This window comes from Rutidosis leptorrhynchoides, chromosome 6 (genome assembly GCF_046630445.1).
Source record: "Rutidosis leptorrhynchoides isolate AG116_Rl617_1_P2 chromosome 6, CSIRO_AGI_Rlap_v1, whole genome shotgun sequence".
In the NCBI taxonomy this organism is placed as follows: Eukaryota; Viridiplantae; Streptophyta; class Magnoliopsida; order Asterales; family Asteraceae; genus Rutidosis; species Rutidosis leptorrhynchoides.
This window is the reverse complement of record NC_092338.1, coordinates 158,930,386-159,002,474: the sequence shown is the minus strand read 5'-3', so window position 1 is coordinate 159,002,474 and position 72,089 is coordinate 158,930,386. Positions and strand designations below refer to the sequence as shown.

Genomic DNA, 72,089 nt, shown 5'->3' with positions numbered 1-72,089 from the left:
ATACTAACATACTTATACTCAACGAAGATAGCTATACTCATAATCTCATTCAATTCCATCAAGAATTCTATTCGTATTCATTCGGTATTTATACCCGTATCATACCCAGCTTCCATACTTAAATACTATAAGTATATACCAATATGAAATACCAATTATAGCCTCCTTAGTAGCCCTATGAGTCACAAGACAAGGATAAACATGATGGAGACTTGTGGGAACCAACATTTAACTTCTAGTTTGCATTATTATGCTATATTCCAAATTTTGATAAAGTCTCTTAACCATATGCATGAACCACGACTTTTAACACTCTTTTTACTCATTCATATCAGCTATTTAACTTACCTCCACTCTCATAATACTCACACACAAGAACTCTAAGTATTCTCTCCATTTCTTACTCTTTAAACACTCTTTAAACACACATACTTCAAGTACTAGAAAATCTTCATTCACTTTGATCATAAACTAGCTTCAAGAACACTTTGTTAACTTATCTACTCCTATTTATCAAGGTAAGAATCATATATAAGCTTTGGTTCAATTTATATACTTATAACTATCTTAATTCAAGATAGAAATCTTATTCGAACTTTTGTTCATTCTATGATTCTACTCCAAGGATTACAAGCCATCAAGGATATCTTTGATCACAAGATTATCATCTTATTTTCTCAGAAACTTTGTTCATTTAATTTGAGGTAGTCACCTTATTCATAATCTTTTTCGATTCATATCCATATAGCTATCTTATTATGAGTTTATAACTTACAACAACAAGAACATAGTTTAGATTAATTCTAAACTTGTTCACAAATAAATTTAATCCTTCTAACTTGACTTTTAAAATACTTCAACACATATATTATGATAGTATGTCAAGCTAACATAAGGATATAAAACTTGTAAACACGAAGAACACCTTAAAACTGAACATACGCCGTCATAGATCATCGGGGGCTGTTTTGGGTTTAATTTTAAAAACTTATCTTAAACTTTGAATTGAAAGATTTTCTTTGGTAAAAAATCTTATTTTATATGGATATGAAATATATCCAAAATCCATGGTTAAACTCTAAGTGGAAGTATGTTTTTCAAAAGGGTCATCAAGATGTCGTTCTTACGATGGATATGACTATCTTCTCTTATTTGACACCTAAGCTGTATTTTCGACTATAAACTTATACTTTTTCTGTTAAGATTAATAATGTTGAGTTCGATACGAAACTATGGCAACTCAAATCACTCAAAACGGATTTGTAACGAAGAAATTATGGGTAAAACAAAATTGGATATTTTTGCTTGTTTTTAGCTACGGTTTTGATTAATAAAAATGGAAGCTAACCTTATCCTAGCTAACTTACCTTGTATCCTACATGTATTTATACATGTCATGTTCCCGAACTTATGAAAATACAATTTATAATAGTCGTGATTAAGTTCTACGACAATATATTATAGTCTTAATAAAGATCGTAAGACACCATATATATATATGACTTGATCACCGTGGATCCGTATACAGCTTTTTGACATATCATTTTGATTTCTTCTATATATATTATTAGAACGAACTATAAGACACCATTGGCAGTAATTTCGAGTTAGCTGTGGGTCGAAGTGGATTCCAAAATATTATATACTTTGAGTTGTGATCGAGCCTGAGACATGTATACAATGGGTCGCGGATTGCTTCAGACAATATACATATTATGTGTCTTATTATATTAAGACAATATATTATAGTGTTAGTGAATTCTAACACAATATACGCATTTATATTTATATATATATTTATACTGTTGGACTATTGGACTATTGAACTACGAACGTTGGACTACTAACAATGGACAATTAAAATTATCACAAGTATCATAAGTATGGAATATTAATTATATATATATATATATCTTGACGCAAGAATATTATTATTAGGTTCTTGAATTTTTCAAAAGGCCAAGTCTTATCACCATCTATTCGGAAATCATCACAAGTGAGTTATAGTCCCATTTTTACTATCTAAATTATTTTGGGATGAGAATACATGCAAATTTATAAATGTTTTACAAAATAAGTACAAGTTCATGAAACTACATTCTACGACTGTTTTGTTTTACCGGATATCTGTACTTATTATTATTATGCTTGGTAACCTAAGAATTAGTGAAAAACACTAATTGACGCGAATTCTAAAGGTAGATATACGGGCACCAACCACCCCCATTTTCGAATAGTGGAAATGCTTTAGTACTTTGAAGGGTTATTGTCATACATTTGAATAGTGGAATGTATGATGTCAGATATCTTAAGCGCTCTATGTTAAGGTCGGTTACCAGGCGACTCATCGTATGAATGATTTTTGCAGTTGTAATGATCATGCGCATTTAATTAAATGAAATTTTGTGGCTTATTAAATGTTATGATTATTATATAGAAATTAAACCTATGACTCACCAACATTTTTGTTGACGTTTTAAGCATGTTTATTCTCAGATGAATATTAAAAATGCTTCCGCTGTCGTATGTCAACCCAAGGTCAAGATTTGGAATCGGCATAATTGTTTATATTGTTTAAACTTGCATTCAGAGTATTTGTTGTAATATATTTGATCATATTGTAATGGGTTGTGTAAAAACTTATTTATTTGAGGAGATTGTCTTTGATAGACAATCTAAATTATGTCATTAAGACCTTTATTCAATAATAAAGGTTATGGTTATTTTTAAAAACGAATGCAAGATTTGAAAAACGTCTCATATAGAGGTCAAAACCTCGCAAAGAAACCAATTAATATGAAACGTTTATAATTAATATGAACGGGGCATTTCATAAACACATATATGAATGAAGGTCTTTGTGATTCTCTGATGTATTAGAGTTGAAGCATGTAAGAGGGTCAAGTTCCAAAGTTCCCCAAGTCTTGCTATTTATATTGAGAGACAAAAAAACTAGTCGTTGCCACGGCTCAGCTCACGATCGACCGTCGGTCGACTGCCCGTTGCCAGGTCATTTTCATGTATCCGTTGTATAGCCATTTGAAACCATTTGAACCTGATTCTTTTGTCCTCTTTACTCCATTTAATACCTGCAAAAGATAATCAACATCTTATACAAGTACTATATGCATTAAGTGCTAGATTCCTCTTGGATGTATTACCTTGATAGTGAGTTGTCATACTCAAAGAGGTAAGTCCATATTTTTGGATACATTTTATTGATAAACATTTGAGGTAATCTCAGATTTGTCATAACCGTTTGTTTGTATTTATCACACATGTTGAAGTGCTATTGGTTAGTCAACATGTCATTAATGGTATTCTCCTAATTAATCACTAAGCATTTTATAATTTATCTTTTAGACTTGCACATAGATTAATTAGGTGTGTTTATGATATCTTACTAAGTAAAACATGTAAGTTCAATTAAGCTCATTATAAGCAAGGTATCATACTAATCTAGACTAAACTATACTTGGACATGTTGCTAGACTTAAGCATGTTTCTTGTGATATTACAATGTGTGTGTTAATAATCCTTTAAGCACACAAGACCATTTGATTATGAACCTTCAATTGTTATTAACCAAGTTGCACTTATGCATTGAAGTATGCTAAACATATATTAGTGGTTTCCCAACTAATAGCATAAAGCAAGACAAGGATAATATTATCATTCATATATATTTACATGAGTATAAGCAAATAGGAAACTAGCACATAGTCAAGTAATACTCAAGTAATGATAGCAAGAATTCACTAGTAATTAATCTAAGATCAAACACCTAGTGATTACATAGCAATACATTAAGGCTATGTAAGTTACTTGCAATATTTCACATTGCAAGATTAATGTATAAGTATACATTAATGTCCAACACATGTACAAGGGAAGAGCAACTCTTGGTTGGAACTTGATGACCTATCCTTAGTATGTCTAGATATATTTTAGGAACCCAAGATATTTTGTAATACTTATGTGTTATCCCTAATCAAGGCTAAAATGTCGTTAAGATGTCATTAGGTGTGATTAACCAAGATTAGTTTTCTAGTGATCAAAATTCTTTTGAATATGAAAAGGGCAACTATTCTAAGTATGTTGAAAAAGGTTTCGTGAATTATAGGGGGCCCAAAGTGGTCAAACATTATTTGGTCAAGAATCTTGAACAGAGATTCTACGGTCGAACCACAATCAGTTGTGGTGTCGACTGTGTACCATGTTTCTCAGAAACAATGGTACAGGACATCCACGGTTTGACCTGCGGTCGAACGTGTGAAAGGACCCGTCCTAATCCATCTGGACGAATACATTACATTTGGTTACATCGCGAGGTACTTGACCTCTATATGATACATTTTACAAACATTGCATTCGTTTTTAAAAGACAAACTTTCATTACATCGAAAGTTGACGACATGCATACCATTTCATAATATATCCAACTATAATTGACTTAATGATAATCTTGATGAACTCAATGACTCGAATGCAACGTCTTTTGAAATATGTCATGAATGACTTCAAGTAATATCTCTAAAATGAGCAAATGCACAGCGGAAGATTTCTTTCAAACCTGAGAATAAATATGCTTTCAAGTGTCAACCAAAAGGTTGGTGAGTTCATTAGTTTATCATAAACATTCATTTCCATCATTTTAAAAGACCACAAGATTTCATATATTTAATTGTACACGTAACCCGAGTACAAAATAACACGCATAACCCGCGAATTAAAAATCATTCATATGGTGAACGCTTGATAACCGACTTAACTTTAATGCATAGAATATGTGATGACCCGGAAATTTCTGACCAAATTCAAACTTAATCTTAGTAGAATTAACATTTCCGACACGATAAGCAAAGTCTGTAAAACTGAATCTCAAAATTTTTGAACTACTTTTATATATTTAAATACCCTTCGGTTGTTTTCGACGATTCGCGAACAATTATATGTAAATAGATACATATATACTATAACTTGAAAAGGTAACAATGTATTAATTATTTGATACCGTACATTAAACTTATTGGTTTAAATATCTATTTGAATATATATGATAAGTTGAAATATTTATTATTAAAATTTATTTATAAATAACTTCCAATGTGTATTTAAAAACTGATTTATATATATTAAAAAGATATATACATATATATAATTTCAAGTTATTTAGTAAACGATAGTAACATTTTCAAATTGCTACAGTACCCAAAATGCTACAGTGTTTTTGAAAATCACTATTTGCTACAGTGAAATTGACTGTGCTACAGTGAATTGCTACATTGGTATAGTTTATGAATGATTTAAGACTATATTTTGACAAAGGTACGATTCACAAAACGTAAAGTACAAGTTTTCTCAGTATACGATAGGACGTTCGAAAAACCAGAACCGGGACATAAGTCGAGTGACGACGTACGACTTATCGGAACGAAAATTACAAGCCAACTATGCATGTGAATTTAATATAATATATAATTAATTATATAAATTAAATATATTATATTAATAATTAAAAAATATGTCGACAAACTAGAAGTTAAAAGATCATGAGCTGGAAATCCATTCCATGCGATCGCATGGGAAATGGTCTTGGAGGCCATGCGATCGCATGGCAGTCCTGGACAGGCCACACCTATAAAGCTCGAGATATCTGCCTCTGTTTTAATTTAAAAATTACTCCGTATTATATTTATTAATTATATTATTATTATTATTATTATTATTATTATTATTATTATTATTATTATTATTATTAAGATTAATATTATTATTAATCTTATTATTATTAGTAGTATTTGTATTATTATTAGTATTATACATAAAATACTACGACGAGGTCATGAGCGTGTCACTTTCAAAATAGTTTTATGAGCGGGATAAAGCTAAGGAAATTATGGGTTATTGCCAAGGAGGTTATGGGTAATATTCATGGGTATTATTTGCAAGTCAAACCTAGTGTTATCATCTCCGTTACGTCTACGTACTTTTCTACAATATTGAATCTCAATATTGATATGTAAGTACTTATATTTAATCTTTTATATAATAATTGTGTATCCATGTCTAGTGCTCGTGTATATATATTTATACATGCTTGTATGCTAAATTTCCTTGTTAAACAGTTTATGATGTACCACGAATTAAATACATATATTACTGGTAAAAGGTATATGATATACATGTTTTTGGAAAGCTGGCGAAAAATCAATAACTTTTCATTTAGATATCGAATAATTTCGATGAACGGATTAAAAGATATGAGCAACTGAATTATGATTGAAGTTAATTGAAATTGCTTTTGAATCTACAATTAAGATTTAAACAACTTGTTTACGAGATTGATAAATTAGATTTTTGAATATTACCAACCGAGTAAATGAATCCTTATATAAGGTACGTCTCGTTTTGTTAAACTATTGTCAAAATTGACTTTTTGAAACAACATTTGATAACTTTTGTATGTCAATATCGAGCATTAGGATTGTGATACACTATGACCTGACCTAGCTTGATATACATTTATTGACCAACATATGTTCTCTAGGTTGAGATCTACGGTTATTTGGTAATCCGTGTTTCGATCACATTTTGGTGAACGACTTTATATGCTGCTAAGGTGAGTTTCATTTGCTCCCTTTTTAATTGCTTTTGCAATATATATTTTTGGGCTGAGAATACATGCACTTTATTTTAAACGCAAAGGACACAAGTACATACTAAATTCTACACCGAGTTTGAACCGAAAATCTCTTAGCTTTGGTAACTAGTAACTGTCGGTTATAAGAACTGGTGGGCGCGAGTAGTTATATATGGATCCATAGGGCTTGATATCCCCGTCCAAGCTAGAGCACTAGCCTTTTAACGGACGTATGCTATTTGAGAAGCGTACACGTTGGTTTGCGTGTATTATTAAGATGATTATACAAAGGGTATAAATTATATATACGTTAAGTTTAGTTACCAGGGTGCTCAATTTCGTAGAATATTTTGATAAACGTTTCTGGATGAAACAACTGAAATCTTGTGATCCACCTTTATGTACAGATTATGCAAAACATTAAAACTGTGAACTCACCAACCTTTGTGTTGACACTTGTTAGCATGTTTATTCTCAGGTTCCCTAGAAGTCTTCCGCTGTTTGCTTATATGTTAGACAAGCTATGTGCATGGAGTCATACATGGCATATTTTTCAAGGAAACGTTGCATTCACCAAATCATCACCGTGTATCTTATTTTGACTGCATTGTCAATGGAAGTATTATTGTAAATTATTATATTACGGTGATTGTCTATATGTAGAAATCATCAGATGTCGAAAAGCTTTGATTTAAATATTCATTTTTGGTGTGCCTTTTCAAAAGAATGCAATGTTTACAAAACGTATCATATAGAGGTCAAATACTTCGCAATGAAATCGATGAATGACGTGTTCGTCCATATGGATTTGGAGCGATCGTCACAGAATATTCCCAAATAGAACCTCTAGTCTGTATAATAATAATAATCTCGAAGTACTAAAGCATCCATACCCCGGATGGGACTTGTCGAGGTCCATAGATCTATCTTTAGGATTCGCGTCAATTAGGGGCCATACCCATTTCCTAATTATTAGGTTACCAAGCTAAAAAGGGGTGATATTCAATATTCATAATTCAGCCATAGAATGTAGTTTTTGATCACTTGTGTCTATTTCGTAAAACATTAATAAAATCAACGCATGTATTCTCAGTCCCAAAAATATATATAAAAAGGGAGTAATGAAACTCACAATCCAATATTTTGTAGTAAAAATATTCATACGACGAAACTGAACAATGCAGGGATGGCCTTGGATTCACGAACCTATATCAATTGTATTTCTATTAAAACATATAATAGAAATATCATGATTTCATTTATTTATATATATTATTTATATATATTTGGTAGTTATATAAGATTTATACTAGATTCAATTTAAAAACATATACTTTATTTTATATCTTAAATTATATGTTATATATAATTATTTTATATATGTATTTAAAGTGATTAATATAGTTATATTAATATATATATATATATATATATATATATATATATATATAGTATTATATTAAAAATACCTAATTTGTTGTATATAAGTTTTTATATGAGAAATGTTAATATGTTTTACATATAGTTATATGGAATATTAATATAATTGTAGTATATGTAATAACTATGTTTTATGTACAAAATATTTATTTGTTTAAAAATAAAAGTTTTGATATTAATGATTTACTAATAATAATAATAATAATAATAATAATAATAAAAATAATAATAATAATAATAATAATAATAATAATAACAATAATATTAACATTATTAAAAATGATAATATTATTAATAATAAGGATATTGTTAAAAATAATACTTTTATTTAATAATAATAATAATAATAATAATAATAATAATAATAATAATAATAATAATAATAATAATAATAATAATAATAATAATAATAATAATAATAATAATAATAATAATAATAATAATAATAATAATAATAATAATAATAATATTTACAAAAGTGATACTAATACTAATATCCCTCTCCCTCTTCTTATTAAAAGAAAAGCAAAAGTAAGTAATATTTATTTCAATAAAAGGATCTTGATCATTGATTTTTTCAAATCAATTAATTACAACCATTGGATCATAATATCAAATGATTATTACATAATACAAAATTCATTTAAAAAGCAGATTACTTCGATACCCCTGTTTATTTTAAATTCATTTGTTAATAGTTAGTTCGTAAAACACGTAATTAATTGAAAATTAGCAAGAAATTAGGAAACAATCAATATCCATGATCCGTAAATTACGTTAATTAAGTCAAAAGATAATTAATTATAATTATTATTTCAAATAATAAAATCAGTCAAACGGATTGTATATATTTAATTTTTTCACTATTTCTAATCAACCCTGATTTTTCCAAATCTTCTCAAATCCCAGTCAAATATGAAACACACAATCATCTAAATAAATGAAATCATCATCATCGATGAGTGATTTAACTGTTGATTTTCAAAGTTATCATGGAAGGCTCCGACTTCGTTCAACCGATTAATAAGGCTGTTGATCTTTTCTAACAATGTTCTGTAATCAGATTGTAAGTTTACAAACTCAATTATTTATAGTCATTATATTTTCTTCATTTGATTTATTGATTTACACAAGTGCCTTAGATGTTAATAGCGATTTTTAACTCTTTTGTAGACACCGACTATTGATGACAGTTACGTCGTTGCCGTGTTGCTAAAATCTTTCGTATTTACATTTACATCGTTGGTTTCGTTTTAAGTTTTGGGTTGGTCTCAAATTTCATTACTTTCATTATATAATTAGAATTCCACTGATATGATGATTATTTTTAGGTGTATCTGCGTAGTTGATTTTCTTTAATCATAAATTTATAAATTTGACATTATGATTTGATTTCATAAATTATGCTTTATTGATTAATTCGGTTATGTATTAAGTTGTTTGATGATTGATCTATATACATATTTGTTTAATTTTTTTAGGTTTCTTTTGGATTATCGCTACATTAACGGCACCAACTTATTTGGACAATCAGGGTAAAATGCGGTGATTCAGCTAAGGTGCCTTCGAGCAGGTGTGTTCGTGTATGTGGCAATAAAATGACTAACAAAAAAATATTGCATAAACACTTAAATTTTCAATTCCTTTTTTTTTAATCTTTTTTTAATATAATGTTCCTATCTATGGCAGTGTGATTTTAGTATGTGTAATTGTTCATGATTCTCTGTTAATGTGTTTTATTGTAAATAATTATAATTATCATTACATGACTTTTTATGACATTTTAATAGGAGGTGGTTGAGATGGAAGATATCTTTGAGAAATCGTTAATCGATATTGATGTTACTAATAATAAAAATCAACTTGGTGTAGTTGAGTGTGTTGAAAATCTATATGCTCACTACAGAAGTATGGAGGTATGTGGCTCCTCTAATTTTGATTACTTGAAAAAAATGGAATGCTTTATTGTCATTAATCTGATTTGCATTCAATGTTGGAGTATGATTCTTCATGGATTCTTATTTTGGTGTAGCTTGCATTTTTAACCCAAAAATTTGCGGATTTTCATGGAATTGTATATGCTTTCTGAATGGTTTATATGCTTTCTAAATTGAGGGGCAAACAGTCAAATGGTATAGTTTCTGAATTACAAATACAAGTTTACATAGCTTGAGGTATTTACTTTCTCTATTAGTCTTTAGTTTTTGTTACTTTTATGTACTTTATGATGCAACTATATGATATATGATAATTTGAAAATGATAGTATTAACTACACTTGACGATTTAACAATTTCTTTTTCTATTCTAAACGGTCAATATATTGATTTAATAATATTCATATACTTTATATTAGGGTAGGACGTAATCTACACTCAATATTTAGTAGCCATGTAACCTCCATTGCAATGCTGCTTTTGGTCTGGAAATTTTAACGCCTGCTTTTCCACATCTTATTGTCCCGATCGGTGCTGCTGCTGGTGCAGGGCGATCTGCAGCTTCTCTCATTCAGGTATTCTATTTTATTAAACTAACTTTTGTTATCACAGTGATAGTTTTAACTTTTGTTAGCTAAGAAGTTTGGAGGTTTTATGCACTTAAATTTTAGATGTGCTAAAGTCCATTTGACCCACTCGGTCCAATCGACACATATTAGGTCTTAATCACTTGACACGTTAGAAATATAAGATGAGCTCATGAGTCGTATGGATAGATTATCATATTAATGGGTCAAATTTGACACCTTTAGTTATTTTATCAAAAGATTATGGGTTTATATTCTCATTGTGTTCCTTCTTCACAGATTTAGAAGTATATAATTTATCTACCACAATATTATGCATATTTGGGATTACTTGTAGTTAAACTCTTTTTAACATCACAGGCTGCAACCAGGAGCTGTTTTTTTGCATGTTTCGCTGCACAGAGGAACTTTGTAGAGGTAATTTATTATTGCTTATACACGTTTCTGGTACCATTCACATAAAAGATATATTTTTTTTTGAAAAAAAAAATATATTAATAAATTTTCAAAATGACAAGTAATAGCAAAGGGTGAAGCTCAGGGAATGGTGAGCAAATCGATTAGAATAATGCTTGGCATAGCATTAGCTAATTGCATACAAGCTTCTACACCTTTGGCTCTTGCTACTTTTGGCGTAGTGACTTCGATCCACATGTTTTGCAATCTCAAATCTTATCAGTCCATACAATTAAGGACTTTTAATCCTTATCGTGCAAGTACATCCTTCCCACATTCATTTTTTACTTAATCAATTTTTTTCATACAACAACAACAACATATCCCAATACCACAATTAGTGGTGTATGGGGAGGTGAGATGTAGACAATCCTTCCCCTATCCAATAATAAAGAAAAGTCCATTCTCTACCCAGAATGAAACACTCTCAAAAATAGAGAAAGTCATCCCTCTCTCTATTCGCCAGATAGAGAGATTACTTCCGAGTGGACCTCCGGCCAGTACGTAGGGAAAAAAAAACGTTAACACAAATTAAAAATAAATTTTAAATATTGAAAAGTAAAAAATAAAATAAAAAAATAATAATAAAATAAATTGTGGTATTGGGATATGTAAAAAATTTTAAATAATCAATTTTTAATTATTGAAAAGTAAAAAATTTTAAATAAAAAAATTAATCAATTTTTTCATATTTATGATTAAACGCTTTTATAGTGAAAATCAAGGTTGTAAACGTCACGAGTTGGGGGAGAGTTTGTCAGGACCTTGGAGGGACTAGCCGAGGACGAGTCAGACGTTGACCAACGTTGACGTTTAGTAGTAAATAACTTAAACACACACACACACATAGTAATAATGACTTTTAGTAATATACATATATTCTTAAACATACACACATAGTAATAAATGACTTTTAGTAATAATATACATATATTCTTAAACACACACACACATAATAATAATAAATGACTTTTAGTAATATACATATATTACATATAAGTGTTGTATTTACATTTACAGTTTCTTCTTATAATTTAGTTGGGTTGTTTCTTAGTTTTGTGGTATACGATATTTTACTTGGCTGTTTTAGTACCATTTAATTATGCTTGAAATGATATAATTAAAACATGTAATCTAGGATCTGTATTGTATGGTGTTGTTCTTTAGGTCAAGCTAAAGTTAACCGAGCTACTAAAGATTCTTTTTTTCGCGGACTATTCTTTGGCTTCTTGGTGCTATTATCTGCGGGTTTTTCTTTGATTTTCATCGTTTGGTTTCATTAATAGTTATTAAAATCCTAACAATTGTTTATTTTTTGCTAAGATATCCATGTTGTCATTGGTTTGTAGGTTTTTTTTTTTTAAGTTTTGTTAGTCATTCATTTTTTTTTCTGTGTTATTTGATGTATTCGAATGACAATTAATGTTTATAGTTTGTACAGTATAAACGCTAAATAAAGAGTGTTTATATATAAAGGTGGCCTGGAGGTATATATGTTAATCTTTCACTTCAAATGTAAATGTTATCATCTAAAATTACTCTTTATTTAATCTTCACTGTTGTTTTCTGCGTTCTGCAAGCATGGTACATTTTATAACGCGAGTTTTCAACCAAAAGACTTGGCTCTTTGTCGCAAGCTAACCCTAAGGTTCACAGCGATATGTGGACTAAAGAACTCCGCGTTTGGTATTTGAACCATTTTGTCCAGAATCATTTATTTGTGTAATATGTAGTGTTACTTCTACTTTTTTAACAAACACAAGCAAAAGCCCATTGCAAATAGGTTTTTTAGGCATATGGTTTGTATAAGTTTTCTACGTCATGAAATTTTGCTCATGCTCCCATTATGTGTTGGATATCAACTATGAGACAAGTGGGTCAGACGAGTAGAGAAGCAATATTTCATTTTATTTTTTATGTTAGAAAAGGGAGATTTAGTGATGGCATTGATGTGCATTGGTATGAAGTTTAATTTGAGTTCGCTTTGGAGGTTTGGTTGGCTTTTGAAAATGAAGTGGATGGTATACGTCTTTTCCATTGGTATGAAGTTTGAATATGGTTTGATATTAGTTGCTTCATTTGCATTGGTATAAAGTTTGAATATGGTTTGATATTAGTTGAGTCATTTGGTTTTTAATGTTTTTTATTTTGTGGTTGATGGATTAATTATGCTATTTTTATTTACATTTTGTCTCCACTACCTAATAACCTTTATAAAAATGTATGTTCTACATAGTCTTATGTTTAGTTATGATCATCCCAAATGATTGGTATTTACTACTTCATTAAAAAAGTGTTTAAAAACACTCATGTTTTAAAGTGTCAACATCCTTTCACCTTATTTACAATCAACATTTGAATCTACAAACAGTTGTGTGAATTACTGTTACATATTAATAATTTTTTAAATAAAACCCGCGAATTCGCGGGTCTTTGACTAGTTAATGATAATAAAACTAATTTGTGTTATTTTTATAGTAATGATAATAATTATAATCCTAATCATAATAATACCTATATCAATATTAATATTACTAATAATAACGCTAATAATACTTAATGATGTTGCTTAATAACAAAAGTGATAATAATATAAATCATATTATTAATGTTAACCTAATAATATCAATAACTAATAAATATAACAATAACAATAACAATAGCAATAACAATAATAATAGTAAAACAATAATAATAATAATGATGATAATAATAATAATAATAATAATAATAATAATAATAATAATAATAATAATAATAATAATAATAATAATAATAATAATAATAATAAAAGAAAATGAGACTACCTTAGAAGAAGCTTAAAAAAATAATAATGTCGCGAACCGGACTCGAACCCTCGACCTCTCAAATACCCGTTAACACCTTGAACCATTGGGCTGTGGCCCGTTTTTCTGTTCTAATACCCTCACTATTATTTATAACCCGTATTCGTATGTTCATCATCTTCCCTATACTGAACTCGACCAGAACCAAAAATCAATACAGAAAGACATTTGAATTTGTTTAGAACTTGTAAATGAAACATAACAATCGAGTATGGATGTTATTGATCAACATAAACAGAAAAGAAAGAGGATTCAAGCAGCGGCAGACTTTTCACACACAATATAAAATCGAAATTTGGTTTTTGATTATTAGACTGTTTTAGATAAAAAAATACTACATGAAATGCGTATTAAATCCTTCCCAAAAACTTTAGAAATCAACACTTTCAACAGAAGTAGAAAAAAATAAAAAAAAAATATGCTGCAGCAGTCCACGAAGAACAATTCAAAACTCCAACATTGATTTTGATTTTAGGACAGTTTTAGACTATGAATACAACATAAAATGTGTTGTAAATCATTCATATTGTTATAATGTTATAATTCACCCATGATTCTTATTGATCAAACACGCCAAATATATAATACATGATCTGAGCTCATATCCCTTGATTTTAGGGATTATGTCTCTTGCTACATTTAATACTAGATATGTCTATATTTAATATGAGATACGCTAGATATTACATATGATATATTCTATGTTTAATATCTGTTAACATCCGGGAGAGGAATGAACGGTCAAACTGGATTAAAACGCTAAAAACTAAATAACATTCTTCTTTCCGAGCAGACTGATATTCGTTGATGTGGTTGCATATTACTTGACTGCGTTTTCTTTTCCGTAACGTATTTTTTTTACGTTGTGGCTTGCTTTGCCTAAGGATTGTGCAGGACTTGGGCATTGAACTTTGTCGACGATAACCAGTCTTTATTGGAAGAGATTATTATTCTTATTATTAATTTTTTCCGAGGTTTGGAACCTAGTCTAGCTAGGCGGCTCATCCTCATGCCGATTAATAAATGATAAGCTTTACTTGGCTCTCTTTTTTTTTGGTTTTTAATTGTGTCGGCAAACACAAAAAGCTAAAAAAGAAAAAAATATATGTGGGCTACTAAGAAAGTGTAGGTCCTCATGAACTTTGTTGATGACTTCTTTTTATATTATATTTGGAGCATGAGTGTTGTGTAGTAGTTAGAAAAAGAAAACAAATAAATAAGGGTGTTTGATTGAATCATTTTCACATCCCTCTAGCAGACAAAAAAATATTTCAAAGTTTGAAAAGAATTATACTGAGATGAAACTTGAAGAAATCCAGAATTATGATAGAAGAAAAGCTTTTGAAGAAGAAACAAAAAAAGAGTCATAGAAATTGAAGAACAAAAGAGTCATAGAAAGAAGACGGGAGCTGAAACGGTTATATTTCAACCGTGATATTGCTGCTCCGGTGGTGAGATGACGGTGTATATTTCAACCGTGATTTGAATGCTTTTTGCAGAAATTGTAGAAAAAAATAATATAGAAGACGGGAGCTGAAACTGTGTATATTTCAACCGTGATATTGCTGCTCCGGTGGTGGTATGGCGGTGTATATTTCAACCGTAATTGGATGCTTTTGCAAGAAAGTGAAAAACAAAAGAAAGATAAATAGAAGACCGAAGTAGAGCTTCGGTAAATAGATTGAGGAAAAAAGATAGAAGACCGAAGTAGAGGTTCGGTATTGATGTAGTTAAGAAGAAGATTTGATGGGTGGTAGAGCAGAAGCGGCACACATTCAGCCGACTAGGTTTTGGATCAAACCCTCTGATACCATGTTAGAATGTTATAATTCACCCATGATTCTTATTGATCAAACACGCCAAATATATAATACATGATCTGAGCTCATATCCCTTGATTTTAGGGATTATGTCTCTTGCTACATTTAATACTAGATATGCCTATATTTAATATGAGATACGCTAGATATTACATATGATATATTCTATGTTTAATATTCATTAACACATATAAGCTTTAGGAATCGTCAATTGATCCAGAAACACTAAAACGAAATCAAATTTCATGAAGAGCACATCCTTTGACTTTTTGAATTTAAACTTTGACTCCATAATTCGAAATCGTTACGAGGAATTGGAATTTGAGATTTTACAGGAAGTTTTAGTGAATGATTGCTAACAAGACTACAATTAGGGATTTTGAAATTTTGTTCGAATTCGAGGTTTGGCTAAAAGTTATCGAACACAGAGGTGAATGAGCTGTAACATTATTTTTTTCTGTTAAATCTTATGACTTGCAGCCAAAATTATATAATGTGATAGAAGTAGATTAATAATTGATTACAGTTTGTTTGTAATGATAATTGAATTCGACATTCCTGTTTGAGCAGACAAGAAGGACACAAAAATTTCAATCACGAAGAAGAAAGAAAAAGTGGACAATGACTTGCAACTGATTTTTGGATTTCAGTATTGAGATTGGAATCGATTTGTTATAATTAGCAGACAAAACAAATAGTTTAGATAACGATTTGAACTGGATTTGTAGCAATCCGTGTTTAATTTTTATATTTAATAAATATTAATAATAAATATGTTAATATTAATAATAATACTAATAATAATTATATTAATAATAATTATAATACTAATAAATAATAATAATGACATTAACTATAAAAATAATAATATTAAATGATAAAAATTAATAAGTTGTAGTATCATGATAATTATCATAATTATAATAATCTTAATAATTTTAGTAATAATGATATTACTAATAATATTACTAATAATATTAGTAATTATATTAATGATAATATTTAATAACAATAATAATGATATTAATAATTCTAATAAAAATAATAATGGTAGTAATATCAATATTATTAATAATAAAGATAAATGGTATTATTTTCTAATAACTATAGTAATTATAATGATAATATTTTATAATAATAATTCTTAATATTAATATCTAATAATAATAATACTAATATTAATATTAATAGTAATAATAAAAGTACTAAAAATATTATTATAATAACTATATTTTAACTTACAATTACATTTAATAAATTAATATTACATATTATTAATTATTTAATATTTAATAATTATAATATATATAATAACATATATTTAATATTTAATATTCCTATATTTTCGTATATTACAATATACGTATAATCATCGATTATGTATTGCAATCATATATATATATATATATATATATATATATATATATATATATATATATATATATATATATATTTAACTATTATATATATAATATTGTTTTAAATATTAAGTGTTATAACAACCCTCACATTTCCATACTTGAATTGATTAATTTGCCCCTAGGGTTGTTATCCATACGTAATATATGATTAAATTCGACGTTGATTAAATATTTATTTTTAGTCGACACGTTTTGTTAACTAAAGTTTACACTAATTATATAAAATAGCTTTAGTTAATATTAATATTAATTAATGTGTATTATATATAAAACTATAAGTAACATAATAATTAATTAAATGATAAGTTATTTTTATCATTTTTTATATATTTAACTTATAAAAAAAGATTTTTTTTATAAATTAAATAATGAGCCCATGAATTTTGACTAAATATTTTCAAAGACAAAAACTTATTAAAAACATTTTTAACATGTTTTTTTTTTCAAAATTGGCACCTTTATTTTATTATATTTTTTTTCTTTTCACCAACCATTTTTACCTATAAATACCAACCTAAAACTCATATATTTTTTCACACAACTCCTAAATATTTCTCTCCAAATTTTGAAGAAATTTGAGGTACTTTCTTTTCCTTCTTTTTATTTCATTTTTTTTCTTTCGGTTTACATAAAATAATATATAAATCGGATTAAATAGTTATAAATCATTAAAATTAGTAAAAATAATTTTTACAGATTCTATTAATCACATATAAGTTATTAAATTCGAAATATTAATTTATATGTTGTTCTATATATTTATTTTTATTTTTGTTTCGGTTAGTATATATATATTATAAATCAATAAAAATTAGTATATGTACTTAAAAACTGGAAAAAAAATATTTTCATAACTTTAAATTAACATAAAAAGAATATTAGAATTGAAATCAAAATTTATTTAATATTATATATATATATATATATATTTTATATTTTAATCAAAACCACTATATATATATATATATATATAAAATAGATATAAATGATATAAAATATTAAGATCAGTAAGAATTGTATAAAAATTAGTTGGAACTATTAAGGAACATGTTAAAATGATTTTTAGAATTTTTGGAATATTATTTATATTTAATTATGAATTACTTATTAATTAAACACGAAAACTATAAAAAATTCATAATAAAATATTAAATAGTAATAAAAATAATTATAATTTTTTTTGAGATTACTATATTTTTATAAACAAGTGAAAATTATAAAAATTAAATAAATGGGTCAATTATTATTTAAATAGAATTTACTTTTGCATTATTCTAAACCGAGAGAAATAATAAAGAAAATACAAAATAAGTATAAACATGTATTAAATATATTTTTATAAAATTTTTATATGATTAGTAGCATCACTAGATACTGTAAAAAAAATATAAAAATTAATTTTAAATTGTTTTTCCTATTTATTTAATTATAGGCCGATTAGAATGGTTAAATAATTAGAAAACATTAAATAAATAATATTTTGATATATAATTTGATTTAATAATTTTTATAACATTTTTACAGAATATAGAACCTGTAAAAAAATATAAAATTATTTATTTAGGTCGATTTGATATTTATTTCCTAATTAACTTTGATTTAATCTAAACCGAGAACATATGCAAAGAAAAATGGAAATAAATATAAAAACTTGGAAATTTTTTTTTGTAAATGTTTCTACTGATTCATATACCTAACTAGAGTTATAAAAATTATGAACATAATTTTTAGGTGACTAATGGAATTAATCAACAAATTAAATCGTATATGTATATAATTCGGCTAAACAAATTAAATACATTAATATTATATTGTTACTATTATTATAAAACATCAAAATAATACTTATAGTAACTAATTAATTCATTTCCCTATTATACATACATATACTTTATTAATTCATAAAATACAATAATATATATAATAATAAACCTAAACTTATATACACTTAAATAAATAATAAAGATAATCGAATTATTAATACGATAACAATAAACTTATTAATATCATAGTATTAATACATAAACATGTCGTATTTCTATACTCACATAATGGGTTAAGGTTATGATCAAAAGATAACGTATGACTTATACGAACTCACCGCTATTTACGGTAAAGTGGATGATGTCTAGGTTGCCATAATGGGAATAAGGTTTTGGATTAAACGAAAGGTTGTAGACTTATAGTCCAACTGAAAGTTCCTGACCCCCGGTTACATCTGGTCATCCCGACTTACTTAATAGCAACGAAGTTTGGACGAAGTTGTACAACGTCTTAATGTGGAGGATTATAATCCAAACGTTCTAAAACTATAAACCTGCTTTAAATGGAAACTTTTCAAAAGTAGAAACTCTTACTATAAATTGTCACTATTAATATAATCCTTATATTAATAAACATACTTTTTGTCTGTTAGAACATAACTGACTAAATGTTATATCTCTAGGTTGAGATCTTCGTTACTTACTTCCGTCATTTCTTTTCTTTGTGGATTATTTTCAACTGCTATTTAAGGTGAACTTCATAGCCCCACTTTTTACTGTTTCATAACTGTTTTACAACTTTTGGGGTGAGACACATGCTTGCTTTATAACTATTTTACGCTTAGACACAAGTAGTAAATTGTTAACTATGCTGTCATGCTTTGATTCATGCTAAATCCCTACCGTAATATCGTTAATTGCTACGTTTAAATGCAAACTTAATTATTGTGAGTAGGCCTATTGAGAGTAACGTCTCTAACCATTGGACCGTTGGTCTTTGGTTACATAATAATGATTCCACGACACTGACAGTACAATGTGTCATAGGGTAAATTGTTTAGTAGCGATATTACAAACTACAACAACACTTTTAGATTGATATATCTATATTAATCAACTTTAAACTAAATCTTGTGGTCTAAAACTTTGGATATTATTTATAAACCTATGAATTTCACTCAACCTTTTTGGTTGACACTTTAAGCATTTTTTTGTCTCAGGTGATGATTGAGCTAGCTGCTACTTGCTTCTAGATGATTGATGTATGCTTTGCTGCTTGCATGGAGTCCATCATTCAAATTTATCATGTTATTTAGACATTTCCCATTTACTGTACTCTTATGATGTAAAACTTTGAATAATGCTTCCGCTGTTTATTTAATAAATAAAACGTCTCATTTAGAGTCGTTCTCGCTTATACACTTGTGTTATGATATTAGTTAGTCACAGTTACCCCATGTTCCATTTAGGGGGGGGGGGGGTGACAAGTGTTGTTACTTACATAAATATATTAATTATTTATTTTGAAACAAATAATTCAAGGTATACATTTTATCGTTGACAAATCATATTCGAAATCATTTATAGTCAATTTACTTTACATATTCAAATAACCAGTTTTGGTTATATTAAGTTATCTTATAATAGTTCAGTAACATATTTAATTTATTATATATAATTATTTACATATATAATCATTTATATATACATTAAAGGTTCGTGAATCATCGAGAACAGTCAAAGGGTAATTGCATAAATGAAAACACTTTAAAATTTTGAGATTCAACATTACAGACTTTGCTTATCGTGTCGGAATCACATAGAGATTAAGTTTAAATATGATTGGAAATTTCCGGGTCGTCACAACGTGGACCCAAACCGTGTACTAACATTAGTTTTGTATTCTTTTGGTTTACCTAATATTTTCACTCTAAGCTTCGTTTGGTTTGGTCATTTGCTATAGTAAGTATGGATTAGTGAACTTGCATATTTATGTCAAGATGTTTGTCATCACTTTTGGTTATGTATGTGTCATCATCAAAACACACAATTACTGTTGGTTAATTATTAATATTGCCGTTAAGCATGAACCAACATTTTCCCCCTTTTTGATGATGACAAACACATAAGTGATGATGGAAATTAATCTATAAGTAAGCAAGTGTTAACATCACTTATACCCATAACTTTCTCCCTCTTTTGTCGAATCAAAAAGGTTAGCTCTCTCTGGAACTAAGCGCACCCTTAGAGCAAAGCTCCCCTTAAATTTTACATGGTGAAAATTCAACCTAAAACATAAAACACACAAATCATAAAAAAAATTCATTACGAAAATAAAGAGCTACAAGATAGAATCATGCATTGATGAAATCTCACTAGAGATTTGCATGATGGTTTATATGTCCTAATGAAAGCAAGATGATCAAAGGGGATCATGGTGATTCGAGCATCTCACAATGTGCTTTATCTGCATGATCTCAAGCAGTCAGAAATGTCATCTTTTGTGGATCACGAGCAATGGGAATAGTAGAGACAACAAGAGGAAGAACAGTTGATCAATAGATTGAGGTATTCGAAGATGTGTGTTAGATGAAGGGCATAGCGAAGTAGCTGTGTAGGATCTTGATTCAGGTCTTCATCTGTGATGCCATTAGAAAGGCAATAATGACTGGTATTGACTGGTTCAGACACCACATTAGTTCTAATTCAGTCACAGACAATCGATCATCATCATCTTTGTGGAAGAAGATGTTATAGCGGATGATCGTCTTCCATGTCTCATATTCCACCTGAACGTCACTGTCAAGAAGGCCCTCTTGATAAAGTGTACTTAGTTTGAGATTTGGGTTGAGAAGGTGAGAAGTGAGAGTCCTTCGTGGAATGAACCGATGTAGGAGTTGTATACAATTTTGAGTATTGTAGAATTCAACTTCTTTTGATGGCTGATGTTAAAGCAAAGGGGTACAAAATACTATTAATTTTTACAACGAAATACTATTAAATACGATACAATTTACACAAGTTATTTATTTATTTATTTATAGAGTGAATATACCTAAACCTTGCTACAATACTTATAGACAGTGTACCTAATCGTACAGTAGTGTAGTTTTTAGTAAGTTCGGTTCGTTCCACATGGATCTAGCCAAGTTTAACACTATATTTAAAACTAAATTTGTATATAAATATAAATATAAATATAAGTAGCATTATTATTATAAAAGGGGGATTTTACCGTTTAATGACCGGTTTGTCGATTTTAAAACTTTAGACGCAGTTAAAACCTAATGTAAAATATTAAAAATAAATATAACTTAATTTAAAGCGTAAAGTAAATGACGATAATAAAATTGCGATAATTAAAAGTGCGATAAATAAATTGACAGTAAATAAAAGTTGCGATAATTAAAAAATACGATAAATAAAATGACAGTAAATAAAAGTTGCGATAATTAAAAATTGCGATAATTAAAAAATGCGATAAATAAAATGATAGTAAATAAAAGTGCGATGAAATATGAAATAAAGGAATTATGCTTATATAAATTTCCATAATCATGATGTTTGACGTGTTGATTTTAGTTTATTACCATGGGTTAATTGTCCTTTGTCCTGGATTATTCAATATGTCCATCTGGTTTTTGTCCATAACAGTCCATCAGTCATAAATATAAAGTGCGAGTGTCCTCGTCAAATTATCCTTATATCCGAAGTTAAATATTCCAGCTAATTGGGGACTTAAACTATAATTACACCAATTTTCCTTGTTATGTAATTCACCCCTGTTTTAATAAATCCATTAACTATTAATCCACTCCCGTGTCCGGTTAAATGAACGATTATTAGTACTTATAAATATCCCGCCCATCGTGTCCGATCGAGTGTATGTGGTTATTTATAGGTACGTCCAATTGTAATTTTTATATTAAATTAACGAACTATCTTTCAATTAAACAAATATAAAGATCATTAATAGCCCATAGTCTAATTTCCACAAGTGTCGTTCTTTTGTCCAACCCCCAATTATGGTACAAAGCCCAATTACCCAATCTTAATATTTAGCCCAACATCATGATTATTTCGGCTTAAATAATCATAATAATAACTTAGCTACGAGACATTAATTTAAAAAGATTGAACATAACTTACAATGATTAATAATAGAGTAGCGTTACACGGACATAATTTCGACTTACACACTTACAACATTCGCTAACATACCATTATTATTATTAATCTTAAATTAAAATTAAAATTATAAATTATAAATTATATATATATATATATATATATATATATATATATATATATATATATATATATATATATATATATATATATATATATATATATATATATATCGTAAGAGTGAGAGATAGATTAGAAAAAGGTGTAAAACATTAAACCAAAAACTGCGAAATTTATAGATGTGGCCAGCCTTTCACTGCCATGCGATCGCATGGAAATTGTGCCTTCTGGCCATGCGATCGCATGGCCTGCTTTTCCAGCTCACAAAGATTCCAAAACGTGGGCTGTTGCATTTTTTTTAATATATATATATATATAATATATATAATTATATATATATATTATATTATATTCTTGTACATAGTTGACTCGTAATTTTAGGTCCGTTACGTCGCGCGTTGAGATTTGACTCTGGTCCCGGTTCCGGATTTTCGAACGTCCTTTCGTACTATTTAATATCTAGTACTTTGCGTTTTGCGGCTCGTTCTCTTGTAACTTTTAGACGTTTCTCATCAATAATTTGAACCTCTTGGATTGTACTTTGTATTTTTGAGCTTTTTGGTCATTTGCATCTTCAAATCGTCGAATCTGTCTTTTGTCTTCACCTTTTATTATTTAAACGAATATTACTTGTAAATAGAACAATTGCAACTAAAAGCTTGTCTTTCTTGAGGGATAATGCTATGAAATATATGTTCATTTTTAGCATTATCAATGACACTTCGAGAATTTTGCCAAATTATTGAACTGTCATGAGATATTTTTGATCAAACATCTTGAATTTTAGCTTGCGATTGGTGATGAATTCAAAGTTTGAGTAAAAATTCTTTGACAAGCGAAGGAAAGACATGAGTTTTAAGCAAGAGAAATGACCCCCATCCTATTTTATCAAACTCATCTTGAAGAGTAGGATAGTCATAGAAGAACACTTCACGTTCTTCTTGGATGTGTCTAGAGTCATTGTGAGAGGTTTTCTTCATGTCATTTGATGTTTTGTTGGGAAATCTTGATACTTTCAGATTGAAGTGATGCTTAGAGTTAGAGAATAAGAATGGTTTAGAAGAACTCATTGCTTTGGGTGCAAAATGTTCTTGGATTACCTTTCCTTTTAAAAGGATTTATAAGATAGAGCATTGAATGTCTTTATGTCCTTTTTGGGTAATTGTTGGTTTCAAATTTTTTTAAGAGTAGTTAATTATGATTGTATTTAGATATTTCTTGCAGAGAAATGACACTGAATTGTAGTTGTTCCATATTTAATGAAAACAAGAGATTTTTGGCAGACTGTCTGCGGTTGAATCCACGATCGACCGTGACTCGACCATGTATAGTCTGTTGTCTTTTGTTTTGATTTCATCAATTTTTTTATATTGATTTGTCAAGTAAGCATTACATATCTTACATGCTGTGACGATCGCTCCAAATCCATATGGACAATATGTCATTCATCGATTTCATTGCGAGGTATTTGACCTCTATATGATACGTTTTGTAAACATTGCATTCTTTTGAAAAGGCATACCATAAATGTATATTTAAATCAAAGGTTTTCGATATCTGATGATTTCTACATATAGACAATCACCGTAATAATAGTTTACAATAGTACTTCCGTTGACAATGCAGTCAAAAATAAGATACATGGTGATGATTTGGTGAATGCAACGTTTCCTTGAAAAAATATGCCATGTAAGACTCCATGCACATAGCTTGTCTAACATTTAAGCAAACAGCGGAAGACTTCTAGGGAACCTGAGAATAAACATGCTAACAAGTGTCAACACAAAGGTTGGTGAGTTCATAGTTTTAATGTTTTGCATAATCTATACATAAAGGTGGATCACAAGATTTCAGTTGTTTCATCTAGAAACGTTTATCAAAATATTCTACAAGATTGAGCACCCTGGTAACTAAACTTAACTTAACAAGATTGAGCACCCTGGTAACTAATCATCTTAATAATACACGCAAACCAACGTGTACGCTTCTCAAATAGCATACGTCCGTTAAAAGGCTAGTGCTCTAGCTCGGACGGGGATATCAAGCCCTATGGATCCATATACTACTACTCGCGCCCACCAGTTCTTATAACTGGCAGTTACTAGTTACCAAAGCTAAGGGATTTTTGGTTTAAACTCAGTGTAGAATTAAGTATGTACTTGTATCCATTGCGTTTTTAAAATAAAGTGCATGTATTCTCAACCCAAAAATATAGATTGCAAAAGCAATTAAAAAGGGAGCAAATGAAACTCACCTTAGCAGCATATAAAGTCGTTCACCAAAATGTGACCGAAACTCGGATTACCAAATAACCGTAGATCTCAACCTAGAGAACATATGTTGGTCAATAAATGTCTATCAAGCTAGGTCAGGTCATAGTGTATTACAATCTTAATGCTCGAGATCGACATACAAAAGTTATCCAATGTCGTTTTAAAAAGTCAATTTTGACAGTTGTTTAACAAAACGAGACGTACCTTATATAAGGATTCATTTACTCGGTTGGTAATATTCAAAAATCCAAATTATCAATCTCGTAAATGAGTTGTTTAAATCTTAATTGTAGATTCAAAAGCAATTTCAATTAACGTCAATTATAATTCAGTTGATCATATCTTTTAATCCGTTCATCGAAATTATTCGATATCTAAATGAAAAGTTATTGATTTTTCGCCATCTTTCCAAAAACATGTATATCATATACTTTTTACCAGTAATATATGTATTTAATTCATGATTCATTATAACTGTTTAACGACGAAATTTAGCATACAAGCATATATAAATATATATATACTCGAGCACTAGACATGAATACACAATTAATATATAAAAGATAAAATATGAGTGCTTACGTATCTATATTGAGATTCAATATTGTAGGAAAGTACGTAGACGCAACAGAGATGATAAACACTAGATTTGATTCACAAATATACCCCCGAACATTACCCATAACCTCCTTGGCAATAACCCATAATTTCCTTAGCTCTATCCCGCTCGAAAACATATTTTGAAAGTGACACGCTCATGACCTCGTCGTAGTATTTTAGGTATATATACTACTAATAATAATATTATAATAAGATTAATAATAATAATATTAATCTTAATAATAATAATAATAATAATAATAATAATAATAATAATAATAATAATAATAATAATAATAATATAAAAAAATAATAATATGGAGGAATGAATCGAGCTTTTATAGTATGTGGCCTGCTACAGTACCTCATGCGATCGCATGAGTTTTCAGTGTTTTTGCCATGCGATCGCATGGCCGCCTTATCCGTTTCTGTTTGCTAGTTCGTCGGCATCAAATAGTGTTTCACTGTAGCAAATAGTGTACTGTAGCAAATAGTGTTTACTGTAACAAATAGTATTTAATGTAGCAAATAGTGTTTACTGTAGCAAATCACTGTAGCAAAGTCATTTTCACTGTAGTACTATAGCAAAATACGGTTTCACTGTAGCAAATAGTGTTTTACTGTAGCAAAGTCATTTTACTGTAGCAAATAGTGTTTTACTGTAGGAAAGTCGTTTTTACTTGTACATATATATATATATACATACATATAATTGTTCATGAATCGTCGAGAGCAGTCAAATGTAATGAAACAGTTCTAAAATTTTGAGATTCAACTTCATAGACTTTGCTTATCGTGTCGGAAACGTTAAATCATTTAAAGATAAAGTTTAAATTTGGTCAAAAATTTCCGGGTTGTCACACATGCGTTGCAACATATGTCTTGATAAAACAACAGAAACCAAATTGTAATATGATAGTGATCTCATAGCATGCAATTTAAAATTCAAGTCATAATAAACCAAATTACAAGCAAATTAAAACATGTTTTGACACACACCAACATTTTATCCTCACTCACTCTCCTCGACATCAACATTTCTACTTGACTTGCATGATAGTGATCTCAGTACTCCTTTCAACAACTTCTTCATTTTGGACTGAGTTTTTCTTGTTCTTGATCTGATTCTTATAAATTTGATCAAGCTTTCCATTGATGTCCTAGGTATGAATGGAGTCTGTAGTCTCTTCCTAATCACTATCTAGGATCTCAATAGTCCTTTTACTTGGTTCACTTGGACCTTCCTCTTCAGTTGTTTTTCCTCCTTTTGGAGGATGTAGCTTGCGTTTTTCCTTTTGCTTGTCCCTTAATGGGGTTGAGAGTGGGTTGGTGAGAATCATGATGAGTAATCTCAAGATACCCGAACAACTTATTAAGATGCATTCCATATGGTAGTGCTCAAGTTGTTTCGGTGATGAGATTACTCGTTCATGAAGCCATGAGATAGGCAATGTTAACAGGCTCCTTGTTTTCCAAACACCAGAATAATATAAGTTGAGTGGCATGGATGTTTGAATGATTTCCAGCTTTACAGTAGACGTTGAAGCTGATCACTCGACTCTATAGGTCATATTTAGGAAGTAGGTGCCTTCCTAGCACTCTTCTTTCAAGGATTTCTTCATGGGAGGCTTGCACATCACATAACATGTCAACCACATCAGTTACATCAGAGGAAAGAAAGCTTGGAAGATTGATTATGTCGTGATGTCTGCTGCAGAATTCACGACCTTCATACGGAACTTCCAGTATTTCACCAAATTCCTTGAGGGTGAAGGAGTATTATTTGTCAAGAAGGGTAAAGGAGACTCGGTTATTTTCGAAGGTGAAGTTTGCGTAGTATTCTCGAATGAGAGTTGAATAGATTGGACCATCAAATGGTTAGGAATGCCATCCATTTGAGTGTCGCGAAGGCATGCATAAGATCGAGTAATTAGGTATATGAAACCCGTCTTCCTTCAGCTATCTTCCTATCACTGAGGAATTGCTTATTGTAGTTGATCATAAGACTTTGAGTTTTCGGAGGATTGTGCGTTTTCTTTCCCCTTGACTCAACATCCTTAGTCCTTGCCATTTCCTACAATAACACTTTAGCTCAGTTCAAAGTGTATATGCAAATGGTTCAATTGTTGATTCCATGTTCACATGTTTTGCAAACTTAGTTATTATCAATACACGAGTGTTTTGATGCTTTACTTCTTCGTATTCTCACCTTCTTTTAGTGAGAATGTGTTTGCAATTGTGAGCAATGATTTTCATAATGTTCATATGTGTTAATGCTTTGCAAACTTGGTTAGCATCAATACCTGAGTGTTTTGATGTTAATTTTCTTCACATTCTCACTCTCATTTAGTGACAATGTGTTTGCAATTGTATGAACACTGATTTTCAGAATGTCCATATGTGTTAATGATTTGCAAAATTTGTTATCATCAATACATGAGTATTTTGATGTTAACATTCTTCACATTATCACTCTCTTTTAGTGATAATGTATTTGCATCATATGAACAATGATTTTATGAAAACCTAATTTATTTGTACAATGAACCCTAGAATCCATAACTTGAAATGATGCAATATGATTACTTGTAACACAACTTCAAGGATTTGAATGTTTTAAGAACTAATTTATTTGATTGCATCAATTTAAAGTTTAGAGTTTTCAAGTTAAGGTTTCTTCAAATGTTTTGAAGATTACATCATACAAACACAATTGAATGAAAGGAACTCATAGATTAATCTTACCAATAGTGAAGATTAAGATTGTATGATCGTGAGTTCTTCGGTGTGCAGTTTGGAGCCTTGAGCCGTGAGAGAGAATGGATGTATTTGATTTAGAGGGAAATGAAAAGGGAGGGTTCAATTTAGGATTTAAAGCCCATCAGGTGTCGTGCGATAGATCTGCGGTCGACCGTAGATCCAGCCATGGAGGAGTAACACTATGCGATTGAGTGTGCGGTCGGCCGTGGTTCGACCTTGTAGCTTCATAAGGAGAGATTTGATCGTGTCTTCAAGCCAAGCGCGTTTTGGTGATCTTCTCGCTCGTTCTATAGAATACTTGAGGACAATAATATACTTTGATCTAAATTTAGCATGCAGTAGGATTCTTCATTCTTTCAAGTTAAGCATTCGTCCCTTAAGCTAAGTTCATACATATCAAGTGTCTTTTATGATCATTTTGATAATGTGCTATTGTTAAGGTTGATTATCAAGAAGGATACATTTACTAATGTACTCAAGCATGCTATCCTATTTCTTTCTTGTTTGATCAAACTGTTATGTTGTAAGAGAATCTTTCATTAGTTTAGAAAAGTTTTGATAAGATTATCTTTACGTGCATTATGATCATTGATCCTCATTCGTCCCTAAATTACCTAACCCTTGATTTACCCCTTTCAAGATGTATTCGGATTTGAGGTCAAAAATGAGTCCAAAGTTGAGATTTGGTGGTTTTTGGGCGAAACCCGTAAGTTTTGCAAATACTCATCAAAAATATCGGGAGCAACGCCGTATGCTAATTGTCGTAAGTTTTGAAAGCACATCATATCGTTGTTTAGAAAATTATTGCAAAAGTGTTATACATTTATTTTCGAGCGAATCTTTAAGAAAACCGAATGCCCATGATGTTCAACGTTTAATTACACAACATGAGCAAATACATGGTTTTTCGGGCATGCTCGGTAGTCTAGATTGTATGCATTGGGCTTGGAAAAATTGCCCAGTCTCTTGGAAAGGTCAATATATACGAGGCGATCATGGTCACCCAACAATAATGTTGGAAGCGGTCGCCTCGTATGATTTGTGAATTTGGCAAGCTTACTTTGGACCAGCTGGTTCAAATAATGATATAAATGTGGTAAACCAATCCGATTTATTTAAAGAGTTACTTGAAGATAGAGCTCCACCGTGTAACTTTACGGTGAATGGGAAACATTTTACAAAAGGCTATTATTTAGCGGATGGAATTTATCCTGAGTGGGCGACACTTGTGAAATTGTTCAAAAGTATGGTTGAACCAAAAACATCAAAATTTAAAAGGTACCAAGAGGGGGCATGAAAGGATATCGAACGAGCTTTCGGTGTACTACAAGGTCGTTTTGCAATCATTAAATGTCTCGCAAGGCAATTCTATATCGAGATAATCCAAAGTATTATTTACACATGCGTGATTTTACACAACATGATAACCGAAGATAACGGTCGAGCTTTTTGTGAGTTAGAGGAGGATTATCGTCCAGTTCGTCGTGCATTAACAATACGAGAAATGGTAGATACGCATATGCGAATGGACAAAGAAATACGCGATTCTACCTTTCATCGTTTTCTCCGAGACATGCTTATCGAACACATTTGGAGTCTACCACCTAATGCACGTATTAGATATAACCCAAAAGCAGGACCTTCGGCAATTCCCGAGCATGTCAATGATGATAATGAATCAGGAACTTCGGCAATTCACGAAGATGAAGACAAGGACGAAGACGGGGACGAGTTCGAGGAGTAGTTTAATTCTTTTTTATGTAATTATGCAATCTAATTTTAGAGTTTGAATTTTTATTTGTATTTTTTTATTAATGTAATTTTTAAATAATAAAAAATCTAGGTTTTAAAAAAATAATTATTTAATGAAGGTACGTTATGATGGTTAGCAGTTAGTGATTGGTTAGTGATGGGAAAAGGTGCTGATGTGACGCTGATATGGCAATCAGTGACCCATGATGTTACGTCATGGTTAAGAGTTCTTTTAGAGATCGCTCATTCAGAAAATGCCACGTGTTCGACGCCATTGTAACTTCCGGGTTTAATTGGATATTTGCTAGATTTCATAAGAAAAGATGTAATTGGTCTCAATGGTTGTTGTCTCCTTTAAATTTCTTGTAATTTTTCCTTGTTTTTTTTTGGATTTATTCCTAGCGTCTCGCTAGTTTTTTATTCTTAATAAAATTTCTGCTGTTAAAAAAAAAAAAGAGTTCTTTTAGAGGGAAAAAAAAAAACTAGCCATAAAAATGGTGTCGAAAGTGAACTATGCAAAATTCAAGGTGTTTCAATGAAACATTACCAAACAGGCCCTTAAAAAAAGAAAAAGTGATATAAGTGCAACTTTGACTCAAATAGCCGGTAAATCGAATATTGAGCAACTAAAAAAATGCGGACTAAACAGACAGCAAGGGGTTCAGGGAATAAGCTGGACGTTCAGTTGATGGACGCCCGGAATAAGCTGATTAATGTTTCTTCTTCTTCAACGCCTGACATTCTTAACGTTCTTTTGGTTAGGGTTTCTTTTTCTTTACTTAATTGAAGCTAATATTAATAATAATAAATAATAAATAATATTGTTAGGGTTTCTACTTTCTAGTACGAAATTCAGTTGGTGTTTGGGACTGCATATTTATTCATTCTCATATTAAGGAGAATCCACTCTGTTTATTTTTGTATCTGAAGTTCGAAAAAAGGAGAGAGTTTTACCTTGATTAATTTAACTCGGTGCATAAAAGAGGATGAACTAAGTTTCTTAAATAAATAAAAAAAAAAAAAAAAAAAGTAAACAGGGATCTGCTTACTAAATATGATCTTAACCTGTTTTACTGTTGTAATCGATTTGATTGAGAATAGCTTTTCAGCATTACCAAATCCAAAGGCTATTTCATAAATTATGCTGCCTGCTTTTATGTGCTTATTTTTTAGGGCCTTACGAGAAAAAAATATAACATCAGATATTCTGTTAGATCTATGTCAAAATATGCATTTTTTAATCAATAAGTTTGCTTACCTTGTTGCCCCAAAATCAGCACTCTGATTACATAAGTACTACATTTTAAGATATATGGTGACTAGGGAAGGGTCGGAAACAACCAGGGAGTAATCCAGCCCCTCCCGGGTAGCCCGAACAAGGAAAAACTTTTTACCTTTTATCCTTTTTACCTAATTTTTTTTTTTTTTTATTTTTTTTTTAACATTTTAAGATAGTTCTAGACTAAGTTAGCTTTGTATAATTGTGATAGGAAATGGAGAATGTTTTGTGTAAGGTGCGTCAACCATCCAAAATGATGATTAAAGAACTGAATCCAACCATTCAGGCATTGATTGATAAGGGACTGTTGAAACATCCTGACATGAACGTCAATATTTCAGTTGTATGTTGCATCTGCGACATTATAAGACTTATGCCCCCTGATGCCCCCCCGTACGACCACCAACATATGAAGGTTAGTATGCGACATCTTAGTCAGATTTTTCTTTAACTAGTCCAGAAATTTTATATTTATACATTATTATTTGAAATACAGGAGTTTTTTGAAGCGTTAGTGACGTCCCTTGAGAAACAATCTGGAGGGTACTGTGACAAGATGACTCGAGTTCTCCAAATATTTAGCAAATCGAGATTGCCGGTAATAATGTTGGACGTACAAGTGGATGAACTAGTAGGCCGCCTTTTTAAACATTTTTTAACTATTGCTGAGTAAGGACTCTGTTTCTTTGCGTTAAAAAGTTGTTATGAAAGTTTATATGCTATAATAATTAAAATACATGAATAAAATGATATCAGACTTCAACTTCATATCATTTAGAGAAGAAACTGTTATTCTTAACTGAATTTGTTCTTCTTTTAGCCTTTTAAGCTTTAATAATGAACACAAAATGGAGAAAATAATGACAACGATTATAGAGGGAAGTGATGAAGCGCTCGCTCTTGAAGCTCTTATAACTACCACTCTCGAAAAGGTTAATAAGGTGATTAATCGTGTTTCGGATCTTCATTAACGAACGTTTTTTATTCATCATAATTTAAATTCTATACTATTGCAGATTGCTTCACCTATTTGTTGGCGATTAGGGCAGAGAGTTCTCAAGAACTGTGCTGCTAAACTTAGACCAATATGCCCGGATATGGCACAAGATGTAAGCATTACTAAATTTAATTATTTAAAGATAGGATCTTATATGTTTTTAAAATCAATGTTTATTTTAGTAAATAGTTATGAGTTATATTTTGATTATTTTTTTGTAAAAAGTACAAATAAAATTTTATATGACACCTTTGAGTTTTGACTTTTTCCAACCCTTCCCTGGTTATGAGAAGATTCGAACCTGACACCTCTTGCAAGGATATCAGGCTCCCACCACAAGTTAAACTTCATGCCACCCAAATATAAAAAAAAAACAAAATATAACTTATGTTGGTCATCATTGTCATATGTTTAATAATTGAATTTTTTATTTTTTCAACAGGAGGCTAAAGGTACTACTAATCCTTGTACAAGTGATACAAGCATGTTGAGGAACGATACAACTCATAACATTAAATCGGATGATGAAAAGAATGTCGTTTCTATTAATGATCCATCAACAACCTCAAATTGTGCAATAGAAGTTAATGGAAAACGCAAGAGAAATGACGAACAGGTAAACGACATGTGCATCTTGTAACTAATTTAGTGTGGCTATGTTTTTGCGGTTCTGGTTTATGGTTTTTGCCCATATTCGCACACTCTTAGATGGAGTAGGCTAATGGGTCAAAAGGGGCGTTTTCAGGACGGGTTTATCTGACCTTCAAACACTCAAATCTTGTTTATTTCTAGAGTAATAGAGTTATATGAATTTTTATATTTTTAAAAATGATGTTAACTTTTGACCCGTTATGGTAATTTCTTTTGAAATCAAACGTAAAATCAACTACTGTAGTTATTTTATTTTATTTTATTTTTTATTTATTTTTTATTTTTTTTTATTTTTTTATGTTAAGGTTGATATACAGAGGAATAAACAGACAGCAAGGGGAAGGGGTTCAGGGAATAAGCTGGACGTTCAGTTGATGGACGTCCGGAATAAGCTGATTAATGTTTCTTCTTCTTCAACGCCTGACATTCTCAACGTTCTTTTGGTTAGGGTTTCTTTTTCTTTACTACTCGATTGAAGCTAATTTTAATAATAAATACTGCTAGGGTTTCTGGTACGAAATTCAGATGGCGTTTGCGACTGCATATTTATTCATTCTCGTATTAAGGAGAAACCACTCTGTTTATTTTTCTATCTGAAGTTCGCAAAAAGGACTTGATTAATTTAAGTCGGTGCATAAAAGAGGGTAAACTAAGTTTCTTAAATAAAAAAAAAAAAAAAGTAAACAGGGATCTGCTTACTAAATATGATCTTAGACCACTCCCTACAGTTAGTTACCCACTCATTACCCGTCATTACCCTTAACTAACCATAGGCACAAGCTAGTTACCCACCTTAGTTATCCGCTTTCCCCATGGATTTAACGGAGGTATGAGGCTTAGTTATAGAATTTGTGGGTCCCAATGGCTTTTTATTGTTTGGACTTGATGCTTTGTTGCTTGTACGTTGTATATTAAGAGGGGAATTGTTTTAGCCATGATAGGGAGTGTTTAGTTATGGGTTAGTTATAGTATATTGGCGCTGATGTGGAAGGTTAAGAGAATGAATAGTTTAGTTACAATAGGGAGTGGCCTTAACATTGTAATCGTTTTGATTGAGAATAGCTTGTAAGCATTACCAGATCCAAAGGCTATTTCATAAATTATGCTGGTTTTATGTGCTTATTTTTTGGGGCCTTAGGAGAAAAAATTATAACACCAGATATTCTGTTATATCTATGTCAAAATATGCATTTTTTAATCATTAAGTTTGCTTACCTTGTTGCCCCAAAATAAGCACTCTGATTACATGAGTACTACATTTTAAGATATGTGGTGACCAGGGACGGGTTGGAAACGGTTTTTACTCGATTAGTAATGTATAATCATGTTACATTCATGTGTATGGTTATCAGTATTCTTATACAAGGTTCTCATTCTATTTGAATCAACAATTGGTCAAATGTCATGACAGTTTTAGACTAAGTTAGCTTTGTATAATTGTGATAGGAAATGGAGAATGTTTTGCGTATGGTGCAACAACCATCCAAAATGATGATTAAAGAACTGAATCCAACCATTCAGGCATTGATTGATAAGGGACTGGTGAGACATCCTGACATGAACGTCAATATTTCAGTTGTATGTTGCATCTGTGACATTATAAGACTTATGCCCCGTGATGCTCCCCCGTACGATCACCAACATATGAAGGTTAGTACGAGACATCTTAATCAGCTTTTTCTTTAACTAGTCCAGAAATTTTATATTTATTTATACATTATTATATGAAATACAGGAGTTTTTTGAAGCGTTAGTGACGTCCTTTGAGAAACAATCTGAAGGAGGGTACTGTGACAAGATGACTCGAGTTCTCAATTTATTTAGTTTTAGCAAATCGAGATTGCCGGTAATAATGTTGGACGTACAAGTGGAGGAGGAACTAGTAGGCCGCCTTTTTAAACATTTTCTAACTTTTGCCGAGTAAGGACCAGTTTTTTTTAATTGGTTGTTATGAAAGTTTATATGCTATAATAATAGAAATACATGAATAAAATGATATCAGACTTCAACTTCATATCATTTAGAGAAGAAACTGTTATTCTTAACTGAGTTTGTTCTTCTTTTAACCTTTTATTTAAGCTCTAATAATGAACACAAAATGGAGAAAATAATGACCATGATTATGGAGGGAAGTGGTGAAGCGCTCGCTCTTGAAGCTCTTATAACTGCCACTATCGAAAAGGTTAATAAGGTGATTAATCGTGTTTTGGATCTTCATTAACGAACTTTTTTTATTCATAATCAATCAATTAAATTCTATACTATTGCAGATTGCTTCACCTATTTGTTGGCGATTAGGGCAGAGAGTTCTCAAGAACTGTGCTGCTGCTAAACTTAGACAAATTCGCCCGGATATGGCACAAGATGTAAGCATTACTACTAAATTTTTATACACTAAATTTAAAGATAGGATCTTATATGTTTTTAAAATCAATGGTTTTTTTTTTAGTAAATAGTTATAAGTTATATTTTGATTAATTTTTTTTTTTTTTCTATAAAGTACCAATAAAATTTTGTATGACACCTTTGAGTTTTGACTGTTTCCAACCCTTCCCTGGCTATGACAAGATTCGAACCTGACACCTCTTGCAAGGATATCAGGCTCTTACCACAAGTTAACCTTCATGCCACCCAATAATAAAAAAACAAAATATAAATTCTGTTTTGTTTGATGTTCAGATCTGGCGAAAACTTTCTAAAACATTGTAAAATATAGAGTGCTCTTATGCTTTTGCAATGTCTAGAGATGTAAAATGAGAAAAATAAGCCTATATATAGATGGAGTGCTAAATATATATACAAGTAGATTCGGGGTATTTTTGTCATTTTACAACTGTAAATATGGCAAAAGCTTAGAAGTTATGTGCTCTTTGTTCATTTTATATGTTGCTGTCTGATTTTTGGTTCAACCAAAACTAACTTATGTCGGTCATCATTGTCGTATGTTTATTAACCAAATTTTTTCAACAGGAGGCTAAAGGTACTAATCCTTGTACAAGTGATACAAGCAAGTTGAGGAACGATACAACTCATAACATTAAATCGGATGATGAAAAGAATGTCGTTTCAATTAATGATCCATCAACAACCTCAAATTGTGTGACAGAAGTTAATGGAAAACGCAAGAGAGATGGCGAACAGGTAAACCACATTTGCATCTTGTAACTAATCTAGTATGGCTATGTTTTTGCGGTTCTGGTTTATGGTTTTTGCCCATACTTGCACACTCTTAGATGGAGTAGGCTAACGGGTCAAAAGGGCCGTTTTCAGGACTGGCCGTTTATCTGACCTGCAAACACTCATATATTGTTTATTTCTAGAGTAATAGAGTTTTACGAATTTAAATTTTAAAAAACGATTAAAAATCTATATCGGTATATTGAAAATCTACCTTTTGAAATAAATGATTTAGGACTTAATAATACATTTTGAAAGACTTTTGACTTGTTTGACTCGTTCAACCAGTTTCCAACACGTCATGGCAAATTCTAACCAAAATTAAGTACTTTAGTCATTAGCCATAAATATGAACAAGTCTCCACTAAATTATGGCAACTTTCTTTTGAAATCAAACGTAAAAATAACTACTGTAGTTATGGTTTTGTGTGTGTGTGTGTGTGTGTGTGTGTGTTTATGTTAAGGTTGATATACAGAGGAATAAACAATTAATTTTTACAAAATTACATACAGTAATATTTTGGTTAACACGAAAAAAAGAAAAGAATCTAACTTTTCAACCAACCTATTTGACCTATTACTTGCCCCGCCCCGCCCGTCTTGCCATTTCTAAGTTATTTTCATATGGTACAGCAAAGAGAGCCCAAAAAGTTTTTATGTAGCATGATATTCTGTGGCTACAAAATCACGAAAAGTAATGCACCAATTCTCGAAGCTATTTTCAAGAAACACGGCGACATCACATCTGATTGTTTAGTCAAAGCAGCTTCTGTTAGAGAATCGATCCTCGAGGGTATTTGTGAAGTCGTCAAACGAATTCAAACAGATGATTTTAAAACCATAATTTCTGATATGGACAAAATAGAGATGCAAGTGTTAGATGCAGAAGCAACCAACATGAACGTTGCCTGGCTTCGAACTCACCTGGAAGCTTTACATAAAAAGATCGCTGTCCATAAACAGTCAGCTTTGCTTGTAAATATGAAGGCCAACACAAGTTTGGTTAAAAAAGCTGCTAAATTGGATCTTGAAGAGAGACGTATAGAGCTTGTGACTGCACAAGAACAATATAGAAAGGCTGAAAGGTGCGTTCAAGTACTTGATCTTGTTGAAACGAAGCTGAATGATAAATTCTTGGAATCCGAAGCTGAAAAAGACTCGTGGCTTAAAGATTCAGTTTTATAGCATGATTGATTAACTCGTAAATGTTTTGTTACTGTTACCTTAGACCCACTTAAACGGCATGCGACGCCTTTTCTGAAAGACGGATTACTCTTGATGAATATAACCGTTCGTCGTGTTGTTATACCTTCTGATTATTGTTTACAGAAATTTTAAGCTTCATGATTTTGTGTGTGTGTGTGTGTGTGTGTGTGACGTTTATCGTTCTATGTTGCCCAACTTTTGGATTTTTTGGTATAAGAACTTGTTCATCTAGTGGGGATTATTGGATTTGTTACACGAATAAATCTAATATGTGATGTTTATTCGTTTTTGTGTTTATGGTCCTGTGATGATCAAATTAATCAGCATAGTTTGTGCCCAAACAGGATGAGAATATCTCAAGACATATTTTTATGGTTATCTGAATGTTAACGATGGATCCACTTATAATCGCACTAAAGTATTATTATGCTTGATCATATATTATGTTTTTTATCTGGTATTTATTGTTACATATAAAAAAAAAAAAAAACCTAGTGGACTCATAGACCATGAGCCATTTAAGGTTAACAGAAACCTGTTTAACGTTTGAACCATGCATTGATGCCCACTTGAACAAGTCTCAAGTCGGACATGGTCTTGAAAACGAATGACCCAAATATCAATTGATGAAAATGACTTATTTTTAAATCGCATCACCCTTTTTTTTTTTTTTTTTTTTTTTTTTTTTTTTTTTTTTTTTTTTTCAACTTGTAAAAGAACTCAAGAATGTAGAGTCGGCGATAGTAAAAATTCCGAATACGTGTATTGTTTGACCCATAAAACTTTATAGAGAAAATACTGTCAAAATTTAAGTATTTAAGACCTCTAGTCATAATGTATTCCAAGTCCAACAAAGAGTTTGATTTTTTGTTTACCGAGTGGTTCAACGCTGAATGCTGAATCATTCAGCATTCGGTGCGTTTGTTTCCAACCTCTAAATGACGTGATACTGGATGGTTAAGAATTTAGTGCCGAATCAAAGTTGAAACACTCTCAACCATTAAGCACTTGAATTCTTAACCATTAAGCACTTGAATTTTCTGTATCGTACTCAAAATCATATCCAGAGCACTTAAAAAAAATAGCATATTGAATTTTTTTTATCCCTGTAACACGTTAATAAGGTAATTTTACCCCATTCATATCGTTCATTCATACGATTATCAAACAACTTATTATTTTTATTCAGAACCAAGGTTGGTTATTCAGAGCTTTAATTCATTCAGATTATGAACCATTCAGCACGAAATCATTCACTTTTATCAAACGTGATCTTTGTTTCATATCTAATTTCTAAAGCACAAGTCACAACGAAACTAGAATACGTAAAGAATACTTAACAAAATCTCTCAGAATAAACATTTCAAAACCAAAATACTACGCAAGCGACAAGAAAAGCTATCATCAAAATAATATATATGTCCCATGCAGCCTCATCATTTGCAGGTACCTGTTCGATACCGTTAGCAGCCATTCTATTTGCCTGCAGTTTGTTTACTTCGTTGTTTTCTGCGGTTTCCATTTCATTCTTCCTTGACAGAAAACCTTCATTTAAAGAAGTATACGAATGACGTTTTTCATGTTCACGCAAACCTTCACTTAAATTGGTAAACAAATAAGGCTTTCTCTGTTCACCCAAATCTTCATTCGACATTGCTACTTTTTCTTCTGTAACACAATCCTTATTTTCATCAAGGTTTTCATGATCTAAATCAGTTGATGGTATTTCAATCTCCTCTTTTTGAAGATCTTTTATAACATTCACATCTTGAACTTTATTAGATATCTCACCCCTGCAAGCGCACAAAAAAAAAGAAAAAAAAAAAAAAGAAAAAAAAACATGTAACGTTTTATAAACCAAAACACGCCTAAAGTCAAGGTTTTTATTTGGATACTACAACTTACTTTAACTTATCGATTGTGGTGTCACGATCGTTAAGGAGCATCTGCAACTGAAACAAAACAAATTCTTGTTATGACAATATCAATACAATCAGTGGCGGACCTAGTGTTACCCAAAGGAGGTATCCGTCTCACGTTGATTAACGGGAAAATAAAATTTACACCAAAAAAACATTTTGTTACTAAAAAACAAGGTCTTTTTTTTAGTGTTTACCCCTTCACTTCTCCGTAGTAGGGTTCAAGTTCCGCCACGGAATACAATGCTATGGCATTTGTTAAGTATAATTTAACATTATCACACCTTTGAATTCTCAAATGTTTCTTGTTTCAATTTATCAAATTCTTCAACCATCTTGTTTAAGTCGATTGTTTGGTCCACGAGTGCCGATTCATTTTCTTGTATTTTTTCAATAGCCAACTCCTTTTCCTTCAAAGCCGAATTCAATCTCAAATTGAGTCCTTCGCGCATCTAATTAACATAAAAAAAACTAGATAGTGATTATTGGATCAATGCAAGTTTTATCAACACGTAAGCGTAATTACTACCTCTTTAAGAACATAGAGCGATTTATCTCCAACATCCAACATTCTTGCAACACGTCGACAAAGCAACTCTGTTTTTAAAGCTAAAACATTCTTCTCAGCATCAACTTTTTTAACAAGCTGCAAATACACAAGAGTAGTAAATCACCTAATTTGAAACAAATTAACCATGGCATTTTTTTAATTAATTATCTGAAACGCGATTTACAACCGTAGAATTTATTTTTTGTTGTTCTAGCATCGCCTTTTTACGTTCATCCATTATCACAAGAGCATCTATGCTAAACTGAGCAGCTTCTTCTTTCACTTGTTTTGCAGCTTTCTCTTCAAATTCAACTTCTTTCATTAGATTGGTAACTAATTTTGTTGTGCAATCCAGATCTTTCTGCAACAACGAAAAAAAGAAAGAAAGTAAAATTGATTAAATCCATATTTTATAACTTTTCTTTTTATGCTCAACCCTGCCCGAATGTAGCTATGGTTATTGGCAGGGGCGGTTTTATGTAGGGGCAAGGGGCCCCGCCCCTAGTGGATTTGCAATTTTAGCAAATTTTCAGTGTAAAAATTTTGTATTTTTTCGACTTTGCCCCCTAGTGGATTTTTTTTTGCCCCAAAACCTACATATTTTACCCCAAAACCTTCAAATGTTGTTCAAAAACATCCTGAATTTTGTCCAAAAACCTTCAAATTTTGCCCATAAAAAGTGCTATGTTTAAAAAAAAAATAAAAAATTCCCCCCGGTGAAAAAATTAGCTGGTTACAATATATACATGTTTCGGGTTTCAATCTATATGCATGTGTTTTATATACTAATACAACAAAAATTCTTGAACTAATTAAACGAGCAAAAAACTGATCAAATCATCAAAGTGGCGACATTAACTAAATTTGCAAAAAACTGATTAAATTTACCTTCTTCATTATAGCACTATCAATGATTGCATCAAGCTGTTTAGTAGGACTTAGAGACGTCATACTATTTTTCAACGTCGAATCGAACTCATTAGAATGATGATTAACCATCGTTTCAACGTCCACATGATCATATTCATCAATAATGTTCATACAATTGATTTCCATCTGAATATATATACATCCACAAATAAGATATATTAAAGTTAGCGCAGAATATATATAGAAGCAGATGCATGAAAGCATACCTGTTAATATTTTTATGAAAACTGCAAGGAAGTACGTAAACACGCTTTCTAGGTAATATTAAGCGGATGTTCAGTTATTTATGATGAGGGATTTTGATATCTTTATCAAAATATATGTTTTGATATGTTTATCTTAATTGATACGGAGTAGTAATTAACTAACTTTGCGAAATTTATACTACATATTAAAAAAATAAAACCATTAACCATATACCAATAATAAAATAATTTACTCCGTACTTAAAATAACTGTTACTTAAAATAACCATTTAAAAGTAGAAATCTATATTTTTGGGACTTTTTACTCAGTTGGTCCCTCTATTATACTCCAAATCGCTACTTTGGTCCCTCGGTTTTTAATTTGGCAATCAGCGTCTCTTAATTATTTGAATTTTGCAATTCGAGTCCCTCCGTCAAATTTCTGTTAAAAAGGTCCGTTAACCCTTGTCATGTGCAATGCATATGAGGGTATAATCGTCTTTTTACTATTTTCTTCATTAAAACCAAGGGACCCCCGGTGCAAAATATATTATAATTATATATTTTTAATTTATAAATTCATAAATTCATATATATATATATATATATATGGGTAGCATTCCCATGATAATGTTGTCACAAATATATAAAATGAGAACAGGGACATATAAGTAATTTTATCATCCTATCTTTTAGGCTTTAGATTTTAAGTATGTATTTTATTTTATTTAATCTAAAATAAATCATCTGCTTTTACATTTGTTGGAGATGGAGATGCATCAATACATGTAATCCTTTATCAAAACCCTAAATCGGAACAAATGCTGGTTATATTGATGACAATAAATCACTGGATATAAAAACAATAAATAAATACATGATTACATGAAGATATTTAGATGCATAATGCATAATTTATGGAATGGATGCACCGAGAATAATCTATTGTTGCATGTTATATCGTGTGACAACAAATTTATGGATGCTTAGTACATCGAGGTTCATCAAGAGATGCATCATCCAAATATATAAATATGGATGCAAACTTCAGTTTAATTTCAAAGTCATCATCGATCGGATGTAAAATGGATTGCTCTCATATTATACAATGTGACTAAGACTATCCTACAAAATTATGCATCTAACAAATAAAATATTGGATGGTAACTGCACATTTGCTCACAAAAAAGCCATTAAAAATCCTATAGCTTTATCACCGCATCCATGGTCTTTTTTTCCATTATCAAATTAAAATTTAAAATTATAAAATAAAATTAATCATCAAATAGAAGGTACTGAAGATCCATGGGTGTGTCAGTTGTGATTTTGGCAAAGTTAATTTCAACAGCCTTACCTTTTCATGTTAATTACAAATAGTTATTCATTCGTCATAAAAAAAACTATATCTAACAATTATTGTTAGATTTGAAATTAATTTGATAAATGCCCTATTCATCATAATATTCAAGAGAAAATTGACTAATTTCTTTAGTAAAATAAAGAATGAAGAGTAATTAACGAGAATAAATTGGAGAATTTAATCTCGTAATATTTTTTATTTTTATTTTTGCAAGTAGACGATAATTAGATACTACGTAACATATTAAATAGTAAGGTGATTTTTTAGGTTTTATGATTAGTATTAAAAGGGTCATAAAACATATTAATACATACACAAGTGTCGAATTGATTTTGACCTTTTAAGGATATTGATATTTTCACCATTAAATTTGATAAACCCACTATTATTATGCATTATGAGTAAATTTATAAAATTTAATGGTGAAAATATCCCTCCTTTATCTTTTGCTCTATTTTTCTCTACTGATAACGAAGTTTATGGGCCCACAGTGTTTTTCTTCTACTAAAACTTTAAAAAGCTACAAAATGGAAATGATCAATATATGAATAACAACCAATTATTCATGCAAGAGAACAATTACACTAAACAAAATCCTACACATACTGTTGAAGTAAATGAACATCAAAACAATGTGCCACTGCATTCATACCAAAATCCAACACTGTCCAAGTAAATCTATGTCAAATCAATGTGCAACTGCAATCATATCAAAATACATCTCTTCCCAATCCAGTTCAGCATCCATAACCTCTTCAGAATAGCATCCATATCCATTAATATCAAACTCTCCTTGTTCATACTCTGTAATCGCATCTTTGATCTCGCCTTTAATCCATTCGTTCATAGCTTTATTCCTTGATTCCTTTCCGTAATACCTGCTCGTGCGATCTCTTAACCACCCTCTAATCATACCATCAGTCCTCTGATATTCTTCTGCCGGTCGAATTTCTTGTATAATTGGCCCAAAAGAACAATATTCCTCGCTAACCAACGCTTCTTGAAAATCTCCTTTTATACCTAGATAACCTTTAATCTCCCCTTTTAGCAGTTTAACGTCGAAACATTTACACGATAACTCCTCCCTGCAAAAATCAAGCAATTGTTCAATTTCTGAAACAAAGTTTGTAACTTTTCCATTTATAAAACTATTGTGAATACTGCAACTTACTTTAGCATATTGACTGCACGCTTACGATCATTGAGAAACTGCTGCAACTGTATAACAAGAAAAAAAGTCAGAACACACTATATTAAAGGGTACCAAAAACTGCAGACAATTTCGAAAATTATCTGTTTTGATTGAATTATTACTACCTTTAGATTCTCGATTGCTTCTTGTTTTAGTCTCTTTGAATCTTCTTTCAACTTCTCCATTTGTTGATTTTGGTAAGAAAATGATTTTACACTTTCAGACTTTTCCTTATCAGCTGCTTTCTTTTTCATAGCTGCAGAAGTTAATCTGTGCTCCAGTGATCTACGCATCTAATCAAGCAAAAATTTCAAAACATTACAATCACGATACAAGTACTAATTGACCCAAATTTATTAAAAAAAAAAAAAAAGTAATACCTCAGCAAGATCGGTAATTTGTTCATCTCCTTTTTTTATCACTCCCGACACACAAAGTTGAAGCTCCCTCATTTCAGTAGCTAAAGCAGCCTTTTGGGTGTATACTTCACTAGATTTCTGCAGAGACCGAAAATTAAGTTCCAACCAAACAAAAGTAAAATCTAACAAGTTCTATCAGTTCCAACCACAAATTATATCCAATTTTCATCATATCATAATATGAGTAATAAACATGCAAAAATGCTGATAGAAATTCATACTTTGCAAGAACATACAATCTGCTGTGCCTTTTTGAGTTATAAACAGGGACTAATATTGCATATAAATAGAACACAACGAAAAATAGTACCAGATCATTTGCTTCCTTTGCAATCTGCTGTGCCTTTTTGAGTTCACCCACCTTAGCAAGAACATACAATCTGTACTTATCAGCAGCCTCTTTTGCTTTTTCTGCAGCTCTCTCTTTAGATTCCACTTCTCTCATTAAGCTCTTGATCAAATCCATGTTCGAATCAATATTTTCCTGCAAAGAAAACTCACTAATTATATTTATCACGTAAATCGATCAAGTATTGGTAATGTATTCTACAAAATCCATATAAATAGAATGTTAAACAGCCCTTTAATCACCAAAAACATTTCAAGATGGCAATGTGTATTACTTCACATGATAATGTTTATATTCAATATTCAAATTTCAATAGATGAAATCTGTGTGTTATTTTCAATTTCATGAATGAATTCTTGAACCAAATTTGATGTAAATAAACAACAGTAGTGATTCAAACAAGGGCAACATTAATCAAATTGATCATTTAATGACAAAATTAATATAATAAGCTTAAATTAATTGATATACCTTCTTATTTCTAGCATCTTGAATAGAAATATCAATAAGTTCAGTGCTGAAAATTTTGCCTGAACTGTCATCATCAGTATTTTTCGATACGAAACCGGTTTCAGGATCATAATATTCAACTTCCATCTGCTGGTTTCTGCCTTTCTTCTGAAAACATCAAGAAACACAATCATTAATCTATAAATAAAAAATTTATTAAAAGCCTAAAATAATATTTCACAATGAATATTGTATCAATCGATCAATACATTATACAAACAAATGTATATATGCATATATACACCGATAAAAGCTAAAAACACAGTAATACACAAAAACTAGAAATAAACTATTTAGAATTTAGACTTTGTTTGAAAGAGTAAACACTCCAGAGGATTTTAGGAAATAGATTCAAAATAGGTCTTATCTATAGATTCAAAATAGGTCTTCTCTACAACCCGACTTTGTGAACCGAACCCGGTGTTGACAACCCGGTATATATCATGCATAATGATTTCGCATATTTTCGCATATATATTGCAAATACATGTGAATTTTGTCAATTTTGTAAAGAAGAAACAACATTGTTTTGAAATCTGTTGAACATCTATCGATCATTAACAAACAGAGTAAATAATTAACGAAGATAAATACTGAATAATCACTATTTCGAATAGAAACGTACCTTCATTGATCGCTTTAACACTTTGTAAATGAAAATACAGTAAGAAAACTTTGAATCGAATTTTTAGGGTTTTCGTTCCGAATGTGAGGCAATGTGTTTATAAGAAGGATTCAAAATATATATTTGGATTATTATTCGTATTGTTAGAGTAGAGGTTGAGTCGGTTTAAAATCAAAACAGAAAATCGTTGGAAGAATCTGATTCAATTATAAAGTTTATCATTATGGCAAAAAAGGCCCCTTGATTTTAAAATATTTGACCTTGCGCACTAAGTTTACTAATCGTAATCATTTACTTATTCGTTTATTTTCGCAAACCTTTTGATCTTTTCTTTTCCTATGAAACACTTAAAATCAAATTTATTTTGTATTGTTATATAAGAAAAGAAGAAAAGAAAAGCAAAATGTTGTAACATAAAATAAACTTAATCCATTACTCATTCGATCTCATATTTATTGTTCAGTATTTCATTTGAGATAACTTAAATTATTGTAATTGTTTTTTTTTAAAATAAATAATAATAAATAGGTAAATTAATTTATACATTTATAATGTATGATAAAAATCCAGATAAATATAAGTGGTAAAATTGTAAACTGTTGTAAATTAAAGGTAAAATTATATACAATCTAATCGAGTTATCTCATTTTCAATTATTTTTACGTACCAACCACGTAAAACTTGAACATCAAACTTTCTCATTCTATGAGGAGTGGACTACCAACTTCCAATTTTGTAAACAAATACAGAAGAAATTTTTTGTGACTTGTGTACTTAAAGTAACTTCTATATTAATAAGTAATATAGATAGAAATAAATATAGATATAGAATATATAATTATAGATTTAACATTTACATGGTAATACAATTTGATAACTTTGTCTAATATATGTGTTTTCTGATGAGTTTATTTCGATTGTAAAAAATGAGATGAAAAGGAAAGAATGAGAGTTAGAAAAGGTGAAAAGAAATATAATATAAATTAACTTACACGTATATTCGTGTGTGATATACACGATGTAATGAAAAAGTTATTGAATTTTTAACTAGTGATACAAATGAATAGTGTAAATTTTTAATTAGTAATACTACTGAAATAAACTATCTTCTCGAATTTTTTTCCCCTGATTTTTAACTAATGACACTGACTACCATTTTTAAATTTCCGATAACTAAATGTTAAATGGAACAACTTTTAATATCAGAAAATTAGTTGACATTATATTGACATGAAAGGTGGAGTATATATAGTAGTAACGAGTAAGGGAATTACTGCGTGATGTTGAAAGATATCACTTGCATCAATGAATTCTATTTTATTAGGTATTAAGTGTCACTTAGAGCCTTAATTGAATTTTATGCAGGTTTAAAATTCATGAAAATTTGATTCTACTATTTTCATGGCATCTTACACTTTTTAATTTACTTATTGGCCGGAGTTTAATTTGGAAACAATCTCTTTATCCATAGAACATTGAGCGGGAGGACTTTCGCTACTCTTAAGGTGTTTACTCTGAGCGTAGAAATGACTTTTCTTTATTCTAAGTTAAGGGAATGATTGTCTACCTCGTACCTCCTCCCCTTACCCCACTTATGTGGGTCTAGCACCCCGATTGAACGACACACTCATTCGGTGCACGGGGTACTCAGAATTCTTTGTTCTTTTCTTTACGCTCTCAACAGCTTCCACACGCATACTCGATCTTTAGTTTTGTATCCACGTCATATATATTGAAACATATATATGACTACGACCATGTTATTGAATGTTTCACAAGTCATGCCCAGAATCGTACGTAAGATGCATAAAATATCACTTCGATGGTGATTTTGATTTATACGTAATCCACACATGGTATAGCACATGATATTGTCCAATTCATACCAAAACTATCAAGAATGAATCATGTAATGCTTCATCTCACAGCCACAAAAACATATACACCTAAAAACTACATGAATGATATAGATGGACAACAAGTGATCTCAAATATGATAAACTTTTGTGTAGATAAATCACATTGTTGTAACAAAAAACAAAATCAATTTATACTCTTTTTAGAGACAAAGGCTAAGAAAGTTGATGATGTGTCACTTTCATGACAAGTTTGGTCATAGGCCAAAAGAGACCCACAAAAGATATGGTTTGAAAGATTAGAACTATGCAAATCATTATACCTCATTTTAAGCCAAACTCATGTTTCCAAAGTCGAAATGACTAATATTAAACGAACACGCTAATATAGCAGATTAATTTCGTAAATAAAGTTGTGTATACCTCTGGATTTGTCAATATTAGCTCTATAGAAGTTGCTTTTTACGTATATCTATAAATAATGCCCTGTTTAATTGCTTCTAACAACAATAAGTTGTATGATCAGCCTCTCATGGCGGCTTCAAGTTCAACGATATTCAAGAAAAACCGTTCGGTGATGAAATGTTCAAAGCAAATAAGGGACCAAAAGGCGCGACTTTATATCATATGGAGGTGTACCTTATTTCTTATTTGTTCGCGTGGTTAACTTTTACTTGTAATAACTTGTTGCTTCCAAATGTTTGATTTTAGATGCTGACGATAACAGAGTTGTTCATATGTAGAAATAAATTAATGTATGTAATGTGCTTTTGATGTAAAATGAGAAACGTATTATTGATAAAAAAAAATGTATTGATTTTTCTATTCAGGTAATCAACCTCTAGTTTTATCTGGCATTTTTGTCAATACCATATACCATTGAAATTTTAAATATGTTGTCTTGATAAAATGGAACTTACAACGCTTTCTGTAAGAGAGAGATGTTAGAACCGTGGTTTTTATGTTATAACTAGTAAGTAAAGTTCATGCGATATAGGAATTTTGTTACGTTCTAGTTCACATTTATTTTAATGGCTATTTCGACATCGAATACTCTAATTTGTCACTCACACACACGTAACTAGAAGGAAACTCTTCACACACCATCGCCTCATTGGGTACCCGGTGAGTTTTGGATGAAACCGAGTGGCTTAGGGCATACAACTTTATTCACCACAACAGAATTCTTGAGAAAACCTCCCCTGGATTCGAACATGCGCCAACTAGGACTCAGATCCAACCCAGAGCTTATAACACTCAGGCAATGTCTCGGTGATATCATTTAGCACTAACTCCGTGTTTACGGAATATAAAGTTACTAAGGATGGTTATTTTTGTTTTGACATCTTTCGTTAATTTTCAAAATGTTCATGTTAATTTCTTAAGACTTCACTTTGATCGTCCGGTAATAACTTAAGGAGCTTCCACAGGTATTACCAATTGCGTGTTTAAGATTATCATCTTATTTCAATTTTTGTGCTCTTCTTCTCATCGTTGCCACTCATCCGAAGGTTTGGCTTTTCGTTGATCAACTTCTTTTCTCTCAATTGGTTTACTTAACAGTATACCTGGCAAACGGGTCGAGATGGGTCGGGTTGGATCAAAGATCAAATGGGTTCGGGTCGAAATGGGTCATGGGTCGAAACGGGTCAGAATTAAAATGGGTCGAACGGGTTGGGTCGAGACTCGGGTCGGGTTGGGTCAAGACCCGGGTCGGTTGGGTCGGGCTAGTAAAAAATTTCTTGTTTATATTTTTTAATGTATCTCTTCCGAAAATGGGCGCCGAAAACGCGCACCGAAAACGCGCGCCGAAATCGCGCGGCGAAATCGCGGGCCGAAAACCGCGTGCCGAAAACGCGCGCCGAAAACGCGCGTCGAAACCGCGCGCCGAAACCGCGCGCCGAAACCGCGCCGAAAACGCGCCCCGAAAACGGGCTCCGAAAACGCGCGATGAAAACGTGCACCGAAATACGCGCACCCAAAAACGCGCGTCGAAATCGCGCCCCGAAAACGGCCGCCCAAAACGGTCCCCGAAAACGCGCCCCGAAAACTTGCGCCAAAACCGCGCGCCGAAATTGCGTGCCGAAACCGCGCGACGAAAACGGGCGACGAAAACGGGTGACGAAAACGTGCGCCGAAAACGCGCGCCGAAAACGCGCGCCGAAAACGTGCGCCGAAAACGGGCTCCGAAAACGCGCATCGAAAACGCGCATCGAAAACGCGCATCGAAAACGCGCGACGAAAATGCGCGCCGAAAACGCCCCAAGAAAACGCACCCCGAAATCGCGCGGTGAATACGGCCGCCGAAAACAGGCGCCGAAATCGCGCGCCGAAACCCGCGCTGAAAACCGCGCGCCTTAAACGGCTGCCGAAATACGCGCTCCGAAATCACGCTCCGAAAAACGCGCGCCGAAAAACAAATCTTTTGAAGTGAACCCATTTGGACCCATTTGAGTCTTCAAGTAATTTTTGTATTGTGATTGGACCCATATGAGTCTTTTAGATATTTGTTATATTATGTGCTTGGATCCATTTGGGTCTTCAAGTAAACCCAATGGACCCATTTTTAAGACTTTGGGTTCATTTTGCCAGGTCTACTTAACAGGTAATTTACTATTCTGACTATGTTAGCGTTGTTTTCTGTTGTTTTGATTTTTTTCTGTTGTGTTTTTCTTATTAGAATTTTTTTTTTGGGTTTGAGTTTTTATGAAAGTCTTATTTTTGGTTATTGGTTCTAAACTGTTTTTTGACATTTTTGTTGCCCTATAGGAGTTGTTAGTGCTCTTTGAGTCTTTATTTTTTAGTATTATAATAAATAATGCTGCCTAAGAAGAGGCCTTGAAAGTGTTTAGTAATCCTGTGCCATCTTTGGTTGATGGTTACAGCAGCCTTGCTTATTAGATAGATATACACGCCTATTGTATTTAGAATAGGATATACCTAGAATAGAATTGTATTAGGACTCAAACTCTTTATATAACTTTACTTGTCCATCAAGCTATGGACTGCTCATGTATCTTGTATTATAAATAGCGATTAATAGAATGAGAGAGGGCATCGAATCCCAAACGTTTTCATGGTATCAGGCCACATATGATCTCTTCTTTAATCGTTGCCATCTCTATCACTTATCTTCTCTGTCTCTTTTCTGTTTCTTCTCTGTCATTCACGATTCACTACCATGGCTGACAAATCAACGTTTCATCCTGCTCAAACCATCACCAACATCAAAAACTTCATCCCCATTGTTTTAGACACCGAAAAGAGCAAGTACTCCTCTTGGGCAGAACTTTTCAAGATTCACTGCCGTGCTTATGAAGTTATTGAACACATAATCCCACCTTCTGATGAGGAATCGTCATCTTCTGATTTAATCACACCATTTGAATCGACTACAAAAAATAACAAAACTGCAGCTTGGTCTCGCCTTGATTCAATTGTTCTACAATGAATTTATGGTACAATTTCTCATGACCTTCTTGAAACCATTCTTGCCCCAGATACTACTGCTCAACATGCTTGGGAACGTCTTCGCAACATCTTTCAAGATAACGAACACTCCCGAGCCCTTTATCTCAAGGCCCAATTCTCTAACATATGTAGTGAACCGAACTTTTCTATGTTTATATATATTAAATGAAATTGTTATTTACATGATTAAGTGTTTCCAGCATGTTAAGCAATCAAACTTGTTAAGACTTGATTAATTGAAATAGGTTTCATATAGACAATTGACCACCCAAGTTGACCGGTGATTCACGAACGTTAAAACTTGTAAAAACTATATGATGACATATATATGATTATATATATAGTTAACATGATATTATGATAAGTAAGTATCTCATTAGGTATTTTAACAATAAGTTATATACATAAAATTAAGTTTATTGAATTAAGAAACTCGAAACGATATATATAACGATTATCGTTAAAACAACGTCTTACTAAATACGTATGAATCATATTAAGATATTGATACACTATGTTTAATCATGATAAATGATAAGTAAACATGTCATTAAGTGTATTAACAATGAACTACATATGTAAAAACAAGACTACTAACTTAATGATTTCGAAACGAGACATATATGTAACGATTATCGTTGTAACAACATTTAACTGTATATATATCATACTAAGATATATTAATATATCATAATATCATGATAATGTAATAATTTAACATCTCATTAGATATAATAAACATTGGGTTAACTTAAAGGTTTCAAATCAACATTTACATGTAACGACTAACGATGACTTAACGACTCAGTTAAAAAGTATATACATGTAGTATTTTAATATGTACTCATACACTTTTGAAAGACTTCAAGACACTTATCAAAATACTTCTACTTAACAAAAATGCTTACAATTACATCCTCGTTCAGATTCATCAACAATTCTACTCGTATGCACCCGTATTCGTACTCGTACAATACACAGCTTTTAGATGTATGTACTATTGGTATATACACTCCAATGATCAGCTCTTAGCAGCCCATGTGAGTCACCTAACACATGTGGGAACCATCATTTGGCAACTAGCATGAAATATCTCATAAAATTACAAAAATATTAGTAATCATTCATGACTTATTTACATGTAAACAAAATTACACATCCTTTATATCTAATCCATATACCAACGACCAAAAACACCTACAAACACTTTCATTCTTCAATTTTCTTCATGTAATTGATCTCTCTCAAGTTCTATCTTCAAGTTCTAAGTGTTCTTCATAAATTCTATAAGTTATAGTTTCATAAAATCAAGAATACTTCCAAGTTTGCTAGCTTACTTTCAATCTTGTAAAGTGATCATCCAACCTCAAGAAATCTTTCTTATTTATAGTAAGATATCTTTCTAATACAAGGTAATACTTATATTCAAACTTTGATTCAATTTCTATAACTATAACAATCTTATTTCGAGTGGAAATCTTACTTGAACTTGTTTTCGTGTCATGATTCTGCTTCAAGAACTTTCAAGCCATCCAAGGATCCTTTGAAGCTAGATCTATTTTTCTCATTTCCAGTAGGTTTATCCACAAAACCTAAGGAAGTAATGATGTTCATAACATCATTCGATTCATATATATATAAAACTACCTTATTCGAAGGTTTAAACTTGAAATCACTAGAACATAGTTTAGTTAATTCTAAACTTGTTCGCAAACAAAAGTTAATCCTTCTAACTTGACTTTTAAAATCAACTAAACACATGTTATATATCTATATGATATGTTAACTTAATGATTTAAAACCTGGAAACACGAAAAACACCGTAAAACCGGACATACGCCGTCGTAGTAACACTGCGGGCTGTTTTGGGTTTGATAATTAAATATTATGATAAACTTTGATTTAAAAGTTGTTTTTCTGGGAACATGATTTTTCTTATGAAAATAAAACTATATCCAAAAATCATGGTTAAACTCAAAGTGGAAGTATGTTTTTCAAAATGGTCATCAAGACGTCGTTCTTTCGACTGAAATGACTACCTCTTACAAAAACGACTTGTAACTTATATTTCCGACTATAAACCTATACTTTTTCTGTTTAGATTCATAAAATAGAGTTCAATATGAAACCATAGCAATTTGATTCACTCAAAACGGATTTAAAACGAAGAAGTTATGGGTAAAACAAGATTGGATATTTTTTTGATTGTTGTAGCTACGGGAAATATTGTAACAATTCTATACAAATCATATCCTAGCTAAATTATATTGTATTATACATGTATTCTAATATATTATGTAATCTTGGGATACCATAGACACGTATGCAAATGTTTTGACATATGATATCGACCCATGTATATATATTATTTGGAACAACCATAGACACTCTATATGCAGTAATGTTGGAGTTAGCTATACAGGGTTGAGGTTGATTCCAAAAATATATATACTTTGAGTTGTGATCTAGCTTGAGACGTGTATACACTGGGTCGTGGATTGATTCAAGATAATATATATCAATTTATTTCTGTACATTTAACTATGGATAAGTAGTTGTAGGTTACTAACGAGGACAGCTGACTTAATAAACTTAAAACATCAAAATGTATTAAAAGTGTTGTAAATATATTTTGAACATACTTTGATATATATGTACATATTTGTTATAGGTTCGTGGATCGACCAGTGGCAAGTCTTACTTCCCGACGAAGTAAAAATCTGTGAAAGTGAGTTATAGTCCCACTTTTAAAATCTAATATTTTTGGGATGAGAATACATGCAGCTTTATAAATGTTTTACAAAATAGACACAAGTACATGAAACTAATATCTATGGTTGAATGATCGAAGCCGAATATGCCCCTTTTTGCTTGGTAGCCTAAGAATTAGGGAACATCACTAATTTTGAGAATTAGTGCACGCCTAATTGACGCGAATCCTAAAGATAGATCTATTGTGTGATGCCCCGTACAAAACCATCGTGTACGAATCATCAACAACAGGATCATTACAAGGTTAAGTACTATATGCTGTAATTAAAGATGTTGCATTCACGATAAAAAGGTGATGTCATAACCGACATCAAATGTTTTACATTTCAAAAGCATGCTTCACTAAGTAGAAGCAAATAATAAGTGTATGTGACCACAATGGTCGTTACAAGTCTTAGTTCAAAAGTAGTAAAGTATGAATGCAGGATAGAGTAGTTCATGCGATGACAACTCTAAGCAGCGGGTGTCTACAGCACGACTAGTACACAGCGGAAGCTAACCTCAAGCACCTGAGAAAAACATGCTTAAAAACGTCAACACAAAGGTTGGTGAGCTATAGTTTAAGTATAACAGTATGTAAGGTAGGCCACGTGATTTCAGTGCTACAAAGAGCGTTTCAAAACAGTAAGATAAAGTATATGTTAACCGTGGGCACTTGGTAACTAACTTAACGTTTATACCCCCTGAAAGTACACTTGGCAAGTACGTATGTCTACGAAGTATTAAACACTCATTAAATGCTAGCGCTACTAGCCCGAGTGGGGATGTCAAACCCTATGGATCCATATTTAAGATTCGCGTTCACGGTTCAAAAACCAATGATTAAACGTTACCGAGCTAAAGGGAATGTTTATGCCGTTGTATAACCCACATATATATAAGTTTAAGTACTCATGCCTAGTATGTAAAACATAAAATCCACATGTATTCTCAGTTCCCAAAATAAGTTAAAGTAAAAAGGGAATGCTATAACTCACAATGATAATGTAGTCGTAAAGTCGGTTCGGAAAAGGTGTGCAAGTAATCGGTCCGAAGGTCCTCAACCAAAGGCAAATAGTACTAAGTCAGTAAATCATCTTAATAGGTTTAAAAGTATGTAAATAAGGTCTTAAAGGTCATCATCGTTCATCATCAAACAAAAGGCATAAAGTAGGTTTCGTTTATGAAAGTAGTTTAAAACAAAGTCTGACTTCAGTCAGTCACCACGGCCTCTACCCTTACTGAATTAAGGTGAGATCAGTGGCCATGGCTCTGTATATGAGTACTTTAAGTGTGGTAAAATTTACAGAAGCAGAATCATCTTGGTTTGACCGTGGCGACGGTCTAAGTGCGAGTAGGTCAGAAATTTCTGCACAACGTTAAAGGACATAGTGACGATCGGAGGGCCATAAATCCTAAACCGTAACTCAGATTAAGACGAGTCCTATATGAAAAGTTATCTACTAGAAAAGTTCTATCTAAAATTCATGGTCTCTGTAGCCCAGGTCTACTGGTCTGTTACAGAAACAGCAGGTCAGTAGGGTTTGGACAGAAACAGTAAGTTTAAGTGAGTTCCGGTGGTCTTGGTGCTTGATGTTCATCATGGTTCTCATCCTTGATGCATATAGCTTCAAGTGTACAACTCATTGATGTGTCTACATCATCTCAACCAAGTCTTGACCATCATAACACTAGTGCAAGTCTAAGACATGAAGCACAACTCACTTAAGAGTTGCATGTAGTTTGATGAACCAATGTTACATCAAAGTCTTAGGTTTGACACTTACATGAACTATAAAAGAAATATTGAACTATAAACTTGAAAGTTAACTAACTAATCAAGATCTTAAGGGGTAGAACATAGTTCTTAGTTAGATCTTGAAGATCCAAGACCCAAAAGTCTAGATCAAACATAAGTATACAAAGTTATATTTAAAGAAAACTTATTTACATGTTCTTGGACTTTTAAGTTATCTTTTAGTTCCAAGAGGTATGAGATCAAGACTAACTTGTAGTACTTGACCAACAACAACCAAAATCATAAAATTAAAGTGCAAGTAAAACTAAATAACAAGTAATTAGTTCATGGTTTGTTCATACTTTAAAGATTCAAACCAAAGTTTGATCTTTAAGAAAGTAAACTTGAAGTTTGCTTTATGAATCACAAGTATGATTTTAATCAACACATGAACTTGCAATCTTTAAAGAAAGTATATGTAGAACCTAAACTAGAGAGTTTAGTTCTTGAATGTTCTTGTTAATACAAGATAAAGTGATGAACAAACTAGTGAGTTTGATTCATAATAACATGTAAGTAACTAACTAACAAAGACAAGTAACTAACAACAATGAACAACAAGTATCAAACAACAAATGATGATGATGATTAGAGGTGAATATAATTCGGTTTTCATTAAGTAAAAAGAGGAAGAACAAGTTGTTTAAACACTTACAAGAAGAGAGAAAATTGAGAGAGAATGAGAGAAAAGAAGTTGCAAGAATGAGAGTGTTTGAAATTGTGAGAGAATGAGTGAATGAAGTAGTAAAAAAAAAAGAAACCAAAAGCCATCTAAATGGCCTAGGGCCATCGGCCAGCTGCAAGGGGAGGGAGAGGGGTAAGGTTTGTTGGGTACTAGCATGCAAAGAGGTTAAAACTTGGTTAATAGAATGGGTAACATGGGGATTATAAGGTAACTAGATTCCAATTGTTTCAACTAACTAGTTAATGTTTCAAGTAATACTTACAAGTGGAAGAGTGGGCTAACTAAGTCCACTAATAATGTAGGACGGGCTTATAAGCTCAAGTTCAAGAGTCCATTAACTTAAAACAAGCCCAAGTTTCAATAATAACAAGTTAAGTCCAACAAAGCCCGAGTAACTAACTAATAGTCTTAGTTAATTAAAATGATTAATAAAATAAATCATGAATGCTATTAATATCTAAAAATATTATTCGTGAAGTTTCGTGTGTCACAAAGACGTTTCGGGCACTTAAAAGTCAAGTACGGGCAATCAAGGCAACATGTAAATGTAATAACACACATTCGTTTTATCACACGTAATAATAATAATAATTATTAATAAATAAATGTTAGAAAATCCAGGGTCGTTACATTACCCACCTGTTAAATAAAATTTCGTCCCGAAATTTAAGCTGAGGTAGATGGAGGAGTCGGGAAAAGGTGAGGATACTTCCGCATCATTTGATCCTCTCGCTCCCAAGTAAACTCAGGTCCTCGTTTAGCATTCCATCGTACTCGTACAATCGGGATCTTGTTGCGTTTTAAAGTTTTGATCTCACGATCCATAATTTTAACAGGTTCTTCCACAAAGTGGAGTTTGTCGTCAATTGTAAGTTCTTCCAGTGGTATGATAAGTTCAGGTGCAGCAAGACACTTCTTCAAGTTCGACACATGGAAGGTAGGATGAACTGAGCTCAATTGTGCTGGCAGATCCAAACGGTAAGCAACGGGTCCAACACGTTCCAAGATTTCAAAAGGGCCAATGTATCGTGGGTTTAACTTTCCACGTTTTCCAAAGTGAATCACACCCTTCCAAGGTGCAACCTTCAACATTACACGATCACCAACGTTGAATTCAAAGTCTTTACGTTTGAGATTGGCATAACTCTTTTGGCGATCACGGGCAGTCTTAAGTCTAGCTTGAATCTGAGCAATCTTCTCCATCGTTTCGTGGACTACCTCGGGTCCGGTGATTTGCTTTTCGCCTACTTCGGCCCAACAAATAGGAGATCGGCACTTACGGCCATACAATGCTTCAAAAGGCGCGGCATTAATGTTCGAGTGATAACTGTTGTTGTACGAGAATTCGGCTAGTGGCAAATGCCTTTCCCAGGCCTTTCTAAAATCAATGACACATGCACGCAGCATGTCTTTCAAGGTCTGAATCGTTCGTTCACTTTGCCCGTCAGTCTGAGGATGATAAGCAGTACTCATGTCAAGACGAGTTCCCAAGGCTTCTTGCAAGGAACGCCAAAATCTAGAAGCAAAACGGGGATCGCGATCGGAGATGATCGATAAAGGTACACCATGACGAGATACAACCTCCTTGATGTAAAGTTGAGCAAGTCTCTCCATTGTATCAGTTTCCTTCATCGCTAGGAAGTGTACAGACTTGGTAAGGCGGTCAACGATAACCCAGATGGTATCGTATCCGCCCACCGTCTTCGGCAGCTTAGTAATGAAATCCATTGTGATCCTTTCCCACTTCCATTGTGGGATTTCCGGTGGTTGAAGTAAACCAGAAGGTCTCTGATGCTCGGCTTTAACCTTTGAGCAAGTCAAACACTTACCAACATAAGTCGCAACGTCCTTCTTAAGATTCGGACACCAATACTGTTCTTTAAGGTCGTGGTACATCTTGCCCGCTCCAGGATGAATCGAATACCTTGATTTGTGGACTTCGTCAAGTATAAGGTTCCGTAGATCTCCATAAAGAGGTACCCAAATCCTTGCGGCATAACATCAGAGTCCAGACTCCCTAACCTCGAATCGAGAGACAAGTATGTTCAAATGTTCGTGAGATATGTTTTCCTCCTTGAGAGCCTCACCTTGGGCTACTCTGATCTGGCTGTTGAGGTTCGAATGGATGGTGATGTTCAGAGCCCTAACACGAAGAGGTGCCGTCCTCTCCTTTCGGCTTAAAGTGTCAGCTACAACATTGGCCTTGCCAGGGTGATAACGGGGTTCACAATCGTAGTCGTTGAGCATCTCGATCCATCGACGCTGTCTCATATTCAGTTGCTTCTGATCGAAGATGTGCTGGAGACTCTTGTGATCAGTGAAGATAGTGCTCTTAGTTCCATACAAATAATGTCTCCACAATTTGAGCGCAAAGACAACGGCTCCAAGTTCAAGATCGTGAGTAGTGTAGTTCCGTTCATGAATCTTCAATTGTCGGGAGGCGTAAGCGATAACCTTCGATCGTTGCATCAGTACACAACCAAAACCACTCTTCTATGCATCACAATAAACAACGAAATCGTCACTGCCTTCGGGAAGTGATAGGATAGGTGCGGTGGTTAACTTCTTCTTCAAAGTTTGAAAGCTGATTCGTGTGCGGGTTCCCAAATGAACTTCTTACCCTTGTGAGTTAGCGCGGTCAAAGGACGCGCAATCAGAGAGAAACCTTCGATGAATCTTCGGTAATAACCGGTGACACCTAGGAATTGGCAAATATGAGTTGGAGTAGTGGGGGTCTCCCACTTGCTGATGGCTTCAATCTTGGTGGGATCAACTTTGATACCCTGATCGCTCACAACATGACCCAGAAATTGAACTTCCTTCAACCAAAATTCACACTTGGAGAATTTGGCGTAAAGTTGCTCTTGTCTCAAGAGTTCAAGTACTAATCGGAGGTGTTGCTCATGTTCTTCTTCGCTCTTAGAGTAGATGAGGATACCATCTATGAAGACGATAACAAACTTATCCAAGTACAGCTTGCAGACACGATTCATGAGGTCCATGAACACGGCAGGTGCATTTGTCAATCCGAATGGCATCACGAGAAACTCATAATGACCATAACGGGTCCTGAATGCAGTTTTCATCACGTCACTTTCCTTCACCCTCAACTGGTGATAACCGGATCGCAAATCGATCTTTGAGTAGACACTCGATCCTTGTAGTTGATCAAAAAGATCGTCAATTCATGGAAGAGGATACCGATTCTTGATAGTCAATTTGTTGAGTTCACGGTAGTCGATACACATACGGAAGGATCCATCCTTCTTTTTCACAAACAGAACAGGTGCGCCCCAAGGCGAGAAGCTTGGTTGGATAAATCCTCGATCAAGTAGTTCTTGTAGTTGGCTTTGTAATTCTTGCATCTCGGAAGGTGCGAGTCTATAAGGTGCGCGAGTTACAGGTGCAGCTCCTGGCACTAAATCAATCTGAAACTCTACTGCTCTCTGCGGCGGCAATCCAGGCAATTCCTCTGGGAAGACATCGGAAAATTCGTTCACAATTCGAACGTCGTTCACGCTCTTCACCTCAGTTTCTACCGCTTCCACATGTGCTAGGACAGCAAAACGTCCCTTCTTCATAATCTTTTGCACTTTCACGCAACTAATGAGGTTCAACTTCGAGGTACATCTCTCTCCATAGATGATCAGTGGTTTGCCATCTCCTTGTGGTATGCGAAGTGCTTTATCTCCACAAATAATATCGGCCCTTATCTTGCTCAACCAATCCATACCGACGATCATGTCAAAACTTCCCAGTTTGATAGGTATCAAATCAATTTCGAAATCTGCGCCAGCTATGTTGATAATAGCTCCTCGACCAATGTGGTCAACCTTTTCAAGTTTTCCATTGGCGACCTCGACAAGCATACTTTCTTTTAACGGGACTAATGACCAATTAATCTTATCGCAAAAATGTCTACATACATAACTTCTATCCGCACCAGTATCAAACAAGACAGAAGCTAAAAGATTGTTGATTTTGAATATACCTGTCACCAAGTCGGGGTTATCGTGTGCATCCCTTGCATTAACATTAAAAGCTCTACCACGGGGTGGCCCGCCATCTTTTCGCTTGTTGGGGCATGCATTTCTGAAATGGCCCGTCTGTCCACATTCGTAGCACTTCTTCGGCCCATTGGTGTTTGGCTTCCCATTCAAAGTGGTGACCTTGCAGTCTTTCCCGATATGCCCAGCTCGTTGACACTTCTCACAGACAACATTGCAATACCCAGTGTGGTGTTTGTAACACCTCTTGCATTGTGGTAAGGTTCCTTTGTAGTTCGGGTTGGTGTTGGTGTTGTTGTTGGGATTAGGGTTTCCACCGTTGTTGTGCCTCTTGGCGGGGGTTTGATCATAGTTTCTCCCCCTGTTGTTGTTGTTGTTGTTGTTGTTATTGTTGTTATGATTGTTGTGGTTGTTGTCCCATTTCCTCTTTTCGCTACTACCAGCCTCAAACTTAGCCTTCTCCGGCTCATCAATAAGAATCTGATTCATGAGTGTATATGCCATGCACATTGCTTCGGGAACATTCGGTGGTTTGGACGAGGTGACGTTACCCTTGATACTCTTAGGGAGTCCCCAGAAGTACCTTTCCATTCGTTTGAATTCCGGGGTGACCATTGTCGGACACATGAGAGCTAGTTCCAAAAATCTCCTATTGTAACCATCAAGGTCGTTCCCAACGGCCTTTAACTGCATAAATTCGATTTCCATCTTCTGGATTTCGGTCCTCGAACAATACTCATCAATCATAGCCGCTTTGAATTCCTCCCATGGCGTAGCATACGCCTCATCGATACCTTTCGCTTGAGCTAACGTGTTCCACCACGTTAGTGCGCCGTCAGATAGCGTGCAAGATGCAAACTTGGTTTTGTTGTCCTCCGAACAGTTGCTAACTCGGAATACTGATTCAAGTTTCTCGAACCATCTGGTGAGACCAACCGGTCCCTCAGTTCCACTGAAGTTATGCGGTTTGCAGCTCTGGAATTCCTTGTAAGTACACCCATTTTGAACTGGTGGGATAACTGGTGGTGGTGGCGGTGGAGCTTGGAGGTTTCTTTCTGCTAGGGCTGCGGCTACACGTTCTTGGATCATTTCTTCAATTTGGGCAGCAGTAGGTGTGGATCGACCGTTAGCCATGATGTTCTAAACAAAATTTTTGACTCAAGTTAAAATCCAGTATGCAAGTAGTAATAATACAGTATATAGTAACCAACATGAAATCAAACATCACATGTTATTAAATAACGCATCTAGGTACAAAAACCACAGAATCATCGTACAGTAATGTAAATAGAACATCGTGCAAGAATTAAATAACGCAAAGTTCCATTAATAATAATAATAAGTTTCATACATCCGAATAAGTCCGTACAATACATGAGTAATACAATAAATTACAACTAGATTACATAACGAAATCTAAATACAAAAGTCCTACAGTGAAGGTGGGTGAAGGATGTCTAAAATCTGAGCCAACTGCTCCTCGAGCTCAGTAATCCGAGCTCGGAGGATTCGCACCTCCCTTGTCAATTCCTCGACAGTGGGAGCTGGTGGGGCAGGCGGTGCCGGCGGTGCAAGTGGTGCCGGTGGTGCAGATGGTGCCGGTGGTGCAGGTGGTGCAGCCCTCACGAAACGAGGTGAAGACGTTCCAGCTCCAGAAACAGTCAATACGTAACGGGGAAACTTACGTATCTGTGGGTCGGCAGGGTACGGCACAAGCCGTTTACGAGCAGTAACCCTACGACGCCGACCAAAAGCGTCAGTGAAAGCACGACCTCCATTCACCCCTGGAATGACGGTACCATCAGGACGGTACCGCTTCTTCGGCGGGGTAGAGGGTGGCTGAATAGGTATATCAGCAGGGTCCTCGTCGTCACTGGAGTCTGATGAAGAATCATCTGATGAAGAATCGGTGGATGATGAGTCATCTGAATCATGTGGTGGTGACACGGGTGGCTGAACTGGTAGTCCGAAGGCGGCCAACATCTGTCTGTGTCTGCCTGGCAGAATCGGCACTAAACGTCCATCAGGAGTGCGTCGGCAAGGCGTGCGCATATGGTTACGAAATGGCCCTTCCCCGAACTCTGCGGGAATCTCAATCCCACCGATGCGGGGCTGTGACCCCGAGGGTCCGGAAGCAGACGGAGCTGGAATCTCCGAAGGGCCTACGTGTCCATTGGAAGCAGCCACTGGGGCAGGTGTACTACAACTGGCTCCGGAAGTAGAAGCGCCGGGATCACTAATGGGTAGCGGGACCGGTGTATCGGCAGCAGCAGCAGGTGGGGCGACGGGGTCTGAGTCTGAACTGCTCAAAACGCTAGCAGGTGGTACATCCGACATCTGAACATGGAAAAATAAATTTTCCATGTCAGTAAGTCATAAAGCAAGCACGTATTAGGCCAACAGTTTAAATCATATATAACAATAAGTAGCATGACAATAACAGCAAATCGTACGAAGGTAGCATGCAATCAAAAGCAAGTAATAGCATGCAGTAGTGAAATCATGTAGTAGCATACGGCATATAGCAGTAACAGTAAGCAGCAACATGCAGTAAGTTCAGCGGAAACACGTAAACTAGCAAGTTGTAGATTAGTCCTATTAGTGAATCCTACTCGGGTCGGTCTTAGACTCACTAATGCAACCTAATTCCCTACAACCAATGCTCTGATACCAAATGCGATGCCCCGTACAAAACCATCGTGTACGAATCATCAACAACAGGATCATTACAAGGTTAAGTACTATATGCTGTAATTAAAGATGTTGCATTCACGATAAAAAGGTGATGTCATAACCGACATCAAATGTTTTACATTTCAAAAGCATGCTTCACTAAGTAGAAGCAAATAATAAGTGTATGTGACCACAATGGTCGTTACAAGTCTTAGTTCAAAAGTAGTAAAGTATGAATGCAGGATAGAGTAGTTCATACGATGACAACTCTAAGCAGCGGGTGTCTACAGCACGACTAGTACACAGCGGAAGCTAACCTCAAGCACCTGAGAAAAACATGCTTAAAAACGTCAACACAAAGGTTGGTGAGCTATAGTTTAAGTATAACAGTATGTAAGGTAGGCCACGAGATTTCAGTGCTATAAAGAGCATTTCAAAACAGTAAGATAAAGTATATGTTAACCGTGGGCACTTGGTAACTAACTTAACGTTTATACCCCCTGAAAGTACACTTGGCAAGTGCGTATGTCTACGAAGTATTAAATACTCGTTAAATTCTAGCGCTACTAGCCCGAGTGGGGATGTCAAACCCTATGGATCCATATCTAAGATTCGCGTTCACGGTTCAAAAACCAATGATTAAACGTTACCGAGCTAAAGGGAATGTTTATGCCGTTGTATAACCCACACATATATAAGTTTAAGTACTCGTGCCTAGTATGTAAAACATAAAATCCGCATGTATTCTCAGTTCCTAAAATAAGTTAAAGTAAAAAGGGAATGCTATAACTCACAATGATAATGTAGTCGTAAAGTCGGTTCGGAAAAGGTGTGCAAGTAATCGGTCCGAAGGTCCTCAACCTAAGGCAAATAGTACTAAGTCAGTAAATCGTATTAATAGGTTTAAAAGTATGTAAATAAGGTCTTAAAGGTCATCATCGTTCATCATCAAACAAAAGGCGTAAAGTAGGTTTCGTTTATGAAAGTAGTTTAAAACAAAGTCTGACTTCAGTCAGTCACCACGGCCTCTAACCTTACTTAATTAAGGTGATACCAGTGGCCATGGCTCCGTATATCAGTCCTTTAAGTGTGGTAAAATTTATAGAAGCAAACACGTCTTGGTTTGACCGTGGCGATGGTCTAAGTGCGAGTAGGTCAGAAATTTCTGCACAACGTTAAAGGACATAGTGACGATCGGAGGGCCATAAATCCTAAACCGTAACTCGGATTAAGACGAGTCCTATATGAAAAGTTATCTACTCGAAAAGTTCTATCTAAAAATCATGGTATAATAGCCCAGGTCTACTGGTCTGTTACAGAAACAGCAGGTCAGTAGGGTTTGGACAGAAACAGTAAGTTTAAGTGAGTTCCGGTGGTCTTGGTGCTTGATGTTCATCATGGTTCTCATCCTTGATACATATAGCTTCAAGTGTACAAATCATTGATGTGTCTACATCATCTCAACCAAGTCTTAACCATCATAACACTAGTGCAAGTCTAAGACATGAAGCACAACTCACTTAAGAGTTGCATGTAGTTTGATGAACTAATGTTACATCAAAGTCTTAGGTTTGACACTTACATGAACTATAAAAGAAATATTGAACTATAAACTTGAAAGTTAACTAACTAATCAAGATCTTAAGGGGTAGAACATAGTTCTTAGTTAGATCTTGAAGATCCAAGACCCAAAAATCTAGATCAAGCATAAGTATACAAAGTTATATTTAAAGAAAACTTATTTACATATTCTTGGACTTTTAAGTTATCTTTTAGTTCCAAGAGGTATGAGATCAAGACTAACTTGTAGTACTTGACCAACAACAACCAAAATCATAAAATTAAAGTGCAAGTAAAACTAAATAACAAGTAATTAGTTCATGGTTTGTTCATACTTTAAAGATTCAAACCAAAGTTTGATCTTTAAGAAAGTAAACTTGAAGTTTGCTTTATGAATCACAAGTATGATTTTAATCAACACATGAACTTGCAATCTTTAAAGAAAGTATATGTAGAACCTAAACTAGAGAGTTTAGTTCTTGAATGTTCTTGTTAATACAAGATAAAGTGATAAACAAACTAGTGAGTTTGATTCATAATAACATGTAAGTAACTAACTAACAAAGACAAGTAACTAACAATAATGAACAACAAGTATCAAACAACAAATGATGATGATGATTAGAGTTGAATATAATTCGGTTTTCATTAAGTAAAAAGAGGAAGAACAAGTTGTTTAAACACTTACAAGAAGAGAGAAAAGTGAGAGAGAATGAGAGAAAAGAAGTTGCAAGAATGAGAGTGTTTGAAATTGTGAGAGAATGAGTGAATGAAGTAGTAAAAAAAAAAAAGAAACCAAAAGCCATCTAAATGGCCTAGGGCCATCGGCCAGCTGCAAGGGGAGGGAGAGGGGTAAGGTTTGTTGGGTACTAGCATGCAAAGAGGTTAAAAGTTGGTTAATAGAATGGGTAACATGGGGATTATAAGGTAACTAGATTCCAATTGTTTCAACTAACTAGTTAATGTTTCAAGTAATACTTACAAGTGGAAGAGTGGGCTAACTAAGTCCACTAATAATGTAGGGTGGGCTTATAAGCTCAAGTTCAAGAGTCCATTAACTTAAAACAAGCCCAAGTTCCAATAATAACAAGTTAAGTCCAACAAAGCCCAAGTAACTAACTAATAGTCTTAGTTAATTAAGATGATTAATAAAATAAATCATGAATGCTAATAATATCTAAAAATATTATTCGTGAAGTTTTGTGTGTCACAAAGACGTTTCGGGCACTTAAAAGTCAAGTACGGGCAATCAAGGCAACATGTAAATGTAATAACATACATTTGTTTTATCACACGTATTAATAATAATAATTATTAATAAATAAATGTTGGAAAATCCAGGGTCGTTACATATTGGGCCTATCGAACCCCATCCAAAGTACAGGATGCTTTAGTACTTCGAATTCGTTTTTATCATGTCCGAAGGATTTCCCGGAATGATAGGGGATATTCTTATATGCATCTTGTTAATGTCAGTTACCAGGTTTTCACCATATGAATGATTTTTATCTCTATGTATGGGATGTATATTGAAATATGAAATCTTGTGGTCTATTATTACGATTTGATAATATATAGGTTAAACCTATAACTCACCAACATTTTTGTTGACGTTTTAAGCTTGTTTATTCTCAAGTGATTATTAATAGCTTCCGATATTGCATACTAAAATAAGGACAAGATTTGGAGTCCATGCTTGTATGATATTATGTAAAAACTGCATTCAAGAAACTTATTTTTGATGTAATATATTATTATTGTAAACCATTATGTAATGGTCGTGTGTAAACGGTATATTTTAGATTATCATTACTTGATAATCTACGTAATTCTTTTTAAACCTTTATCGATAAAATAAAGGTTATGGTTGTTTTAAAAATGAATGCAGTCTTTGAAAAACGTCTCATATAGAGGTCAAAACCTCGCGACGAAATCAATTAATATGGAACGTTTATAATCAATATGAACGGGACATTTCAGTTGGTATCAGAGCGTTGGTCTTAGAGAACCAGAAAATTGCATTAGTGTGTCTTACCGAGTTTGTTAGGATGCATTAGTGAGTCTGGACTTCGACCTTGTTTTTCTTCAAAAACGATTGCTTAACATTTTTTTATTGGAAACTATATATTATTAACATGTAAATATTATGTGATATATTAATCTCTTAACGTGTTTGATATTGTGTGATAGATGTCTACCTCTACTACAAATCTCATTGATTCACCTAATAATAATGAAGAGTCGAATATATTTTGGGAAGATTCACAAATTCCCGAAGAGGAACCGGAAGAGGAGGAACCGGAAGAGGAGGAACCGGGAGAAGAGGAACCAGAAGAGGAGGAATCGGAAGAGGAGGAACCAGAAGAAGAAGAGGTTCCGGAGGAAGAAATATTGATACATATAGTAAATCGATTAAATAAAAGAAAATCCTCAACCAATGGACCAAAGTTAATAATGGTCAATGGTGTTTCCGCCGAGGAAGCAAAATATTGGGAAGATTACCATTTTTTCGATGAATCGGATCCTGATGAGGATTCCGATGATGTTATAGAAATTACCTCGACCCAATTTAATAAGGCGAAAGAAAATAATAAGGGAAAAGGTATAAAAATAGAGAAACCCGATTCCAACCCCGATGAACTTTATATGTATCGGCAACATCCGTATTTCCTAAAATGTAACAATGACCCAGGAACCTCTAAACCACCAGGTTTTTCTAAACCATTGTGGAAAACGACGGATCGTATTAGAGGAAGACCATATATTCCTAGAAAATTAGGAAAACAAACCAAGTCAGAAGAAGAAGAAACCAGTGATTCTGATTAGAGGGTTGTAATCATGTTGTGTATTATATGTAGTGTGCTTGTACTTTTATGTTCTATGTAAAAATTGATTGTATTGTTTGTTAATTATCTTTTACGAATCTAATCCTTGTCTATTTTACAGTATAAAAACAAAATGGACGTTAAGGGTAGACAACCGAATATTTTAGAAGATCTACCAGAGGATATGATTGAGGAAATCTTGTCTAGAGTCGGTCAGAATTCATCAGCACAATTAATTATGGCAAAATTAACTTGTCAAACATTTGAAAGACTTTCTAGAAATGCCTTAGTTTATAAAAGGCTTTCCTTTGATAGGTGGGGTATATTACATTGGGGAAACCGTAAGTTACGTCGTGTTTTCTTTAAAGCGTTAAATGCGGGGAACCCAAATGCAATTTTATGCTACGGGTTAAGAACCTATTTTGACTCAACATATCCCAACATAGGATTTCGTGAATTAGAAAGAGCTTCTAATATGCAACATAAAGAAGCATGTTATGCTTACGTGTTAGTAATGTTTGCTTCTTACCAAAGTGAGAAAAAGAACATCGGATTGCAACTTTTAAATAAAACCTTCCCACAAGTGACGGATTCAGTAGTTGGAGTGAGAAACTAGGTTTTTAGATTATTACGGGGCTGTTGGACATTACGAAACCCTCGTCCTTTTGACGACATTACAACATGCTGCCTAGCCAATGGTCATAACGGTTATTTTCCACAAGACCAAGGATGGGAAGTCGTCTTAGTAAAACCAGAATGCATGACTTGTTTCTGGACTTATGAATTACGTGTCTTTATTTTCTTTGTTGAACAACTTGCGTATTAACTAGATTTATCTTCAAAACTGTCCTGTATCATAGTGTACTATATTTCATGTTATATGTAATATAGCGAAGTTGTAAGTTTGAAGAATATTTGTATGTGATATATTATTATAATCAATTTTTCATATGGAATTGTAGTAGTTGAATTGTATATTAGCTACTAAGTATGAACTTAACGGGTAGGTAGTACCCAAATTTAAACTTATAAAACGCTAATATGAAGAAAAAGCTTTTATAAATGAGTTCATATTATGCTACGAAATACTATTGACTACTCTTAATATTCTGTATGATTAACTCGATTCAGTTGGCTATTTTGAAGAAAATGGCACCGACTACTCGACACACCATGAATATGAGCGAAGAGGAATTTCGTACCTTTCTTGCTGCAAACATAGCCGCAGTACAGGCTGCGCTACATACCAACAATAACTCTGAATCTAGTAGTGCAGCTAACGGCGCAAGAAATCGTGTAGGATGCTCCTACAAAGAATTCACTACCTGCAAACCTTTGGAATTCGATGGAACAGAAGGACCAATTGGATTGAAACGGTGGACCGAGGAAGTCGAATCGGTGTTTGCCATAAGTAAGTGTACTGAAGAGGACAAAGTTAAGTACACTACGCATACCTTCATAGGTACTGCGTTAACGTGGTGGAACACCTATCTTGAACAGGTAGGACAAAATGCTGCTTACGCACTACCGTGGTCGGCATTCAAGCAATTGATGAACGAGCAGTACCGTCCTAGAAACGAAGTCAATAAGCTCAAGGTAGAGCTTAGAGAGTTACGAACACAAGGGTTAGATATTACCACATATGAACGATGATTCACAAAGTTGTGCCTATTGTGTCCGAGAACGTTCGAAGATGAAGAAGAGAAGATCGACGCGTTTGTAAAAGGATTACCAGAAAGGATTCAAGAAAATGTGAGTTCACACGAGCCCGCTTCCATACAAAAGGCAAGTTGAATGGCTCATAAGCTCATAAATCAGATTGAGGGAAGAATTAAAGAGCAGGCGGCCGAAGAAGCCAACACGAAACAACTCAAGAGGAAGTGGGAGGAAAACAGTGACAAGAGTCACCAGTACAACAATAACAACAACAATTACAACCAAAATCGCAACAACTATCCCAACAACCTCAACATAAATCGCAACAACAACAATCGCAATCCCAACAACAACAACTACAACAAACGTCCCAACAACAACAATTACAATAATCGTCCCAACAGTAATAACAACCGCAACAACAACAATAATCAGAAACAGCAATGCCAAAGGTGTGAAGAGAATCACCCGGGGATCTGCACAACATTTTGCAACAGGTGTAAAAGAAATGGTCATAGCGTGACAAAGTGTGAGGTCTACGGACCAATGTATAACAGAACTAAAGGAACAAATAATGCCGGATCGAGTAATGTCAGAACAAGTAGTGTCCGAGTAAGTACTGCCAACGTAGTCTGTTATAAATGTGGAAAACCGGGCCACATTATTAAAAATTGCCCAAATCAGGGGAATACTAATGGGCAGGGCCGCGGAAGAGTTTTCAATATTAATACGGCAGAAGCGCAGGAAGACCCGGAGCTTGTTACGGGTACGTTTCTCATTGACAATAAATCTGCTTATGTTTTATTTGATTCGGGTGCGGATAGAAGCTATATGAGTAGAGATTTTTGTGCTAAGTTAAGTTGCCCATTGACGCCTTTGGATAGTAAATTTTTACTCGAATTAGCAAACGGTAAATTAATTTCAGCAGATAATATATGTCGGGATAGAGAAATTAAACTGGGGGATGAAACGTTTAAAATTGATTTAATACCAGACGAGTTAGGGAGTTTTGATGTAATAATTGGCATGGACTGGTTGAAAAAGGTGAGAGCAGAGGTCGTTTGTTACAAAAATGCGATTCGCATTATGCGTGAAAAAGGAAAACCTTTAATGGTGTACGGAGAAAAGAACAACGCGAAATTAAATCTTATTAGTAGTACGAAGGCGCAAAAACTAATAAGAAAAGGTTGTTACGTCATTCTAGCACACATCGAGGAAGTTAAACCTGAAGAAAAGAACATCAGTGATGTTCCCGTCGCAAAAGAATTTCCCGATGTATTTCCGAAAGAATTACCGGGATTACCCCCACATCGATCCGTTGAATTTCAAATAGAACTTGTACCAGGAGCTGCACCAATAGCTCGTGCTCCATACAAACTCGCTCCCAGCAAAATGAAAGAATTACAAAGTCAGTTACTGGAACTTTTAGAGCGTGGTTTCATTCGACCAAGCACATCACCATGGGGAGCTCCTGTTTTGTTTGTCAAGAAGAAAGATGGTACATTCAGGTTGTGTATCGACTACCGAGAGTTGAACAAACTTACCGTCAAGAACCGCTACCCACTACCGAGAATCGACGACTTATTTGATCAACTACAAGGCTCGTCTATATATTCGAAGATCGATTTACGTTCTGGATATCATCAAATGCGGGTGAAGGAGGATGATATTCCAAAGATTGCTTTTAGGACGCGTTACGGTTATTACGAGTTTATGGTTATGCCGTTTGGATTGACTAACGCACCAGCTGTGTTCATGAACCTCATGAACCGAGCGTGTGGGCCATATCTTGACAAGTTTGTCATTATTTTCATCGATGACATACTTATTTACTCGAAGAATGATCAAGAGCACGAAGAACATTTGAGAAAAGTGCTAGAGTTGCTAAGAAAAGAAAAATTGTACGCTAAGTTTTCAAAGTGTGCATTTTGGTTGGAAGAACTTCAATTCCTCGGTCATATAGTGAACAAAGAAGATATTCAGGTGGATCCAGCAAAGATTAAAACTGTTGAAAAGTGGGAAACCTCGAAAACTCCGAAACATATATGCCAATTTTTAGGGCTAGCTGGTTATTACAGGAGATTCATCCAATATTTTTCTAAAATAGCAAAACCCTTGACTGCATTAACGCATAAAGGGAGAAAATTTGAATGGAAGGATGAACAAGAAAAAGCGTTTCAATTGTTGAAGAAAAAGTTAACTACGGCACCTATATTGTCATTACCTGAAGGGAATGATGATTTTGTGATATATTGTGACGCCTCAAAGCAAGGTCTCGGTTGTGTATTAATGCAACGAATGAAAGTAATTGCTTATGCGTCTAGACAATTGAAGATTCACGAGCAGAATTATACGACGCATGATTTGGAATTAGGCGCGATTGTTTTTGCATTAAAGACTTGGAGGCACTACTTATATGGGGTCAAAAGTATTATATATACCGACCACAAAAGTCTTCAACACATATTTAATCAGAAACAACTGAACATGAGGCAGCGCAGATGGATTGAATTGTTGAATGATTACGACTTTGAGATTCGTTACCACCCAGGGAAGGCAAATATGGTAGCCGACGCCTTGAGCAGAAAGGACAGAGAACCCATTCGTGTAAAATCTATGAATATAATGATTCACACTAACCTTACTACTCAAATAAAGGAGGCGCAACAAGGAGTTTTAAAAGAGGGAAACTTAAAGGATGAAATACCTAAAGGATCGAAGAAGCATCTTAATATTCGGGAAGACGGAACCTGGTATAGGGCTGAAAGAATTTAGGTACCAAAATTTGGAGATATGAGAGAAATGGTACTTAGAGAAGCTCATAAAACCAGATACTCAATACATCCTGGAACGGGGAAGATGTACAAGGATCTCAAGAAATATTTTTGGTGGCCAGGTATGAAAGCCGATGTT

The 72,089-nt window shown here is 33.1% G+C and overlaps 2 protein-coding genes across 3 annotated transcripts; one reads left to right on the top strand and one right to left on the bottom strand.

Annotated features, from left to right (window-relative positions):
- Positions 1-31,163: 31,163 nt before the first annotated feature.
- On the top strand, positions 31,164-37,994 carry LOC139852989 (uncharacterized). 2 transcript variants are annotated; one of them, XM_071842345.1, is made up of 13 exons: positions 31,164-31,302; positions 32,036-32,239; positions 32,321-32,493; positions 32,645-32,756; positions 32,841-32,933; positions 33,264-33,437; positions 33,778-33,915; positions 34,919-35,122; positions 35,208-35,392; positions 35,552-35,663; positions 35,743-35,838; positions 36,443-36,613; positions 37,283-37,994. In XM_071842345.1, exons 1-13 carry the CDS (start codon positions 31,180-31,182, stop codon positions 37,832-37,834), a joined length of 2,337 nt encoding a protein of 778 aa, XP_071698446.1. In that variant the 5' UTR covers positions 31,164-31,179; the 3' UTR covers positions 37,835-37,994. The 2 variants fall into 2 exon arrangements, with proteins under 2 accessions (XP_071698446.1, XP_071698445.1); XM_071842344.1 differs by having other exon boundaries at positions 32,645-32,765.
- A 5,329-nt stretch (positions 37,995-43,323) lies between these two features.
- LOC139855668 (uncharacterized) lies at positions 43,324-45,384 on the bottom strand. Its single transcript, XM_071844914.1, has 6 exons — positions 45,231-45,384; positions 44,721-44,894; positions 44,372-44,488; positions 44,117-44,284; positions 43,971-44,017; positions 43,324-43,884 (listed from the first exon to the last, which is right to left on the bottom strand). The coding sequence occupies exons 1-6, from the start codon at positions 45,354-45,356 to the stop codon at positions 43,488-43,490; spliced, it is 1,029 nt and encodes a 342-aa protein (XP_071701015.1). The 5' UTR covers positions 45,357-45,384; the 3' UTR covers positions 43,324-43,487.
- Positions 45,385-72,089: the final 26,705 nt, after the last annotated feature.

Coding starts and splice junctions, on each gene's coding strand:
- LOC139852989 (XM_071842344.1), top strand. CDS start 31,180: ATGCGGACTAAACAGACAGCAAGGGGTTCAGGGAATAAGCTGGACGTT. Junction 32,766..32,840: donor CTCTCGAAAAGGTTAATAAG/GTGATTAATCGT, acceptor ATACTATTGCAG/ATTGCTTCACCTATTTGTTG. Junction 33,916..34,918: donor ACATTCTCAACGTTCTTTTG/GTTAGGGTTTCT, acceptor TAATTGTGATAG/GAAATGGAGAATGTTTTGCG.
- LOC139855668 (XM_071844914.1), bottom strand. CDS start 45,356: ATGGAAGTTGAATATTATGATCCTGAAACCGGTTTCGTATCGAAAAAT. Junction 44,285..44,371: donor AAATTACCGATCTTGCTGAG/GTATTACTTTTT, acceptor TTGCTTGATTAG/ATGCGTAGATCACTGGAGCA. Junction 43,885..43,970: donor CGTGCAGTCAATATGCTAAA/GTAAGTTGCAGT, acceptor TGATTTTTGCAG/GGAGGAGTTATCGTGTAAAT.